At 52.3% G+C, this 70,372-nt stretch overlaps 2 protein-coding genes across 2 annotated transcripts in view; both read left to right on the forward strand.

Annotated features, from left to right (window-relative positions):
- The first annotated feature begins 1,166 nt into the window (after nucleotides 1-1,166).
- LOC123825984 (O-acyltransferase like protein-like) lies at nucleotides 1,167-44,492 on the forward strand. The gene is made up of 15 exons (XM_045849641.1): nucleotides 1,167-1,323; nucleotides 11,434-11,573; nucleotides 12,874-12,952; nucleotides 17,373-17,514; nucleotides 18,493-18,719; nucleotides 22,855-23,034; nucleotides 23,805-23,907; nucleotides 29,654-29,755; nucleotides 35,524-35,689; nucleotides 37,259-37,338; nucleotides 40,368-40,481; nucleotides 42,012-42,144; nucleotides 42,727-42,913; nucleotides 43,913-44,055; nucleotides 44,355-44,492. The coding sequence occupies exons 1-15, from the start codon at nucleotides 1,167-1,169 to the stop codon at nucleotides 44,490-44,492; spliced, it is 2,091 nt and encodes a 696-aa protein (XP_045705597.1).
- A 25,003-nt stretch (nucleotides 44,493-69,495) lies between these two features.
- SEC11C (SEC11 homolog C, signal peptidase complex subunit) overlaps nucleotides 69,496-70,372 on the forward strand; it is a 12,472-nt gene continuing 11,595 nt past the window's right edge. Inside the window, exon 1 of the mRNA XM_045849585.1 lies at nucleotides 69,496-69,726. Within this exon, the coding sequence (XP_045705541.1) occupies nucleotides 69,640-69,726 (87 nt within the window). The 5' untranslated portion in view covers nucleotides 69,496-69,639. The remainder of the gene's footprint in view (nucleotides 69,727-70,372) is intronic.

Consider the following 70,372-nt stretch of genomic DNA (forward strand, 5'->3'; position numbering starts at 1 on the left):
CCACTCACGATATTCTCCCCGCTCCCGCAGTTGACAAAAGACGGAATATTTAACACTGACTTCTAAAAGCAGTTTCATGTTTTCAGCGACTACACCATATCAACAACGGACTTGGAAACAAATCCAGGTTTTAGAGATGTTTTTCTGTTTAGTCACCCAGAAGCGGGTCCTCATCAGAACGTGACTGCTCTGGCACCTTGATCTTGGACTTCCAGGCTCCGGGAGAGTGCTCAATAAATGTCTGTTGTTTACCAGGCACCGGGTCTGGGTGTTCTGTTCAGCAGCCCCAGGGGACTCCAACAAAGGGGTGGGGCGGGGGTGGGGCAGGGGCACCACAGGCCCCTGGGAAGCCCAGGAGCTGAAGGAGGTCCAGCGGAGCCCCAGCTACCTGCAGGGGCGGGCTTGCTTGCATCCCGTTTTAAATGTAGTTAGGGAGCTTGCTCCTTACAGAAAGTCTTTCTGGAAGGACAATATTTACACCCTGAGACATCCAGACCCACACATTTTATTTTATGCTGTCTTAAAGTAGACGAACACCACCCCTGGGGACATCTGCAGCTTCATTTCCTTCCTGGACGTGCTGTCTAAGCCCCGTGAGACGGTGCGTGCATTTATTTGTCCCCCCGCACCGGGGCTCTTTCCGGGGGGCAGGTCATCACTCCCACCCCTACGTCACTTCCCAGTCTGGCCGGCACATGAACAGATGCACGAAATACCCAGATGGGCCCTTCTTTGCACATCACTTACTCGAATGTTTTAGAGGTTGGATTCGGACTCATTCTGGGGAAAACCCAAATATTGCCACTTCACATCCTCAGTGTGTGTGTGTGTATTTTTTAAACCCAGAAGTACACGCAAGAACGGCTAACGAGAGAAAATCCAGCCTTATCCCTGTTAATCTGCATGACTAAAGGAAGCCAGGTGGTCGGCGGCCCCCACAGCCACACGATTTTACTCAACAATAGTGAGTTGTGTGTAAATCAGTTTCCATGGTTTGTTCATCTCGGCCGCTTTGCAGGTGGCCGAGGAGACACAGCTTGTCACTGCGTGTTAAGGACCCAGCGATGTCACATCCCCTGCCCCCCCCAACATGTAACAGACTAGTGTTCCATAAATATGAGGATCTTGGTCTAGGAGGGGAGTTCATCCTGACAGGTGAAGGGACAATGATGGTCCTGACTTTACTATTTTGTTTGCTTTCTTTTCTGTTTCAACTACCCTTTGTTTTTCCTGCAAGAAACATTTCCCTCAAGTGCATGCAAGACACTGACCAATTCCTTTCTGATCTGAGTTCAGCGGAGCCCAAAGAATACGCTCTGAGAAGTAAGTAGGTTCTCCGTTCCGTGGGGGAGCGCGGGGCAGGCTGAGGTTCGTGCTGGGGCGTTCTAGAAAAACTCTTGAGAATTAAAAGCACAGAACCAAATGGGGAACATGAGACGAGCCTCAATTTACAAACTGCACCAGGAATCAAGGCGGGAGGAGGGATTTTTCTCCCAGAAGGCAATAGAGGAAGTGGTAGCAATTCAAGACAGAAGGAATCTCATGAAGACCAGCCTCCCAGTAAGATAAAAAGGTTTATAAAGTATATGATGCTGTTATTGTCATCGAGGCTGATAACGTTTCACTGCTGTATGAGAGAGCTTACTTTATTTCTTTTTGTAGACATTTAGTTTTGAGGATGAATTGTTCAGGGAACGAGTCTTGCCCTTTATGTGTCTGATAGTGAATTCTGAGGCATGTGTTGGTGCGTAGACTGGCTCATGCTGGAAGAAGTTCAAGGTCACCAGACCTCTTCGAGTGTGATAAGGATGGATGTCAGGCTGCCGTATTTATTTATTTTTGTAGTTTCCCCCAATTTTTTTTAAGAATTTATTTATTTATTTTTAGAGAGGGAAGGGAGGGAGAAAGAGAGAGAGAGAGAGAAACATCAATGTGCGGTTGCTGGGGGCTGTGGCCCACAACCCAGCCACGTGCCCTGACTGGGAATTGAACCTGCAATGCTTTGGTTCGCAGTCCGCGCTTAATCCACGGAGCTATGCCAGCCAGGGCTCCAAAATTATTTTCTTAGCTAAAGGGACCGGTACCTTCCTGCCAGAAGGGGGCAGGATTCAGACTCGGGGGCAGGTGACTTCCGTGGGTGAGTGAGTCATCGTCGATGGAAACCACTAACAAGGAAAAATGTAACAACTCGCTCTTTCCAAAGCCATAAAATCAATCATCGCAATTGCCATTTCCATTTTGGACACCTTTATTTTGTATTGGAAAACACCCAGTAGCCTCAATATACGTCATGCAGATAGATAAAAGTGCGGGTTTAATACTGGTTGGGAGCCAGTGCTGTTCAACTCTGGATTAGATGTCCTCAAATTTAATGAGATGGTGGGGAAAGGTAAATCCAACTGCTTCGTTAGCCATTTTCAAGTCTCCTGCTGGAACCGATTTTGTTTTGCTGCAACACTTGATGATATTTACAGGGAACATTCTGACACAGCCAGGCCCAATGAGCTGGCCAAGGGAATCCAGAAGGTACAGTGACCGGCTCAGACTCGCAGTGGGGAGGAGGGGGCCTGCGGTGCCATCCTCAGCCACAGCTTTACGTGTTAGCACTTTATGTGCCTTAGAAGTTCCTCTAGCCGTGTTCTACCTGTAGAAGCCTGCAAATTGAAAGTCTTTATTTTTTTAAAGTTCCTTGAGATGAATGGTCCAAGAAAGAACTGAGTGATTCACATAAACGGACCAGAGGACAATTGCTTAACTTAATAGATGGCTACTACTATCTCCAGCTCTTACACTGATTTTCATTCTAACACAGAAAACACTCGACTTCCTTGCTTTGACATTTTGCCTGATTTCTGAGCCCGATGCGTGGTTCTGACCTTTGTTCTCAGCACGGTTTTCCCGTGGATGGAAAAATAATGAGTCAGTCTTTAGAGAGTACTTTCTCATGACGGGTACCGTTCCCCGGGCGGGAGTTTTCTCATTTGGGTCCAACCCCCACCCCCGCGGGGAGGGTGTTTTTGTCATCTCTGTTTTATAAATGAGAACGCCGAGCCACGGACATGTAAAGGATTTCGCCTGAAATAAGTGGCAGGCCTGGAGCCCAGGTCATCTGTCCCCGAGCCTGGACTTTCCGTCACTGCCTGAGATGAGCAACGGGAGAAACAAGTGAGAAACAGCAGCCACACAAGGAACGAGGCAGAGCTACGTGTATCAGTATGGAGGGAATACACAGAAAGAACACCAAGAAAAAACGTTGTAGCAGAATGCGTACAATACCTCGGTTTTCAGAAATGCAAATGAAGAAGCTCTCCTGCTTAGGGAAACGAGTGTGAACTACTGATGGGAGGATGCCTGGGAATGAGCTCCGCCCAGTGCAGCTGGAGGTTGCCTTGGAGCAGGCGGTGCATGTGGGGGGCGGGGGGTGGGGAAGTCAGCTGGGGACTCATCCAGTTTCAGAGGATGGACTGAATTTTATTTTATTTCTTCACCCTCACCCAAGGACATTTTTTTTTCATTGCTCTTAGAGAAAGGGGAAGGGCGAGAGAGAGACATCGATGTGAGAGAGAAGCATCAATCGGTTGTCTCCCATGTGGGCCTGGGCTGGGGATCGAACCCATGATCCTTCGGTTATGGGATGGCGCTCCAACCAACCAAGCCACACCGGCTAGGGCTCCAGCTTTATATTTTAAGCATAGATGTCTCTTATTTTTTAAAAAAGATTTTATTTATTTATTTTTAGAGAGGGAAGGGAGGGAGAAAGAGAGAGAGAGAAACATCAATGTGCGGTTGCTGGGGGCTGTGGCCTGCAACCCAGGCATGTGCCCTGACTGAGAATCGAACCTATGACACTACTTATTTTTTTTTCTTTGTGCCTTGTTCATCTGTTAAATATTGCATACTGTGTTGAACCTCCATCCCCAGTCCAAAGCATGCAGACGATGAGAAGCAGGATCTCTAGTAGTGTGTGGGGCCCTGAGCACGAAGGTGGAAAGAGAGGGTGGACAGAATGCAGGCGGAGGTGTTTGGCCTCGCAGGAGGGAACTGCAGTTGGTGTTCCCTGACTTCAGCCCCCCAGGACTCACCTCTCTCCGTGAACGGGCCACACTCTCCGTGAGCACGGCTGCCTTGCGCCAGGCCCCGGGCCTCGGCTCTGCTGCCTCACACGCCGACCACAGCCCTGTAAGGAGACCCACTGGGACAGTGCTGTGGGTGGAACTGGGGCCTCTAGATAGATACGGGGGAACCCCAGTCCTGGTACTAATGGGTGTGGCCTATTTTGGAGACAGGGTCTTTGCAGACCTAGTCGAATTAAGAGAAGGTCAGACTGGATTAAGGAGTGCCCTAATCCAATGACTGGTGTCTCTGTAAGAGAGACACTCAGACACACAAGAATGCCACGTAATGACCGAGGCCGAGACTGGAGCGATGTGTCTCTAAGTCAGGGAAAGCCCAGGAGTGCCGGGGATCACCAGCCCCAGCAGAAGTCACGCGTGGGCGTGGAACAGAGTTTCCCGCGGAGCCTCCAGAAGGAGCCGATCCTGGCGGCCCCTTGAGTTCGGACTTCTGGTCTCCAGAACTGTGGGGCGAGAGACTTCTGTTTTTCTGAGCCACCCTGCGTGTGAAGGTTTGTGAAGACAGCCCTAGGAGACCAACACAGAGCGCTACGGCATCTCAGACACAGACGAACACAGCGTGCGTTTATGATCTGCGTTGATAACAACAACAAAAAAAAACAAAGCAGTCTCAGGTCCGGGAACTCCTTTCTCCTGAGATGGACCACATGTCTCCACAGCCATTCCTTCAAGTCCAGCCAGACCCGTTTGTGACACTGTCTGCAGCAGGGCCCTTGCAGGCGAAGCTGTCTTTTGTGGAATTAACACTGCGCTCGCCATACTGGGGCCCTCGTGGTTTCGTGTGATTTCTGCCGTTTCCTGCACTTTATTCCTCAGGGACGAATGCGGGGGAGGCGGGGCCTCTGGCTCCCAAGCAGCCTGCAGGGCTGTTCATTTCCTGTTTCCTCAAATCTCGTAACATCCCTGACATCTTCCCAGGCAGCTGCTTTCATTCTGCAATTTTCTTTCTTTCTTTTTTTTTTTAAAGATTTTATTTATTTATTTATTTGTAGAGAGAGGGGAAAGGAGGGAGAAAGAGAGGGAGAGAAACATCAATGTGTGGTTGCCCCTTGCACGGCCCCTACTGGGGACCTGGTCCACAACCCAGGCATGTGTCCCACCTGGGAATTGAACCAGTGACCTTTTGGTTCGCTGGCCGACACTCAGTCCATTGAGCCACACCAGCCAGGGCTCACTGCAAAATTTTCTTAACCTTTCAGGTCCCTTCTCCCCGATCCTACTCCCTTGGGTGCCATCGTTTAGCTTCTGGAAAGATTATTTCATGTCTCTGGTGGGGGTGTCTCCTCTTCCGTCCCAGAAGCCCAGTCCTGGGGTGGGTAACCCTGTAGTGGGAGGCAGTCATAGGGAGCCTCTCACGGGGCTGGCTGGCCACTGGCCCCAGCTGAGCCCTTGTCCTCCTCCAGTCATCAGTGCAGGACTCTTTAATGATACTTGATTTGCCTTCTCAGAAGTTGCCTATTTTTTCATCAGCTGTCATCCTGGCCAGCCCCGCCAGGTGCTGGAGTTGGGGACAGACAATGGCTGAAACCAAGGGACTCTTGTCCCAGAGAAAGGGGGACACAGCAGGCCCCACTGGAATTTCTGGGCTAACCAGAATTCTGATGTCCTTGCTGCAGCAGGCTGAAACAAGCACCCCCCACCCCGCCAAAAAAGATATCCCCTTTCTAGTTCCTGGGACCTATGACTGCTGCCTTGTATGGAAACCAGGCCTTTACAGATGTGATGCAGCTGAAGAATTTGAGGTGGGGACTATACCTTGGATCACCCAGCTAGGCCCTAAAGGCAGTCACATATATTCTTCCAAGAGGGAGGTGGCAGAGACTTGAGACACAGAGGACAAGGGGATGGGACTGGAGAAGCAGAGGCTGGAGGAATGTGGCCACAAGCCCAGGGCGCCGGCAGCCACCGGGAGCTGGAAGAGGCAAAGGGTGGATTCACCCCCCGGGAGCCAAGGGAAGTGTATCCCGGCTGGCAGCCTGATTCCAGTCCAATGATGCTGGGTTTCCGTGGTTTAAAGCCACCGAGTTGCTGGACAGTTGTCACAGCAGTCACAGAAAACAAATACGCACCCTGTCCTTGTTCTGCAAGCCCGGGATGAAGGGCTGACCAGACCTGAGGGGCACCCCCAGGAGGTGTGTGCAAAGAGCCTGCTTCAGGAGGTGGCAAATCAAGTCGATGGCGCATTCTGCTTGTTTTCTTACCAGCAAGGAGACCTCTGGCAACAGAGGGGCAGCGTTTTGTGTATATGTGTATATGTGTGTGTGTGTGTGTGTGTGTGTGTGTATCCTCTGTATCATCAACTACTGGGCAAAAACGACTCAATTTTCATTTTTAAAACTCTCCAGTATAACACAGTGATCTGTGTGTTTGCTGTTAGTGCTGAAGATAACCGTCACATTCAGGATCTGTGTGTAGCTTGGCCTTGTAGAAGCTCTTGCAGCCTTAAACTTCACGGTACTTGTGCGTCCATATTTCAACAGTCAAGACCACTCATGGGCCAAGGTCTTGTTTTCCTCCATTCAAACCCAGAAATTAATCAACTGTGTATTTTAATACCCGTATATCATTGCCATCATGAGGGAAAGAAAACGTGTCTGCCAATTAGCCCAGCAGAAATGAAACAAGTTGTTTTTAATCTTTTCATAATGAAAACTTGGGACAGCTGCCCTGCGATTGGAAGGAGCAGGTGGGACTAATCATGAGTGTATCCTGCCCCTCCCTCCAGGGCAGTCACAGTGGATTTTGATTTGGACGGTGCCCACAGCCAGGCATCGCAGGTCCTTGACAGAAACTAATTAAGGATAAGGCAGGAAAAGGGCAACCTGTCCACTTGCGTCTTTAATCAGAAAGGAAGCTAATGTAATTGAAAAGTTGCATAGCATACAAAATATCCATAAATGCAATCCAAGAAAACCAGTTCGCAAAGCAAAACACCAGCTGGCCAGAAAACTGGAATTTAATCTCCTCAAGTGAGAATTGAGTGTCCCTCTGTATTCACCCTTCAGTTTTACTTGTCAGGGTGAAGACAAGCTCACCATTGGCCCCTCTCTCGTTTTTATCTCCTTCAACTCTGAGAGTTCCAGACCTTTCAGTTCCAGGCTGCAGAGCTGGGGTGCTCAGCCAGTGATGGGGAAGGGAATTTGCAAGTCATTTAGTCTATTTATAACAAGTTCACCCAGCTTTCAAAATTGTCGTTTTTCTTGTCATGGGGAAGACCTCAGCCTACAGTCAAGGCATTGGATTTTGGGCATTGGAACTTAACTTTTTTCGAAGTTGAGTTCAATTCAGCAAATGGTTATTGAGCTCTTCCGAGATACCCATGAGCGAAGAGACACGGCCGCTCTGTCACACGGCAGACAGACTGGTGAGCAATAACATGCCTCACGGGGCGATACGCTGAGCAAGGGTCTGGAATGCTTCCTGGGGAAGCGCATCCTTTGGCCCCGAGTCACAGGATGAGTCAGCATTTTCCGGGCAGGCGGGAAGGAGGGACGTTCCAGGCAGGAGGACAGACAGACAAGTGAGGGTCCAGTGTGTCCTGTACAAGGAGCAGGGGAAACGGGTGTGGGGGTGGGAAGGTGAGACTGGAGAACAGGTCTGGCCATGAAGGGCCTATGAAACGATGCTCAGGAGTCTGGCATTAACCCACAAGATCACAGCAGCGGAGCCTGGCTGCGCATAGGGTCACCGGGGACATTGTGAAAAACAATTCACGCCCAAGCCCCTCCCCGACCAACTCGGTCACCTTTCGTGAGGGTGGGGCCTGGGCATTCAGATGTTTAAAATGTGCCCCAGGTGATTCTCATGTGTGCCCAGGGTAGAGAATCAGCTCTAGGCAAGAGGTCTGCAAAGGTTTCCCAAGAGACCAGAGAGTAAACATCTTTGCTTTTGGGGGGCCACACAACCCCTGTTGAAACCCCTCGGTCCCTTACAGGTGCACCCCGTTTTATTGTTCTTGGCTTTGTGGTGCTGCACAGATGTCGCAGCTTTTACACCTTGCTGGCCAGCCCTTCCACGGCCGAAAGACTGTGACTCGCTTTACGGCCACATTGGCTTTATTTGGTGGCCGAGAACGGACTTGTGGCATCTCTGAGCTCCGCCCGGGTTGGGAATGCAGCAAGGACAGGGTGTCAGTGAGAGAGACGGCCGTGTCCCAGCTGTGTGCACGTCCCGTTGTCGGTTAGAGTAGTCCCTCCTCATCCTCCGTTCCGCTCTCCGAGGTCTCAGGCACCTGCGGTCAACCTCGGTTACAGAATATTAAGTGGAAAACTCACAGGCTTTACCTTTCGGGCCATTTTGCGTCACGTGGTGGAATCTCTTAAGATCCTGCTCCATCCCACCCAGAAGGAGACTCATCCCTCTGTCCCGGCGGCGTCTCCGCGCTGCACACTGTGGACACGCCCGCCCCTTAGTCGCTTACTCGGTTCACCGGGTTATCAGATCGACTCCTGTGGTGTCTCGGGGCTCGAGTTCAAGTGGCCCTCATCTGACTTAATGAGGCTTCAAAGCGCGAGAGTAGGGATGCTGGCGGTGCGGGTATGCCAGAGAGAAGCCAAGAAGTGCTTCCTTCAGTGGAAAAGAGAGAACAGGACAGCCAGGTATTTTGAGTGACCACATTCACATACCTTGTGCTGCAGTATATTGTTATAACTGTTCTATTCCTTCGTTATGAGTTAATGCTCTTAACCTCTTGCTGTACTTAATTGATAAATTAAACTTGATCATATATGTGCATGTATGGGAAAAAAAACATAGTGCTGTAGATAGGGTTTGGCACTGTCTCCAGTTTAAGGAATCCATTGGGAGTGGGAGAGTCTTGTAATATATCCCCCTACGGATAAGGGGGGGGCTCCTCTATCACATTTACTAAATAATATATGAAGCTATTCTCACTGTAAAGGAATCAGAACAATAGAGGCAAAGCTCATCTTTTTGTTCCCTTATTCATTTCTCCGTCCCCTTCCTGCATAATGGCAGTTGTCAGTGGGTATGTCTATTTCTAGAACTTTCTGGAACTTTCTCCTTGAATTTTTGTACACATCTAGCCACTAGAAGATATTATTTTGTTTTGTAAAATTGAAAAATATATTTATTGTTCTTAAACTTTTTTTGTACATAATAATATTTCTTGGAGCACTAATTGCCGACATGAAACTGTTTTTGTCCCGTAAAATGGAGTTTTCACGTGATTCAACCTGAGAGTCTGTTTCCAGTTTTTTGCCTCAACACGCATCACTGCTGCAAGCACCTTGCAGTGTGCACACGTGTGTTCCCCAGGGCAGGTTCTGAGGGGTTGCGTGGCTGGTCCCTGGGAATAGCAGCTTCAGCAAGAAGCGGAGTTTGTCCGCCAACTACGGGCAGCTCGAGGGTGGAGACGAGGACCAGGGACCTGAGAGGCTGAGGACAGTCGGTCCAGGCAGTCCCCGGGGTGGGGGCTGTCCTGCAGCCTCTCGGGGGACCACCGTCGGGGGAACGAAGGCCAGGCTGTGCTTTGGGCTCTGACGCACTCACGCCACACTCGTCCTGGGAGAGGGTTGGTGACCTGTCACAGTGAGGGGAGGGCAGGGTGGGAGCAGCCTCCAGAAACCAGCCTGGAGAGGCCACGTCAGCTTCTGTGACAACAGGGCAAAAAAAGAAGAAAAAAAAAAGGAGTGTAGGGATCAGAGAGGCAGAAATAAGTGCAGCACTAATAAGAAAGTTCAGCAAATTTGCCAGATACCAGAACAAATTACAAAAATCAATAGTGTTTTTCCACACCAGCAACAATCGGTTGGCAAATATAATTAAAAATAAAACACCAAGGAAAATAGCCAACTATTCACTATCTATGAATTGTCGTGTAACCTGTTTTGAGATTACCAAGGGAAAATGGAATATTATAAATAAGGACACAAAAGATTTGAGTAAACTGCGTGATATCCAGTGTGGCTCAAAACAAAAACGATGTCAATCCCCGGCCATATAATTTATACATGTGAAGCAATATCAGTCAATATTCTAGCTGGATGTTTGGAGGAGCTCAACAGAATTTTTCTGAAATTTTTGCAAATGTTCTGAATGTGAATTTTCTGAAATTCGTGTGAATGATTTAATGGTGCACAACTAGCCAGCTCACCTGCAGGGGGAGCACAGGCAGAAGGCAGAGCACTCAGAGCCCCCTACCGGTCCGGTCCGCGGTAGTAAAGCCACGTGGTGTTGGTAGTGGAGCCAGGACTGGCTTCTTCCCGGACCTGTGGCCTTTGCAGCCCCGTGGCACGCACACTTTAAAGGGCCCCAAGCCTGCGTGCAGTGTGATTTGCTAGCCCCGTCTTGAAACTCTTAATAACTTTAAAACCAAAGGCCCTGCATTTTTGTTTGGCACCAGCCCTGTGAGTTATGCGGGCAGTCTTGACTGGAACAAAGGTTGTTCAAAGACTAGACCAAAAATGCAAGCTCAGAAGAATGGATTTCTGTCCAAGGAAGGATGCCACAGGTAAAGAACTGCCAGATAAGGGACTGAGAGTAAATATTCCCAATGACTCAGGTAGACAAGGACCAATACACTGAATAAGCAGCCCTTGCAAATCAAAAAGAGAAGAACCATTAAAAAGTGGGCAAAGGATACAAAGTGACATTTTACAGAAGAGAAAACTTGAATGGCTAACTGACAAAGATATCATGGCTTGATTGGAATTAGGGAAATGAAAATTAAAACAACAATTGGATATTCTTTTATACCCACTGACTGTCAAAAAATGAGAAAGCTAGACCACACAAACAGGAGATAGGAGCCTGCATCCTATGGGCAGTCCTTCTGGGTGCAGTCCGGTGGGGTCTACCCAGTGTTTGCGTCCCTTGTGACCCAGGCCGCACCTGTGTCTGACACCTGGGGACACACAGCTGAGTCTAAGATGGTGACGAATGATTACACAGCAGTTAGAATCCCCGGGCCCGAGGAGCACAGCAGCACCATCAGCAGCACGAATGTAGCACTGAACGGCACAGGTAGACGCAGGGGAGCTGAGGCACAAACTCACGCACGTACATGAAACATGCACCACAACGGGAACACCTGCAAGTGAGAGGCTGCACGTCGAGCAGCAGGGGAGCATGCACCACTGTTCTCCCCCAGCACGGAGAGGGGCCGGGGCCGGGGCCGGGGCTGCAGAGTGCAGGCCCGGAGAGTGGCATCAGGAAGTGGCATGTCTGTCTCTCTTTCGATTATTTAACTTTGATAGGTTTCAATGGTGGAACCCATAAATTCGCTGGAAAGTGACACAAGAAAGCTAACTTTGCCCACTTCTTTTGCTCTGAACGCCAGTGTACGACTCCATCGGGAAACTTGGGAGCAATGTCCTCGGGGGGAACGTGGACAGGCTGGGATCTTACAGCGAGTGTCTCTCCACCCGAGTGCCCTCGGGGGCCTTCCGGGGGCGGTACTGCAAGCTTCGCATGCAGCAGGTGAGCCTGGGGGGCCTTCGGTTGCTCCTGAGGGACAACCAAACCTCATGATAGGGAACCCATCAGGGCTCCACCGATTGCTTTTCTTGATTAAAAACAATACTATTAAGATGTCTTGCAAAATGTTAAAACTAAGCTTTAAACAGTGGCAGAAATTTGCTTGCGTGTTCTGAGCATGGGACATTATGGGAGGCGATGGAAATTCACAAACCACATAAGGCCTTCAGATGTTCCTTCTGTGGTATTACACGGGGCGAGACCTCTAAAGGACCTTTGTGGGGAATCCAAAGTCAAGTCCCAGCCAATGTCCTTGGGCATTAACTTCTGACTTACCATCAGGTTTTGGAATATCAAAGGGAGGGTGCACTTCCTGTTACCCATAATCCTGTCCCAGACACAGAGCTGCAGGACAGGAAGTCGAGGTTATCCCAGCAGATGGGCTGGGGCTTTTATGACTACATCACTCAATCAGTTGTCTGAAGCCACAGGGCTCACTATCTTCAAAGCACGTTACTTCTTTCACTGCCAGCGGGGCGGGGGGAGGGGGGGGAGGGACTAGTAAAAGCACAGCCTCCTGTTAAATATAAAGATAGATTTTGTGCATGTCACGACATTGCTGGTTGGCTAATCACAATCGTATAAGATAATAAAAAACCCAAGCGCTCTGATAGTAATAACACAAAATGGTCTAACGAAGGAAGGTTACCACCCAGCTGCATTTGTCCCTCAGAGAGCTTTGAGGATCACTTCAGGGTATAAAATCGGTGTGCACAAATGTCACATTCTATTTGCAAAGCAGATTAATGGTCTTTCTATCAGAGCAAAAGGTCAGGCCTACACACGTCTTGCTTTACTGGGACAGGCACGCTAATATTGCTTTGATTTATTAGTAAAATCTTTCCTTGATACTTTTTGCCCTGCTAGGAAGAAATGGCAAGTTGGCAGTATTGCTGAAAAGTGCAGGAGAGTTAACTTTTTGTGTGGGAGAAGCCCTGGGGCAGAGTTCCCACCCCAGGGATTGCTTTCTTAAGTAGTCCGCTATATTAAGCTTTGGAGCATGTTTTTATTGAAATGCGAGTGCATCTGATGTACTGTAAAGGCCCCGGAAGCACTCTGTTATGGGAAAGCCATCTCCAAAGAAGTCAGCAAAATTTTCCCTTTTTAATGCTTTTCCCTTCCCATTCCCAGCGTGCTTATTTCCTGGTTGGTGCAGCCTCATGGTGTTACTTACTTAGAAACCGCCCTGTGTCTGGTCTGTGATCACTGACATTAAAGAACGCTGTGGTCTTGTGCTTCCCAGGATGGAGCTGACTACAGTGTGGCCGTGTGTGTCCCCGATTCCTGTGCGGAAGAGGATGTGACTGCGCTGTCTCAGCTGGGTAGGTCCAAAAGAATACCTAGTGAGACGATTGTCTCTGTATAAAGTTTGGAAAACCCCCAACTCCCCAGAGACAAGAAAGGCCCCTCTCTGAGGATCAAACCCGCCTTTCACCCTGATAAATGCAATAAGCCGAGACTAGCAGAGTTTTGAGGGGTGTGGGGGTGGTGGCATCGGAAGGGAGAGAGTAGGAAGGAGGAGAAAGACAGGAAGGAGCTGGAGCTTTATGCAATGAAATTGTAAACTTAAACCATCTTCCCGCACAGTCAGCTGCCTGGTGCGCTCGAAGACAGGAGGTAGGGGTGTCTAGTTTCCCCGTTGCCAGTGTCCTGGGCTGCGGTCCATGGAGCTCTGCCAGCGGCCACACCCAGAATGCTCAGCCGAACTAGGATTCTGTGAGGCCAGCGTGGCAATGGATTAGTGGTAAGCGCTCAGCTTTGGTCCTGGTTGTCACCTCCCAGTTGTGTGATCCTGGGCAAGTCACTTAATCTCCCCACACTCCCTCCTCTTCCTCTGCACAGAGAGGGGCGGACCGGAAACTTCAGTCCGGGTCCAGCTCCCTGTGGCCTTTGCCATCACTTTGGACCTTAGCCACGCAGAACAGATGCATTTTAGTCCACCTGGAAACTGGTTTGACTTCCTCTAACTCTTTCAAAAATGTCAAAGGATGAGCTTTGAAGCCTCAAATTGTTACGACTAGTGTCTTTTGCATTTATTCTGGCTATCCAAAGAAGTAATGCGACTTATTAAAAGGAAAACGCTATTTTGTTTCACTGCGCACAGAACCCTTCTGACACCAAAGGTGTGGGTTTCGCCCTCACGTTATGTAGGTAGTGCTGCTGACCCTACAGGTTAAAGACTCAGTCGCCGGCTGCAAGTAGTGGGTCCCAAGATTACCCTGATTTCTGCCATGGCTGCAAGTCAGTTGTGCCCGGGACACCCTCCCCAGCTTTGACAGTTTGCTCTAAGGGCTCACAGAACTCAGGGAAACACTCTCCTTACTATCATGGGCTTACTATCAAGGGCAAAACTCAGGAGGGCCAAGTGGGAGAAATGCACGGGGCAAGGTACGTGGGATGGGGCACAGGCATGCCTCGCTCTCGGTATGGTCGCCATGGAAGCTCTCTGAACTCCTTCGCTTAAGGTTTTCTTGGAGTTTCCATTGGGCACAACTGATTAAATCACTGGCCACTGGGGACTGAGTCAATCCACAGTCCCTCTCTCCTCCCTAGAGGTCAGGGATGGGACTGAAAGTCCCTCCCCCCTAATCACAGGATTGGTTCTTTAGGCAACTAGCTTCCCTCCTCCAGAAGTCAGCTCATTAGCATAAACTCAAGTTTGGTCGAAGGCGCATTATGAGTAACAACAGATGTTCCTGTGATCCCTAGCACTCAGGAAATTCCAAGGGTTTTCTGAGCTCTGTACCAGGAGCTGGGGGTGAAGACCAAATATGGATCCCTTATCATATCACAACATCACTCACATTATTAAAAGTCCTCTTTTAAGTGTGTATATTGCAATGAGTTTTCAAGAACCTTAAATTGTCCTCTGAATTTATGATTATCTCTAGAGCTTCGGATATATGATCTAGTTATCCAGCCAAATTTTTACGTGCTGTTAAAAAGAAAACCGGTTGTTACAAGCCAAATATCAACTTCCATTCTTGTTGAATAAGTCATAAATATCCTAGCAACAAAGATGAATTTGCAGAGTTGCTATTCAATTAGCATTTCAAATGAATAAATGACTCCCTAAATCTGAGTTAGTGTTTATTATTATTTAAGAGATTAATCAATTAGCTTAGTGTCCTCAGTGCTAAGCTTACTAGTCAGAGTTGACATGAGAATAAAATGGGAAGTTAGAAACCATTATCATTACAAAGATACGGTTTTTATTTATTTTTCAATTACAGTTGATATACAACATTATATCAGTTTCAGGTGTACAACATAGTGATTAGGTATTTATATACACCATGAAATGATCACCCTGATAAAATCTAGTAGCCACCTGACATCATAAATAGTTTTTATGTTTTTTTAAGATTTTATTTATTTATTTTTAGAGAGAAGGGAAGGAAGAGGAAAGAGAGGGAGAGAAACACTGATGTGTGGTTGCCTTTTGCATGCCCCCAACTGGAGACCTGGCCCACAACCCTAGGCATGTGCCCTGACTGGGAATCGAACCGGTGACCCTTGATTCGAGGCCACCACTCAATCCAGTAAGCCACACCAGCCAGGGTTTATGTTATCGACTATATTCCCTATGCTGTACGCTACAATCCCATGACTATTTTAATAACCAGCAGCTTGTACTTCTTAATCCCTTCCAACTTTCTCGCCCATCCTCCAACCCCCTCCAATCTGGTGACCACCAATTTGTTCTCTTTTACAAAGATATTTGGATGGTTCTCCGAGGAACTGCACAAAGGATTAGGGCGAGCAGAGCTGCCTGGGTAGATCTGCTTCAGTCTTCACGGCCCAGCACGGCCCAGCACCAGGCACTGCGCCAGCTTCTGCAGAGGCAGCCGACAGGAATGGAAAGGCCTCGGCCCAGGGGAAACGGTTCCCATCTGGAAGGGATTTGTCAGCTATTCCTTACAGCTTTTTGATGGAGTTGCCAATATTTCCCCTGCAGATGTGGGGTGACCAGCTCAGCGATCGCAGGAGGAAGCTATTTGTGCAGACTTTACTCATCTGGAGTGGGAGGACAGGGAGTTAACACATGGAGACCATGGAAGAGAAGCCAAAAAAGAGCTCAGTATTGCAGAGAGAGGGAAAAACACTCTGGACAGAATAGAACATATTGCAAAAAACTGCACAGTGTGCTTTCTGTAGAATGTTGTAAAATGTCAACGAACAGACTTCGTGTGGGTTCCTGAGAATAAAAATATGTAACACCAGGGTGCTGAGACTCTAGAGAAAATTTGGGTGTGATGGTTACAGACCCAGTTACAGTCCCTAACAATCCATATCTGCATATTTCACCCTCACCTGCTGCGCTTCATTTCCTAGGGGTGGTTGGGGAGGAAAAAGTTTTCCTGCTCCCCTCCTAGGTTCTTTGATGGTCTAATGGTTAAACTGCCATGAAACAGGTTAAAAAAAGAAAAATGAATCTTTAATTTCCTAGGTATGGGAGCCCCATACAGATATGAGACCCAAGGACAAGTCAGGCAGTTGAGGCTTCTGCGCCCTCTTGGGCTAAGGGATGGGTCAGGGGCCTGGGCCTCCAAGGTGGGGAGGATAATTCACAAGAAGAACACAGGTCTGGTAATTAGATGGTTGCCATGCCGTACAGATGGGCCATTCCAATAAAAGTTATCTCTGGCTCTCTGAGCCAAGCCCCCCTGTCTAAATCCTTTTAGGCACTTTGTGGTGGCATCTTTTGCTGCCTTCAGAATCCTAGGACAAAACACCACACACCCTGGGTGGTGTAAGATGCATCGCTCCAATCTCTCCCTCTGTCTTCACGTGGGTTCTGTTCTGTGGGTCTCTGTGTGTCCCGACTTCCCTTTTTGTATAAGGACACCAGTCATACTGAGGTTAGGATCCACCGTGTCCTCATATAGGACCTTATCTGAAGTTGATTATATCTGCAAAGATCGTATTTCCAAATAAAGTCACATGCACAGTTCCTGGGCATTAGGGTTTGAATCATTTCTGAGGGGTGGGGGACACAATTCAACTCAGAAAATTACCTGTTACCTAGTTCCCTAGTTTGGCTGGATTACCTGAGGTCCCTTAAACTCCCACTTCAATTGGGAGCAGGAGCACCCGGGAGCTTGTTAGAAATGCACATTCCCAGGTCCCTCCCCTGACTTACTGGGTCAGGTGCTTGCAGGGAAGAGAGGAGGGAGAATCTGCTTACCAGGCTCTGCAGGTAATTCGGGGGCACAGCACAGTCTGAGACCACTGCCCTGGTCTTACCACTAATCTCTTTAGAAACTCTCGAGGCGACTCAAGAGCGGTGTCCTAAACTGGTGCTTCTTAGCTCTGAATTCCGGCAGTACCTTTCCCCATCAGTGTGTGGGCTTCCACCGCATCATTCCATCTCACGGTGCATTGATGGCTCTTGTGGAGACCTGTCTGCAAATAGGCTTGAGTGTGGCAATGGCTCCTCTCCTGGACTGTCATTCCTTGTGCTGTGTGCTGGGGAAGGATGCGAGAGTCTGGGCAGAGGGGTCAGGAGACCCACGGCCCACCCCCTCGGGGCTCAGCCTTCCTCGTCCTGCTGTGACTTGCAGCATCTTTGTGCCTTATCTTCCCCATCGGTCTGTAGGTCAGACATAGTAACAGCCAGATGCCCTTTTTAAGATCAAAGTTTTGTTTTGAAGTAAGATATGAAAACTCTTGGAAAGGTATGAAGTGCTTCTTGGCAAGGGAAGTTTTATTAACATAATTCTTTTTTCCCCCTTTTGGTAGATATTTTAAGATTCAGAAATGCTTCCTTTTTGGCTCCTTCTCTCTCCCTCTTTACCACGAATTCGTCCTCCTCATCTGGTGGGGGTGTGGCCAGATGTGCTACTGGAATGTTCCCCCTGGACACGTTTGCTGCCGTGTGTCTGTGAGTACGGGCGTTCGAGGGACCCGGTTGGGATGTGTATGTGCATGTCCCCGGTTGGGCTGTTTTGTCCCCTTCCACTCACCAGCTAGACTGAGTCACTGGCCTGTCACTGAATGGTGTCTGGCCAATACCGTGTGCAGAGAAATCACCTTTACCTTAAACAAGAAATTGCACATGTTCCAGAGGAATGCGGGCCACACCCAAATGTGACTGGGTTTCAGGGTCACCAGGAGATGTGCCCTGTCCCCAGAGACTCCTGTTCCTATCCTACAGCCACTGAAGATGAATTTCTGTTATTCATTCGCAAACATCTCCACAATCTGGCCTGTTGCTTCCCATTGGCATCCCACGTTGCTCCTTGGGGGAAACCAATGGGATCGCTGGCCCATAGTGCGGATGGTTAGATAAGATGCTTTCCTGAAAACCTCATTTAAAACGCCACCCTCTCCCCCTCCTCACCCCATAGGAGATGTCCATCCAAAGCGACCTTTATAAAAGTGATACCAACTTCATTGATAAATAAGTTGGTTTAGTTTGCATTTTAAAACATGTTAATGAGGGTTTCCCCCCTAAGTTTATATATCTGCTATTTATACTCCCCTCTCCTTTTCCCATGGGTGTTATTTCGGTTCTCATGGATTTTTAAAGTTCATTATATAAAGTATATGAGTCCTTAGTCATATCTCCTGATGTTTTTGTGGCTGTTTGTTTATAATTAGTTTTTACAATTATAAATAAGAAGGACTTTAGTGACATCCATTAATATTTTACTTTGTAATTTCTTTCATTTGTTTATTCTCGGCTACTTCCAACCCTTAGAAGTGTTAAAAAGTTATGTCTCTTCCAGTAGGGGGCGTGAGTGTTTTTGCGTTTGCGGGGCTGTTTTCTCTGCATCTTACCGTGGTGTTGGGGTGCCCTGGTGTCGGGGTGCCGGGGTGAGGGGAGTCTGGGCCACACATGTGTGTCTTCTCCCTGCAGGTTCCTCACCCTGCTCGGCCTCGCCCTCCCTCTGGCTGGGACTGCGTATGTGGCAGCCCGGGGCTGGGGGTCAGACTGCAGGGCGTCCCCCTCGCATGGGGCATGTTCGGCCACGTACGGGAGTCTGCCTTCGAGAGAAACGGAGAGGAGCGGACCAAGAAGCAGAAGCCAGGGGACGGGTGGCCTGTCCCGTGGCTCGCTGCCAGGAACCCCGAGCAGGGGAAAAAGTAGGCATTTGAATGAACTAAGACCACTCCTGGGAGGTGGCTTAGATGAGTCCAAAATTGGAAAATAATTCCTGCAGCACTGGCGTCCAGCGAATGCCCGACAGCTGCCAAGCGCCAGCGCGGAGGTTGGGTCTCTGCTCTTCACAATGCGGTCTTTGTTGCCCGTCCGTGTGCTCAGGCGAGGTCACCAAAAATGCCGCTTTATTTCTTGGGCACAGTTATCCAGGGTGTTTTTGAGCTACTCAGAGAAAGACTAGCTCAGCACAGAGCTTGGGTTTCTCCGTAGTGATCCTCTGAGGAACAATTCCGTGGTCGCATTGTGTGTTTTCAGTGTCACAACAACTCAGATGACTCACAGAACCTTCCTGGCGTGCCCCCAAGGTAAATGATTTACAGGCGCGTGAAGCCAGGGGAGCGAGTGTGCAACACAGCCGATTCAGACCCAGCGGAACACGCTGGAGCCAGGAACAGAGAGCCCGGCGCGGTGCGGTGAGGGTGGGGTGGCAGTGAGTCACGCTGGGTTGTGTTTTAGTTAAAAAATCAAGATTTTCATTTCCACCTGCCAGTATGGCAAAGCAAAGAGAACACACACACACACACACACACACGCACAACCTGGAGCAAGAATAGTCTAGTCATGCAGATGCCTTCAGAATGTGTGAAGTAATTTTTTGGCAGCGCCCCTGTGGGACCACGCAATTGTCCTTCCTTTAACTAGGAGGCCAAAAATAAATCCAGATTTCAATGAATGGACCAGAAGAACATGAGTATATGGTGAAGTGGTTCCAGGGAGTACGTCCAAGGTGAGGAGCAGAGGCATGATTTTATCAGATTCGGTTTGGATCTCAAAGCAAAAATGAAAACAATAGTGACGCCAACAACAACAAAACCCCCCCCCCCAACAACAGGAAAAACAACCAAAACCACGTCTGTAGTCTCCAGACCGGAAGCCGGCCGCCAGCCCCGGAACCCCCTGACGCCGTCGTGATGGGGTGATGGGGAGGGCTCGACTTTGGGCTCCTGTTCAGAGTCGGTCCCTGCTGCTCTGTAGTTTCTACCCACGGGCCCCGGTTGGGCCCTTTAGGGCCTCAGAACATCATCACCTTGCTTTCTTGTTTTGATTACAGCCCAGTCAGATTTGGGGGTCAGTTATGGTGGCCCCTCTCGAGGCTCAGAACCCCTCGATTATTTCCTATGTGAGCAGCTCCCTGGCTGCTGAGTATAAAGTGGCAAAAATAGCACGAGCTCAGCAGCCCCCCCTCAAACCCGACTTGGTTTCTGTCTGCCCTCGGTCAGGTTGTCGGGCCTCTGGGAGCCTCAGCTGCCACCTGTGCAGAATGGGAGCGCACAACGGGGTTTGTGGAAGGAAGTAAATGAGATAATGTACTTACCTTCATCCTAATGCGTTGTTACCTTCCTCATTCTCTTCAGTTAAGGCAGGACAGGGGGTGGGTGGAGGCCGGGACCTCTTGCCCTTCGGACCTTGCTGAGGTGGCCTGACCCCGGGAGGGACCTGCTGCAGGCGTCTTTGGCATGTGGACAGGGAGCCTGCAGCCAAAATCCACCACTGCTGACCACCAATAGGAGGGTATCCCAAGAGTCCGGCTTGGTAAGGCCAGATCGTAGGATTTAGGGCAGACCCACCTGGTATGGTGTCAGGAATTAGCCCCTGAAACGTTAGCTTCTTCACCCAAAATGACACTGTACGATCGGGAAAGTAAGGTTACGGTAGTTTTTTTTTAAGATGTTATTTATTTATTTATTTATTTATTTATTTATTTATTTTTAGAGAGGGAAAGGAGGGAGATAGAGAGAGAGAGAGAGAAACATCAATGTGCAGTTGCTGGGGGTCATGGCCTGGGGGTCATGGCCTGCAACCCAGGCATGTACCCTGACTGGGAATCGAACCTGCGACACTTTGGTTTGCAGCCCGTGCTCAATCCACTCAGCTACGCCAGCCAGGGCGGTAGTTTGTTTTTAACAGCTACATTTAACTGTGGCCCCCAAATGGAAGGGGCATGGTTTCCAATGTTCTGTTGCTGTAGCAATTTTTTTTGTATTTCATACCATCAAAGTAAAATACCACATTCCTGAATGTTTGAAAATGAAACTCGAGGTGCAGAGACCCCCTAGGCTCTGTATCATCTTCCCTCCGCTTTGACACTCCCTAGCGAGTCAGAGCAACCTCAGACCACCGGGTCTTCCGGAGGCTTGGAGCCAGAGTGGGTATCTCGCACTCCCGGTTCTGTATCTTCCAAATCATCACTGCGCTTGCTTGGTGTGGTTTCCCGTTACGTGAGCCTGTCCTTTGCCATTTAGATGAGAAGAATGTGAGTGAATATTTGAGGATGCTTTTGGGAAGGAAGCAGCTGAGGGTCTCAGCCCCTGGTGGCCAGGGCTCTTGCCCTGTGTTCGTTGCTTACAGTTGGCTCGTGGAGAGAGTAACCGAAAGGGGCTGCCAGGGCTTCTAAAGCCCGGTCACGGCCAGTGTCCTCGGACTTTGGTGAGCATCCTGACCTCCTGGAGGGCTGCCTGTCTCCCCCAAGATTCTGATTCCATAGGTCTGGGGTCTCTAACTAGGCCCCAGGCAGTGGTCCGGGGACCCCCACTTTGAGCCCTGCCCACGTGCATGCTTCCTCCGCTCCTCCCCATGCTCCTGGGGTTTGCAACACTTGCCTCTTACAAGTCTGTGAAATGGCGCTTGGACAGGCTGTCTTCCCTAGTGGCCATTTTCAGGAGGTTTTACAAGCTGCTGCTGGTTAAGTGGACCCACACGTAGACGCTGGGTGGAAAAAATAATAATGACAGCAAAGCATTCCGTATTTGCTTGCCTAGTTAGGCGTAGGGCCAGATGTTTGATAAACGTTCTCGAATTCTCACAGAGAAGTGTGTTTAGCTGACCAGCGAGGAAGCAGGCCCAGGGAGGCTCAGAGACTGGGCGGAACTGGGCAGGGCCTGGGACTGGGGTCTCTCCACTACAGTCAGTGGCTCGTTGGGGAGCCGAGGGGACTGGGGACGCGAGGTGTGGGACCCCCCACGGTGCTGCGGCTCTGCCCGTGCCTGGCGAGGGAAGAGTCCTCTGAAACGAGAGGATGGGCAGGTGCATCTGAGAGCGACTCCGGTGGGAAAGCGCCCAGTTACAGCTGCAGCCTCCGAATGCGCGGCAAGTCCATTCTCCCGTTTAAAAAATCGACTTAGATTTCCAGGGCTGGGTTATCGGCCATCTCTCCCTGGTGAATAAATTTCAATTCCGCAAGGACTTCGGGGGCCCACCCTGTTCGAGGCACCCAGCTCCGTCCAGGAGAAAAATACGAATCTCTCGGAGGCGGCTTGAGCTCTGGAGACTCCGGTTTCACAGTTCTAGCCACTTAATGGGCTCTCAGAATGAGCTACATTACACTGAAAAAATAAAGGGAATAAGTAGAAGGGATTAACTATTCTTAAAGCAATAGGGCTTAATTAAAATGGCGAGCAGAGCAGCTGCGACATCATCTCATTTGTTCTTCACAATAATCCTGTGATTAAAGATCTACTTTGGTTCCCATTATGCAGATGTGGGAATTCAAGTGCAGAGAAGTTAATTTCACTTAGCGAAGGTCACAGAGCTAATAAGCGACAGCCAGACTCAGCAAGGAATGTCTGGTTATGAGGTCCGCAGCCTCAGCCCTGGACCACCTGCCTCTCTGTTTTCATACCTGTTCCTTGACAGGTAGGGATGTTATTTGCACGTGGTTCATCCTTGGAAGAGGACCAGGGATGCCATTGCTAGCAAATGCTGGCCTTGTGTCTAGGTTCCCCTGCCCCAACCCTTTCTAACACAGGACTGTGGTCAGGCATTAGCATCCTGAGGCCTGAACTTGGACAGTGTATTCTGTGCAAGGCTGTGTGGGCACCAACCTCAAGTCATGTCTGTTAGGCAAAGTCAAGGTCATTGGGGAGGGAGACCAAGTCCGAAAATCCACTCATAGATCAATAGGGGACGATGGAGAACTGAGTTCAGTGGTCCAAGGTCACGGCGAGGGAGTATCCGGTGACAGTCAGGATCACGGGCATGTGCGTTGGCTCTCATTTGTGGGGCAGCGTGCGGACGGATCTGGCCCTCCGGGTAGGCAATAACACCTTTGCTCTCGCCCAGGGTTTCTAGGAGCCGTGGACCACGCTCTGAAATGCTTTTCTTGGCAGAAGACTGTGCCGGCCATCTGGGCTACCAAGACGCCAGGAAGCACGTGCTCTGCACTGGACGGCATCCGAGTCTTGAGTCTCCTCTGGATCATGTCGGGGCATACCGGTCAGATGACCGCGTGGCTGTCCTTGGGTGCGGACAACCGATGAGCCTTGGGGAGCAGTCACGGGAGAGAGCATCTTTTGTGTGAGGGGGTCACATTGGGCCACAGGAGGGGAGGCCTCAGATTTCCTTCTGTTTCCAAGACATGGCTGTGACCTCCCGTCAATGAGTTCTCCTGGCCAGTGTCCAGTGGCTGTTTACCTCCTCCAAGGTATCAGTCAGGCCCCCTGGGTACAGGTGACTGTGATACCGGAGTGCTGTATTTTCATTGTCCAGGCAGATGGGTTCTCTCTCATCATGATCAGTGAAGCCACAGACTAGCATTCTTTTTTTCTCCAGGAAACACAGGCAAGCATAAACACATCTTGCGCATTAGTCAAACCCATGTTTCTCGACCTTCTCCCAGTCCCTATGCCTCCGAAGCATTCCCGTTTAAGCACCCCCAGTGCGACTCTCTCACCAGCAGCCAAATATAGGTGCCAGAATGGGGGCGGGGAAGGGCTGTGTGAAGAACCCCCCCACGAGATCCGCACCGGCCCACCAGCGGGTGGGTGATGCTGCTGTAGCCCCACAGGGGCTGAGGCCACTGGGATAAGCCAGCAGAGTGTGAAGCCTTAGTTACAGTCAGGCACCTCAGTCACCCCTCTTAGTTTTGGTCCCTTTAAGGGAATGATGAAGAGCATAAAACCCTCCCAATACAACTGAACGTTGAAGGTGTTCCTCTTGCTTTTTCCGAAAAGATAAATCTCACGATTTTCTTCTCCTAAACAAGTGGACACCGCCTTCCCTGTTTGTTGCAGACAATGTGCTTGACTGGAAAGCCAGGGTGCTGAGAAACCCGCTGTACCTGTGCTCCCGGAGCGGCCCGTTCTACCTGGGGGTGGACTCGTTCTTCCTGATCAGGTAACCGGTGTCTGTTTCTGCTGCCGCGCTCGCTGCCCTTTGTCTGGGGACGTGTGTGCGAGTTGCCCTTCTCACTTTAGAGAGAAAAACTGGACAGCTCACCTTTACTCACCGGGCCTTTGCTTCTGGCCGTCTCTGGACGAGCCCCTCTCCTCCGTATGTGCAGTTTAGTGAATGAGCGAGGACGGCTCTCTCAAATAAGCCTTTGACAAAAAGTGGTTTTATTTCTCCAAATCGTTTATTTTAGTGGCTCTCAAACATGGTTCATAGATGGATGCGGATCCATGGTAAAGTTGCTAGTTCTCGCTGTAGGAAAATGTGGAGAAAAAAAGAGAAAATGGTGGCGTTGTTTCATAAAGCTATGTTTATCTCAATGTACTACTAAAAGGTAAAATTTCTTACTTGTTTGGAGAATGCCAGGTACTGTGTGAAGTACTTTGAAACATTACCTCACTGAATCCTCATGCTCCTGTGCGGTAGGGACTGTTGTCAAAATCCCCATTTGGGGATGTTCAGAATAGTATAGGAAATGGAAAAGCCAAAGAACTCATATGTATGACCCATGGACATGAACTAAGGCGGGGGAATGCTGGAGGGAATGGGGGTACTGGGTGGAAGGGGATAAAGGGTAGGAGAAAAATGGGATGACTGTAATAGCATAATCAATAAAATATACTTTAAAAATAAATAAAAAATAAAAACACTAAGATCTGGTGATGTGGGGCTGGCATTCTACAAAAAAAAACAAACAAACCCATTTTATAAGTTGAGATGAAATTCACGTAACATGAAATCGACCGCTTAAAGTAAATAATTTAGCGCATTTAGCACGTTCACAAGGTTGTACAGCCAACACTTCTGTCCAGTTCCAAACATTTTCGTCACCCCCAGGGGAACCTCGTGCCCATGAAGAAGTCACTCCCCAGCCGCCCCTGCCCCCATTCCTGGAAACTTGCTTTCTGTCTCTGCGGGTTTACCCGGTCGGGCATTTCATGGAAACAGAGTGTGTCACATGTGGCCTGTGGTGCCGGCCTCCGTCCCTTAGCGCGATGTTTTTGACACCCGTCTGTGTTGTAGCCGGTGTCAGAACTTCATGTCTTTGCGTGGCTGGGTCATAGCCCACTGTAGGGACAGGCCACAGAACCTCCACTCGGAAGAGAAGGAAACTGAGACTGAGGGGCACAGTCCCGGCGGACCCGTGACTGAAACCCCGGCACCGGACTCCGGAGTCCAGGAGTTCACGTTTTAGCCACGGGGCTGGCCCGCCTCTCCCTCTCCTGAGCTGAATGTGCGCCTTCCTCCTTCACAGGGAGGCGGTGATGGGAGACGGCAGCGCTTCTGATCGGATGCTAAGCATCCAGCCAGCCAGCCAGCCAGCCAGCCACGGCCTGGTGAATGTCTGTTTGCCAGGCATCGTCCTGGGTCTTGAGATACAGCAGTGGGTAAAATAAACAAGGACCTCCCCTGGTGCTTCCGTGTGTGTGTGTGTGTGTGTGTGTGTGTGTGTGTGTGTACGTGCATAGGAAACCAGCAACAAGCATAGAAATAAACAAGAAGCAAGCTGGTGGTGATAAACATCAGGGAAGAACTAGATGAGGAGATAGAATGAGCAGCCGTTTCAACGAGGTTGGAGAAGCCTTGTCTGAGGAGGGGCTATCCCATCTGAAGAAGCCCACCAGGAGAAATATCAGGGCAAGAAAGGTCCCGGCAGAGGGAGCAACCAGGGCAAAAGGGCTAAGTCGAGAGAGAGTGAGCCCTGTTGAAGGGCACGAGAGGCCACGGGTCATCCTGAGCCCTCAGCAGGGAGTGGAGACAACAGAAGGAAGGCTGGAGCAAGGGGCAGGTGTGGCGGAGAGGGCGAAGGTGAAGGCAGGAGAGGGGGCGGGGCTGACCCAGGAGGACCTTGTAGCAATGCCAAGAAGTCTGGGCAGGAGTCTTGGTGAAATGGGAGGTCACTGGATTGCTTTAGTTTGGAAGGTGATATGATCTGACACTTTAAAGGGGTCACTCTGGCTCCCATGTCAATAGCAGATCTGAGAAGGGCCGGGGCGGAAGCAGGAAGACCAATCAGGTGACCTTTGTTGAATTTCAGATGAGAAATGTTAAGCCTTGGCCTGGGTGTTGCTGGCTGGGATCGCGAGAAGGCCATGTTCCAGATGCGTTTTAGACGTGGCATCGTTAGAACGTGTCGGTGGTTGGATGTGAAATGTGAAAGAAGGAGGAGCTGAGGCCCACGTCTAGGTTTGGCTTCGGGGACTGAGCAGGTGGTGGTGACGTTAGTGGTTGACGCGGAAGAGATCAGAGGAGGAGCAGGGCTGGGAGGCAGAAGCCCCGCTTCCCGTTTCGGACGGGCTGAGGCTTAGGGACCTCGCAGACCTCCAGGCAGAGATGTTAAGTAGGCAGGTGCCTCTGTGGGCCTGGAGCTCAGTGGAAAGGCCAAGGCCGGAGAGGGAAATTCGGAGTGCCTGGAATACAGGGGGGTTTTAAGGCCACAGCACCAAGTCGGATGCCGGGAGGAGCATGGGAGGGCAGGTTGGGGCCGAGCCCTAGGACCTCTGACGTCCCAGCCTTGAGAAGCTGGAAGTAAGAGGAGGAGCCAGGAAAGGAGTTTGATGGGGCCTTTCTTGTCCTCTATTTAAAATGACCCACCCCGCACTCTCCTTCATTTCCCCTGATTGGTTTGTTCCCTCTATCTAATCACTATGGCTGCCTCTCCCTCCTTCTCTCTATCCCCCTCCCCGCCTCTTGTCCGTCTCCGCTGGAACGTAAGGCAGGATGTTTTCTGTTCCGTGTGCTGCTATCGCCGGCGCGGAGTGCAGTACCAGGCACGTAGCACTGCTCAGTGCAGCGTTGCTGGAATGATTTCTTCACTGTCTTATCTCAAGGCTCCAGTGTGGGAGTTTCTTGGGCAGAAAAAGCAGGGTGCAGAATAAGCTGAGGCCTGCCCACTAGGGCAACAGGTCACGCTAGGAGGTGGCCAACGTGACAGCAGGCAGTAGCCGGACAGGCGAGGGTCAGGGTCCACCGTCGGCGGCGACCCCAGCAGAGATACGGAACCGCCGGGCAGCAGACGTCCCAGCAGGGCACAGCTGGGTCTAACCCGGAGGGGAAGCCTGGCTGCAGGAGGCCTAGGGCAGCCGCCGAGGGCAGCCTGGGCAGCCTGGGCAGCCTGTCCACAGCCCGGCAAGGACCAGAACTCTGTTCCCTGCAAAGGAGGCTAATACGAACAAGGCAGAAACAAACAAAAACAAAAAAACAGAAGAAAAACCCCACCCCACACCATGTGCTGAATGCACTTGTGGGCAGAGCTCCAAGCTCTGGGAGGGCGGCTGGCAAGGACCCATTAAGATGGCTGGAACCACAGGCAAGCTGCAGCTGCAGGACTGCCACTGGGAGGGAAGAATGAAGGACGTGAAAGTCCACCGGTCATCCCGGACCATCAGTGGGAAACTGGGATGACAGAGCAGCCATCGGGTCAGCCCTCAGGTGTCCAAAGCACAGACCCAGGTGACTGAAATTCCAAATGTCCAAGAAACTGCAAAGCTACGCCCCCTCACAGCTGGCTCGGGGGGCAGCCCTGCGAGAGCTGCTCCTGCTGTCAGTGGGTCTGAGCGTCTGGCCCTTGTGCAACGGCAGCAGCATCACCTGGAAGCTTGTTCGAAATGCAGATTCTCAGGCCCCACCCAGACCCCCTGAATCAGACACCTGGGCTGGCACACGCCGTCCAGCTGCCGCTGCCGCCGCCGCCACCACGACTGAGCCCCGGCGAGGTGAGGACTCGGACCCTGAACCGCGTACCCTAGATCCCAGAACTGTCGAAGAAACAAAGAAATACATTTTTTTCTTCACCGCTGTTTGCTTTTACTTTTCATTGCCAGTCTCAGTAACTATTTTTTCATTACTAGTTTATTTTACTACTTTATAGAGTGCATATAAGGCTTTTAAGGGAACTTTGTGTCTGGACAGTGGAAACACTGCTAAGCATGATAGCTCGCATGGCCACTCCGCTAAGAGCTTACAATCTCCCATCCCGCACGCATCTCCCAGTCGACCTATGGGGCCGCAACCAGTATCAGGCCCATTTGACAGATGAGAGAGTTGGTGTTCAGAGATGGAACACCTTGCCCAAGTAAGCCCCCCAGCTGGGAAAGTTAGAGTCAGAGGTCAAGTGGAATGTTTGTTTCGTGGCAAAACTATGTCTTAACCATGACGTCACTGATGGGTTCACACGGGAAAACCAAAGATGTGGAGGGTGACCGGTGACACTTTGGAGTCCCTTTCCGCCTCTCCGGGTGAGACTTCTCTGCTGCAGGACTTCACTCCCTCCCAGTCCGTTCAGGTCTCCGGCTCTTCTCGGTCTCCTGGAACCGCTTGTGTTACTCAGAGCCTGGTTCCTGCCAGCCTCTGCCTCTGCCCTGTCCTCGTGGGCTGGAAGGCTGCACAGCGCACACAGAGGGACACGCAGGCCTTGCTTAGCAACCGCACTGGCCGAGGGCAGCCAGCCGGTCGTGCTGAAAGGACAGGCTTGTTCAGGCCCCTGGTTCTTCCTCCCCTAAACTTCCGAGGAGGCCGGAATGAGAACCGACTTCCTGACTCCACACTGCGGTGCTCTTTCTTAGACGTCTCTGTGAGCTCTAGCTGGCAGGGAACGGAGACGCCCTCCAACGGTCCCTGATCCCTCCCAAGTCCCACCCAGCGGACGGGGCCTTTTGTAGAGGAAATGCTCTCGTTCCTGAGGGAAACGCCCACAAGGATCATTTTTACACCGAGGACGGGGAAACTCACAAACTTGTTTACCGTCCATCACGTTACGTACGACTCAAAGGCCTAAGCTCTGTTTCTTTAACTGAACGCTCGTGAGTTTGTCATCAGGACGCGCTGGTCGGGAATTCTCATGGGGATCTTGGGCGGTGCATGTAACAGTCTTGGAGTCTTGATGTCTGTATCAGGCAGGCAGGATCAGTAATACTGTCCCCTTTACTTAATAGGACTGTTCATTCACTTATTTGATTATTCACTCAAAAACCATAGCAAAGTAGTTGGTAGGGCTCAAGAAGCAAGAGCAACCCCAGTGAAGGTACTTTGAAAATGACGTGGTACTACAGAAATAAACGATTAAAATTTTTTATTGACTGATTTTAGAGGGGGGGGGAGAGAGAGAGAGATCTATTTTTTTATTGTTGTTGTTGTTCTACTTATTTATGCATCCATTGGTTGATTCTTGCGTGTGCCCTGACCGGGGAAGAAACCAAAGACCTTGACATTATTTCACTGCCAAGACCAATGTGACCATGACTAGTATTCACCAAATATTTCCAGCTCTCCTCCCTCCAGACACTCGGTAACATGACATTTTCTGGCCCTGTAGCAGTTGGTGGGCCACATTGCTAGGTCTGAGCTGGTACTAGCCTCGTGCTGAGAGCTTTAAACACAGCCTTTCTGGGCTAGGCCAGGTGACCGCTGGTTTGAGGCCTCTGGAACTCTCTCGTCCGCTGCTATGATCTCTGGTGCACTTGGCGGACTCCACCAGCCTGGGTCCCTGTGCTGAAGTCACTGACCCCAAAGTGGATGGCCGTGGGCATGTGGTAGAAGCAAGAAAAAAAAACGCTTGCTGTGTTAAGACTTGGAGGTGTTTTGTTATGGCAGCGTCATTTACCCTGCCTTGACAGAGACAACCAAATTAACCAACCGATGAGCTGTATCACTCACTGGCAGATGATTCCTGTGACTCTTCTCGTTCTCTCAGTGGCTGGTTGAGTGTGAAGTCGTTTTTAAAGATGCAGCGGTCTCCAGAAGAAGGAATAACTGCTCGTGTCATACTGAGATACTACTTTAATCGCTTCATGAGGTAGGTTTATTTGTATAATTCCTCAGTTTACTATGGCGGTATAGAACTTTCTGATCTTTAAATTCTCTAACTCTCTTTTGAAATAATTTTTAAAGTAAAATAAATGGAGCGACATCATTTGCTTCCTTAAATATAGTTGGTTTTTACTGGCTTAATGTCTTTTGCCAATGGGAAATTCCAGTTTCCTGGTATTTGTCCTAATAAAATTTGAGCTCTCTCAAACCAGCAAAAACATCCTTATTCCTTATGCTGATGGGCAGCAGATTCCAATAAAGGTACTGTCAGGGTTTCACGGAATCCTTATTCACCAGGAGAATCTGTACGGCCCCTGCAATGGGTAGTAATTGGGTCCTGCAAATAGGAGTGTTAACGGTAATGATGAAGATAAAATAAGATACAGCCAGGAGACAGGCTGGTTGGTGCTTGGGACAGCGGTCATTCTGCTGGGGGAGAGGCCGGGTGGTGGTCTGCACGAGTGTGTGGTTGGTGGGGCCGGAGGACGGCAGTGTTGGGTCAGAACATGAAGTCGGTGGGACGGCAGAGTGACAGGCATGTAGCAGGACAGTCTACGTTTAGAGAGAAACGACCTTCAACTCATGGAACCCAACCCCTCCATTTATATATTTTCCAAATCAATTAGTTGCTGGACTAGAGGCCAACTCTCGTCCCTCCGGGCCCATGCCCTCCTGCCACACTGTGCTGCCGTGACGTCAGGAGGGGATACTGGAGCCGTCTTCTGGGCTAATGGCGTAGGGCGGGGAAGAACGGACTGTAGCTCATCTGCCGGGCTTGTCTTCTGGCCCCATCACTTACCAGCTGTGTGACTTTGGGCCAGTGTCCCAGCCTCTCTGTGCTTGAGTTCTCCCATCGTAAAAGTGGGGAAAATAATGACATCATTTCCTTGCACCCTCATGAGGAGTAAGTGGGATAATGGGTGTAAAGCACTTAGAAAAGGACGTGACACCCAGTAAGCCTTCGATACATGTAAGGTATCATTATTACTATTGTTAGTGCTATGTACGCCTTTTGACTTTTCCTGCAAATAGGTTAGGAATGAGCGCAAGCTACGGCAGAGACCTTCATTGATTGGCTTTCGCCAGGGCTGTGGGCTTCCCTCCAAGCGCTGTTAAACCTAGCCCTCTCATCCTGGGAGGGACAGAACGCTTCTTCTGTCACTGTGGGTGGGGCGTGTGGCACTGGGTCAAGGACCCCGCCTGCCCTGAGTCTTCGGGAGGAGAGGGAGTGGCATTCGGACTGCGGGTTCACAGGGATGAGATGGGGTGGCTAGGGTTTGTGGTGGGGATTTAATAGCGCGGCGGGTTCTGCCCAGTAAACTTGCTCCAGAGGAAAAATCCTGGAGCTGGGATTGAAGAGCAAGAAGTGTTTCACCAGGCGGATCAAGCCATGGTGGGGGACAGGGAGAGCTCAGGGTGGGAGGTGGGGGGTGGTGGTGAGGCATGATGGGGCAAGGTGGAGGCAAGGGCCCCGGTGAGCACATTGCCGCACCATCTGGGCCGGGGAGCGGGATTTGGCGAGGCGATTGCCGGTGGGAATGGAGAAAGGGCAAGTGAAGGACACTCCCGTTCCTGGCCTGAGCGACATGGCAGATGGTGGTGACATTCTTGAGACAGGGAGGTCTGGAAGAATTCCAGATCGGACCAGGAAGAGAAGGAGTCCAACCTGGGACAACGCTTTCGACAATGGAGGGGACTGTCGCCAGCCCACTGTTTGGACTCTCCTCTTCCAGGTAAACCCAGTGGAAAAGGAGCCATATCCTCTGAGGTTCTTGTTCATGCTGGCAAACTCTCTGTTACCGCTCAACTACCATTTGTTCCTTGCCTGCTTCCCTCCAAGAGGAGCGGGAGTAAGACCATTAGTTCACGCCCTCGTTCTGTATTTACCGAGGGTCCGCTATGTGCTGGGCACTGGGCTAAGCCCTGAGGATTTAGCAGGTAATAAACCACGCAGCGCCTTCCGGCATGGAGGTTACATTCTGGTGAATAGAGTTAGACAATAAACAAATAAGTAGGCAACATTCGGTTGCAATATGCAAGTGAATTTATAACCGGTCAGTGATGATAAATGGCACAGAGTGATAATCTGGAGAAGGAAATAAGACAGGGTCTTCCTCTGTAAGGTGGTCAGGGAAGGTGACGTTTGTCAAGAAATGTTCTAAGCAGAGAAAGTGCTCTGAGGGAAGACGGGTCCATTCGGGGGGAGCAAGTACAAAGGCCCTGAGCGGAGAGCGGGCTTGGTGTGTGTGAGGAGCCTCGAAGGGCCCGAGGGTGCTGCAGTGGGGACCAGAGGAACGAGGTCGGAGAGGCAGGGCCAGGTGGGTGGGCGGCCCCAGTGCTGCAGGGTCTGGGGGCCACCCGAAGGACTTTCCATTTCACTCTGAGACGAGAACCTTGGGCGTCTTCCCCATTCTGTGGGGCAGTGGCGTGGTCACCTGTGCATTCCACAAGGGTCACTCGGGCTGCAGGGCCGAGGACAGACGGTGACCCGGGCAGGGGCAGGAGACAGCGGACCAGTGCGGAGCTACTGCACGTCCTGAGAAAATGCAAAAACCCAACTTCAAGGGTCAATCAGCACAGCGGCGATCTCATGGGAAGGGGGTAGATCGGAGGCTCCAGACCCTTAAAACGATGTGACGCTTCCCACCAGGACCCACATTTAAACAACGGGGTTTTAGAAAGATAGGCTGTGGCAGGAACATCTAACTGTAACAGATGGTCGTACCCCTCTGTGAGGGGCCCTGCCAGCCTCGCCTCGCACGGGGCACCTTTGTGAACAGTTTCTTGTGGATTCTTGCGGAGACTTTCCAAGCATTTTATGCACTTTTTTAATGTCTAGGATTATGCACATATAATGCTATATATACTATTTCCACATAGCACTTCATGATTTCACGTTGGCATATGCTATGTGCATGCAAGGACCTGCCTCCCTGGTTTGAAAGGTGGCCCGGGTGGCACTGTGTGGGTAGACCATCATGCGCATAGCCCGTCCCCATCAATTGGCATGGAGGAAATTTCCCAGTGTTTCACTGTTTCAGATAATGATGCCATGCTCGTGTGTACGTCTCCGTGCCATTGTGTGAGCGGGTTTGCAGGTAAACTCCTACCAGTGTAACAGGTGGTTTGAGAGCCTGCTTCTCAGACCTCCCCAGCGTGGCCAGTATGGCACATTTGCATCTTTGAAAACCCACTCTGACTCTGAGTCTTCTGGAAGCTTGGAAAAAACACTGAAGCACGTGTACATTTACATGATGCTTTCAGCGTTTCAAACTGTGCTCTTGTTGATCTCATTTAATTCTCAAAAGAATCGAAGGGGGCAGAAATCCTCCTCCTTTGAAGAATAGAAGGAATCGTCACCTGTGTTTTCCATGGAAGAGGAAACACAGATGTGATCTGATTTTCTCCGTGTGAAAAATGTAGACAAAACCAGAACTCACGTTTCTTGCCCTTTCCCTCCCCATAGCCTCGCTCCTGACGCTGGGCCCACCCAGCAGCCTCCGCCCCGCACTCGCAGCCTCGAAAGAATGCAGAGGCTGCATTTTCACCAGCGCCCCAGGGAGGGCTGTGGTTAACGGGTGGGGGGTGCAGCCTGTGCCACGCTCCTTCCTGCAGACGTCTGACCTGAGCTCTGCTTCAGATGGGAGCAGGGGCTAACTCACTCTCCGGGGGAGGGGGAGGAGTCAGACCGTGGGAAGGGAGGCCGGTGGAAGCACCCAGGGAGGGCCCAGCACCCCGGGAGGGCTCCGGGACTGTTGCCTGAGCTGATCTCTCACAGTCCAGTGTCCTCACTCCCTGACTCTGACGGGCATTTCCCCCGCCCTCCTGGACACTCCCTAGGAAGGATTTTATCGTTCTGGGGAGGACAGGAAGCCCATGGAAGCCCACGGGTCTGGGTCCTGAGTGCAGGCCAGAGGCTGGGTGCTGGCCCGTGATGATGCCGAGGGGGCACTCCAGCAGCCCCACCCTTCCCACCTGTCACCCCCCACCCCCGGGCCCTGACGCCCCCACCGAGATGACGGAGGTGCTGCCGGGCTGCGTGCTCTGCCCTTAGTTGCACTACCCTGGGCTTTTAAATGTGTGTTGTTTTTTTTTTAAAGATTGGATTTATTTATTTTTAGAGAGGGAAGGGAGGGAGAAAGAGAGAGGGAAACATCAATGTGCGGTTGCTGGGGGTCATGGCCTGCAACCCAGGCATGTGCCCTGACTGGGAATTGAACCTGTGATGCTTTGGTTCACAGCCTGCGCTTAATCCACTGAGCTATGCCAGCCAGGGCAAATGTGGTTTTTAAAAAGAGGTCTCTGACCACAGCCCACCCAGAATGGCGCGTGCCTCCCTGCCACAGCTGTGCTTGAACACCTGACACCCATGTTGTCCCGCAGGTGGCCGCCTGACACGGGGCCCCGGAGTCTGCTGCCACACATTCTAAAGACTGAGTAGAAGAAAAAAGAATGTGAGATTACTCAGTAGTTTCTTATGTTGGTTACCTGCTGAAATAATGGGATCATGGACTTGTTGGGCTAAATAAAGTACCGTATTTTGCCGTGTATAATGCACACTTACTTTTGCCCAAATTTGTAAGGGAAAAATAAGGATGTGCATTACACATGGGCAGTACTAATTCAATATTTATGTAAATGTTTTTAATTCTTTTTTAAAAAAGATTTTATTTATTTATTTTTAGACAGAGGGGAAGGGAGGGAGGAAGAGAGGGAAAGAAACATCAGTGTGTGGTTGCTTCTCACATGCCCCTCCCCCACAGAGGGCCTGGCCCACAACCCAGGCATGTGCCCTGACTGGGAATCGAACCAGCGACCCTATGGTTTGCAGGCCGGTACTCAATCTACTGAGCTGCACCAGCCAGGGCTGCAGTTCTTTTATTTATGCTTATGTGTTAAAAGTGTAACTCCAGAAAGCAATAATGATATCTGTATGCAAAATAATGGCCTGGATATATGAGAATCGGTTTTGTTTGTAAATATACATAAATAAATAATTGAATTAAAAAAATGGAATTAAAAATTGAAACGAAAGACTTTTTTTTCCTGAAAGTTTGGGCCAAAAACATGGGTGTGCATTATACACAGCAAAATATGGTACATCACGAAAATGAATTGTACCTGTTCCTTCTGACTTTTAAAAACGTGGTCACCGGAATACCAGGGGCCCGCTATGGCTGGAATTACATTTCCACCGAACAGCACTGGTCTAGACCCTGGGTGCCTCATCCATCGTCTTCGTAGCTGCTTCACATCCCGCTGGGAAGGAGGCGGGGCGTGAGGGAAGGAAGGGAGAGATAAATCAGGGGAGGGGGAGAGGGAGAGAGGGGTGGAGGAAGACGTTTTCATCCTGGGAGGCCACATGGGAAGGACGGGGCTGATGGCGGGTCTACCGCTGTGCGGCGGAGCCCCCGGGGGCCAGGCACCCGAACTTCCCCGAGCTACGGTTTCCTCGTCGTTAAAACGGAGGTGACAGTTACCTGATACGAGTAGTCTGAGGTTTGGAAGTGTCTAAAAAGTCCCCAGCTCAGGGGCTGACAGGGACGACGTGCTCAGTGAACAACGAACAGTGTTTGGCGTCAGCAGCCCCCGAGCCAGCACGTGATAGGGGCACACGGAACGAGTTTGAACCCACGCGTGTTGGAGAGCGTGTGACCTGTGTTAGAGCATCTTCCCCCGTTTCTATGTGCCCACCCGGGGTGGGGAGCGGGCCCACGGCGGAGTCACCCTCTCTCGCCCTCTGTCTCCTGCCAGGCTGCAGCCTCTCCACGTGTATTCCGTGTGCTTGATGGTTGGCGTGTTCCCCCTCGTGCCCTGGGGACCTGTCTGGGAGGTGCCTGAGCTCCACCTGGACAACTGCCGGCAGGCGTGGTGGACCAACTTGCTGCTGCTCAACAACTTCCTGTCGGTCCGGAATGCGGTGAGTCCCGGGGCGTTGGCTGCCAAGGGCAGATGGGTGCAAAGGCCGTGTCTCATGTCATGCAGTTCCATGAACTTCCCACGGGCCAGCTGGAGGAGTCTGGTCCCCTTTCTCCTGGCATGTTCTCTGGAGTAGCCGTGATGCTGTGGGAAGGCGGGCTGTGGGCAGGGAGGCCAGTCTCTGGTGATGGAGGGGCGGCGACTACACCAGTCTTGGCGGGGGCAGTAGCGGGGAGAGGCAGAGGAGGAATCAGGGGACTGGGCACGGAGGGGCCAGCCACCTGGGGGCATGTCCTGAACGCAGCTGGCCCTGCTGCGTCACGGTTCCTGTCCCAGTCCATGGCGCCCCGGGGGAAGGACGGTTTCTTCACCTCCACACGGAGAGCCTACGGTGGGGTGGAACATTGCACCGCGCCCTCGCCGTCGTGAATTCTGTTCCACTTCAAGCCACATCTGACAGAGCAACAACAGTTGCATACACTGGTCTCGGCTTCCCCAAAGCCCTAGCTTCCTTGCACTGAACTTGGAGCCAATGCGAGCGAGACAGCGGTAGCTGCATCGTGTCCCTGGCTCGCACACGCCTGGCAAGTGCAGCCGCAGAGAGGGTCACTAGAGTGGGGCCGATGACACATGTAACCACTTCCCGACTACACGCTATCTTCCTCGCACGAGTGCCCAGTGGCTCCGACAGGGCGTGCGTCGCCATCGTGCTGCCCGCGGGTGGGCCCACGTCCGGGACGCGGGCCGACGGAGGGTGCAGGCTGCCTGGGGCTGCGCTGCCTCTCTGAGGTCAAGCCCATCTTAGATCCTCGGGAGCGGAGGGGTGCGGGCTGTCACATCTGAGTCCTCACCCATTTCCCCGCCCTGGAACTTGTCTCCAACTGGCACCAGGAAAGCTGTCCCTTCTGTTGGGTAAATCTGGTCGTCCTTGGGTGGAGGGGGTGGGCAGGGAGACCAAGGCGCCTTTTGTCGCTGAGGCCAGAGGGTTGCCCCCAGGGACTTCCAGGCAGAAAGAGAAAGACAGGTAGCTGCCTCCTTCCGCACCAACGTGGACAGCCTGTGGAAAGAGGTGGCTCAGGCCAGATGGTCCCATGTCAATCACGCGTGGGAACTCTGGGTTTCCCACGTAACTTGTCTGGGGCTAGGCCTCCACTCTAAAGGGACACACTCTCTCCTCCCAGAGGGGAGGGTGCTGGGGAACGTGGGTGAGGCCAGGAGGCGAGGACCACAGTGTCCCTTCTGACTCTGCCGCCCCACAACAATAATTAATTAACCCTTGCATTTGTGTAACATACAGGGTTTAGTTCCCACAACTGTCCTTGGGGATTAGCTTTTTTTTCTTTTTAAGCAAGAGAGAAAAATGAATTTCTGTGTTGGAAATGGGAACTTACCATCCAGGCTTGTTACACAGATTAGATGCGGTGAGGCATGTGTGAGGTATCCGTGACCCAACATTCCCGCCTCTTCCTGCGGGAAGTCCTCCCAGTTCTCCACTGAACGCCCTCCAGTCTGGGCGGGGAGGACGTGGCTGGTCAGTGACGGAGAGAGGTCACCTTCGCTCTCTTTTCAGTGCAACGGCTGGACGTGGTACCTTGCCAACGACTTTCATTTCCACCTCATGACGCCCGTGATCATGTTCATCCACGGAAAGTGAGTCTTACAGGGACACGTTTTCTCCACGTGTGCCCTTTCCCACGAAACTCCGAGAGGGCGCTCCAGTTCTGGGGAGAGCCGCTTTGGGCCCTGGGGCTGCGAACCTCTCCGAAGCGGCTACGATGTGCAACCCTCCCCGCCCCCCCCACCCCGCCCCACTGCTCACCTTCTCCTGAGCACCCCCCTCCTGCCCCGCCTCCCCAGGCTCTGCCCCAGGCAAACCGGTCTGAGTCCTTGCAGAGTGATGACCAGAGTGTTTCCCGTGGAACAACGTTCCTGCAAACATTCCCACGTGGTGACGTGGCCTGCACGCTTGTCGGTTTCAGGGTGAACTACTGTTTTGACGACCGGGCATCCAGATCGTTTCCAAGTTTTCATGATGGTGAAAGGCACTGCAATGAGTGCCCTGGAACCCGCTGCTCTTTCCCTTGGTTGTTTCCTTGGGGACACACATGCAAGCAGAGCTAGTAGGTCAAAGGGGAGGAATGTTTTTGTGACAGGTCGTGAGACTGCTCTCCGGAAGGAGGGAAGGGTTTACGGTGCCCTGAGCCATCCGTCAGTACACCTGCTTCTCCCCGTCGGAGATTTACCGCCTGGATTTCTGTTAGGGTTAGGAAAGCTCTACCCTAAGGCCTCCGTAATTCATGGAGAGATGGACAGTGTGTGCCTTATCCATGCCATATTTTAAAAGATTTATTCTTCTCCTTTGTTAAATTTAAGAACATTGGAAAAAAACATTACAAAACATTAGGATGGCCCTGGCCAGTGTGACTCAGTTGATTGGAGCGTTGTCCCACAGCAGGAAGTTTGTGGGTTCAGTTCCCGGACAGGGCACACCCGAGGCTGCAGGCTTAGTTCCAGGCCTGGACGCATATGGTAGGCAACCAATCGATGCTTCTCTCTCACATTGATGCTTCTCCCTCTCTTCCTCTCTCTCTAAAAAGCAATGAAAAATGTCCTCGGGTGAGGATCACACACACACACACACACACACACACACCCCAAGAGCAACAACAACAAAAGCATTAGGATGAAGAGAGGGGTCACGATCACCCTAGACCCATTTCCTCCTCAAGGAGACGTGAGTTCGTTGTCAATATTTTGGTGTCTGTCCTTCTGACCCTTGTCCACACAGCTTTTTATGCAAGAAGGGATCCTGCATATACACTTTGGTATGTTTCTTATTAATAGTTTGATGGCATAAACTTTCCCCCGTTGGATTAGGACCCGTCCCAGTGACCTCATTTCACCTTCATCATCTCTTTAAAGACCCTGCCTCCAGATAAAGACGCATTCTGAGGTGCTGGGGGTTGGGGTTTGGGGCAACACAGTCTAGCCCACGGCAGTGTCTGTCAGGGACTGTTAGTGTGGCTGTAGTGGTCGTTGGCTAGTGCAGTCTCGTCTGACCCCTCCTGAGAGGGGCCGTGGAGGGGCTCAAGGCCCCCAGGGAGCTAGACAAACATGTGCTTGAACGAATGGGGGTTTTGTGAGGCAGTCAGATGGGACAGTTTGCCCCCCACCGAGGACAGTCAGTTCCCAGGGCCTCCCTGTGCCACACCTGGCGGGAGCCTCCTTGAGTGTCCCTGCGACCGAGGAGACCTGACCCCGTTGTCAGCATCTTCCTGAGCTGAGCTGCGGGGGAAGACAGATTTCCTTTCCTCAGCCACAAGCCCACATTTTCCAAGCTTGTGACCATGCAGCGCCACTGAGCTTTTAAATGAAGGGAGGGAGAGAAGGTAGGCTTCTGTTTTCTTCGGAGAGTCAGCTAGCATAGAATGCCAGTCGTTTAAGGACAGAGATTAGGGACGGAGCTGGGGGGTCTGGCAACAGGTGCGGTAAACACGCAGCAGCACTGCCAACCTGCCCCGCCCACACTCACTGCAGACATCACTCATCGATCGCAGCACCACTGAGCTCAGACTCCACCTCCATTCCAAGCATCGATGCTGCACTAGAATGGGCATTCAGAATGAAAATCCTTTTCTCCCTGGATCGCTCTGGTGGTAACGGAGTGCTAGCTCACCTCTTCCCCTTGAAGAACCACGGCAATGTCAGGCCAGGGAATAGGGTCGTCAAAGGCATCACCCGGGGGGCCCGTGCCTGGAGTGGCTGGTACCTGGGGCCCGGCATTTCCACTGCAGAGCCGCTCGGTCCCAACCCTCAGAGTTCCTAGCTGGTACAACCAGATGGCGCCTCACTCTGAGCCCGTGTTCCTAGATTGTGTTTCCTGGCCGAGAACCTCCTACACCCTGCAGCTGGGACTCCCTCGGGCCCCCTGTGCCTTACACACGCACAATCCCAGCGCGTGCGGGAATTCATTAGTGTGGGATCACCCTCGACCCACGAGGGCTAGAAGACAGTAGAAAAATTCTTCCCTCTTTCACCCTCCCCCACCCCGGACAGTTTTAATTCAGGTGTATTTCATGAGGCTCTGTGGAACATTCTGGAAGACTTGCACATCAGCCACCTTGATGGCCCCTCCTTGTGCTGAGTTTTCTGCTTCCCTGTGCTACTGCCCCACCCTTACTCCCGTGTCCACGTGAACTACTCGCGCCCGGACATTTGTCTCGGACTTTGCGTCCTGGGCCTGGAGCGGGTGCCTGTGCACCCGGGTCCCACCCTGCCTCTGACGGGACCTTTCCCTCCTAAATCAATGGCCACTCTGTCAGCACGGCACTGCATAGGCGACAGGGGACATTCCCAAGCCTGGTCTCATTTTGAGCTGTACAGCCAAGCTCAGGATGAGGCAGGTAAGGATGCCTTTACCATCCTGTTCTGGATAGAAAACTCGAGTTCAAAGTCCTGCCCAGGGTCGTGCAGCCGGTCAGCGGTCAAGTCTGAAGCCCAACTCGGCTGCTTCAGCTGCAGCCCAGCCCCACTCAGCCCATCAGCCACACCTGCCCCCACGTCAGCCTCTCTCAGAGGACGGCCTGGCCTTTGCCAAGGCTCCCAGTCCTTCGTGGGCGCAGACGGTGCGGTGAGGGAGACTGAAGAACACTCTTGTCCCTGTCCTCTCTCCTCTGCAGGAGTGAACACGTCCTTGTCCTCCTCGGGGCCGTGCTGTTCTTGGCGTCTTTCACGGCCACGGCTTTGCTCACGCTGGCTCATGCCCTTCCCGTGGCAGCGCCATCCGAAGCCAGGTGAGCGCGGTTCCCAGCCCACCCTGCTCCGTCCCTCACCTGCCCTGAGAACGGGGCCAGGACCTCCCAGGGAGGGCTGGGAGTGAATGCCAGGCTGTTTGTGCCGTGCACAGTGCCTTCTGGGAACACTGGGCGGGAAGGGTTTGGCCCCGTTGAACACGGTGATTTTGCACTTTTGTTTCCAAACTTCTGAACCTTTCAACTGGCACTGGGGGTCCTCTGGCCACTGAAATGCTTCTCAGAGGAGAAGAGCGCCCCCACGTGGCTGTACTGTGTTTCTCCTCCAGTGGCAAACGGCTGCTGGGAGGCTCTGATGTTGGATGGAGAGACTGAGGGGTGAGGAAGCTGGGGTTACCCCCTCAAGGTCACAGGCTACTACGTGGCGTAGGTGTGAGTTGAACCTAGGACCTTACGCACGGTGCTGTTTTGCCTCCTCAGTGAGGTATGTCTAACAAGGCTTCCTCATGACCAGCCTGTGCATTACACAGGATAAACCGGTACAACTCACCCGCTAATCTATTCTCAGCACAGCGGTCGGTGATGCAGGTGAAGGTCAGATCCCGCCAGCCCTCTGCTCCAGTTCCCCCCAGGGGCCGTCCGTGGCCCTCAGGGCAGAGCCCCCGTCTGACCTCGTCCATCACGCCCCGTCTTGCCGACTCCTGGACCAGCCACGCTGGCCTCCTTGTGTCCACACGCCAACTGCGCTCCCTCCGCAGGGCCTTTGCACGTGGTGCCCCCTCGCACGAGAATGCCTTCCCTCTAGAACCTAGGTCTTGGCAGGGCTGGCCCCCTCACTCCCTGCGGGTGTCTGTGCACACAGACGTCACCTTCTCAGAGCAGCCCTGGCTGACCGCCTGGTGTCAACTAGCCCGGGACCATCCCCGGCACATGACGTGCTCAGTGTGTATTGGTGAGTGGGAGGGACGAATGAGTGAGTGAATGAATGAATGAATGAATGACTGTACCCTCGGCCTTTTAGTCTGGGGAGCATCACGACCTCCGTCACATCCTTGGCCTCTGTGGGCATGGCCAGGTGACCGAGGGGAGGCTCACCGCTGCCTCGCCCGGTGGTTCTTAGCTCTGGATGCACACGAGAGTCCCCTGCGGGGCTTTTAATTCCCCCTGATGCCCCCAGAAAGCACCACCTCAGACCAGTGGAATCGCTGGGGTGTGGCCCAGGCTGCCGAACTTTGTACAAGCTCCCGGAGGAGATTCATTTCTTCGGAAGGGGTTCAGTTCTGAGAACCACCTCTTTGGAGTCCTCCTGACAAAGCAGCCATTGCAAATGAAAACAACTGTTGCAAATGAACGCAACCGCCCTATTTCCCTGGGATCCGGGGTGGCGGGGTGCAGGGATTTGGAACCTTAGCAAGCCCGCTGTGGCCTGCAGCAAGATCGTTACCGAGGAGATGCACAAAGGTATCCCAAGTTTCACTTCGGATTTGCTGCTGGACTCAGCGGGCATCTGAGAGACTCCCTCTCCAGGCCCAGGCCGAGCAGAGCCGTTGTCCTGTTCCCTTGTCTCTGCAGCGAGAAGGCGGCTGTGCTGTACTTCTCGGAGTACTACACGAAGCCCTACTGCCGACTCGGGCCGTTCCTCGTGGGCGTCTTCCTGAGCGTGTACATGCACCAGAACCGCCAGGCGGGCCTCCTCAAAACCAGGGTAAGATTTCTCATTTCGTTCATTCTCACTTAAAAATGATTCAAGAGTCGAGGCAAGCGGCAAAAACAGCCCAGGTCTTGTGCCCCCCCTGACCCAGGTTCCCCACTGGTGACGTGTGACACAACTACAGTGCACAGTCACAACCAAGGAAGTGACATCAGTGCATTTATAGACCCCAGACACGCTGGTGTCACGAGCACTCCCGTATGTGTGGGTGTGTAGTTCTGCGTAGTGTTACCACGTGTGCAGGTTGGTGTAGCCGCCACCGTCCTCAGGGCCCAGAGCTCCTCTGTCACCACGTGGATCTCCCTTGTGCTACCTCGCCGTGGCCTCACCCTACCGTCCCCTGCCTAGCCCTCACCCTGCGCTGCCTTGCTGTGGCCACACCCACCCTGCCCTGCCCTCCCCGACCCTGGTGACCACTGACCCGAACCTTCCGTTTTAGTCCGATGTGGGTGTTGACTGAGGTTTACGACGCGGCCCCTGGAGTGACAGCAGCAATACAGAACGAGGCGGTCAGTGCACACGAGTAAACGCACAGTGGCTGCATGGGCCCTGAGCGGCCTCTGTCCCGCCCCACAGGTGCAGGCGGTGCTCGGGTGGAGTTGCTCCCTGGCCACGCTGTTCGCGGTGGTCGCCGCGGCGTACGCAGTGGACGACACCTCGGGCACCCATGCAGCTGCCGCTGCTGTCTACCAGGCCCTGCACCGGACCCTGTGGGCGGCGGCCCTGGGCTGGGTCGTGTTCGCGTGTCACGAAGGCCACGGAGGTATGACGCTCGCGTGCTCACACTGTCCCTTGGGAGGTGACGAGTGTGAAAACAGTGCACAGAGGGGCTCTTGTTTGCTGGTGAATGGCTCAGAAACATCCATTTGTCTGTCTTCTCGGGGCAAACACCCCGCGTACTCTGAGGTTTTCACACTGGTGTGTATGCACCGGCAGGTTCTGGAAGGAAAGTTTGCGGCCTCTCCAGTGAAGCTGGTTGGCAGGTTGGGAGAGAGCAGGCAGGGGCGTGAGAAGAGCCCAGTGCAGGAAACGAGAGTTCGGATGCCACGCAGGCCGGCCTCGGTTTACCCCTCTTCAGGTGGAGACTCCACTGAGGCCCTGGTGGCTGGAAGTGCCATTTCCGTCACCTGCCGTCGGTGGCAAAGCAGACCACGCTGGGCTTGTTCCTCTATCCGGGGTCTTATTCTGCGGAGTTGCCCACGTTTCTCCCCCCGTTAAAACCTTTCCGTGGGGCCCTGTCACCGACAGCAGTGGTCCTCACACTTTAATAGTAGATGGGCCCGTTCTGAAGGAATAAGAATTCTTCGGGATCCACGGTATGGAATATTTGTTTTGAAGGGACCTAGAAGTCGATCGAATGCAAGCCGCCCAATACTGGACCAAGAGTCCGAGGCCTGGCAATGCTAACTGCCTCGTGCCAAGGCCCAGCAGCTCTGCACCCTGAACTAGAACCCAGGCTGGTGAAAGGACTGCAGCTTGTTCTGTAGGCAGGATGTTTGAAACCAGCCCGGGGAAGTCAGCTGACTGCAAACTCAGTATCAGCCTCTCTTACTTTTTCGTCTTCCTGCGTGCGGTGGGGAGTTGGGTGTGGGTGCTGTTGTTTTGTGTGTGTGTGCGCGTTCTCCTAAACATGAACGAAGACCTTCCGGGGAGAAGCCCACAGACTCAGGGGCAGCACCTGGAGGGTGCAGTGACACCACGGCACCTTCACGGGCCCTGCGGGGGGCTCTCGGCGCCGTGACCCGAGGCCCGTCCCCTCCAGGTCTGGTGGCCCAGCTGCTGTCCTGCGGCGTCTGGAGCTTCCTGGCCGGCATCAGCTACGCCTGCTACTTGGTGCACCCCATCATCCTCCTCCTCTACAACGGGCTTCAGGAAACGCTCCTTCACTACACGGACATGAACATGGTGAGTCTGCGGCTCTGCGAGGCAGCGTGGCCGTTGTTGTCTCCCGGGGCCACGAAGCAGCCCGCTGGCTCCGTGGGAAGCCTGGCGCTGGCCCGGCTGGGGGCCCGCTGTTCTCCGTTCCACTGGAGGGAGGGCTGCAGCCCGTCGTCCTGCCTCTGCCCTATGTCCTTCACGTTGAGTGGTCAGGGCTGTCCACCCGCAGACCCGTTTCCTGCAGCCAGGAGGGCAGACTTGACGGTCCGCACCCTGGAGGACTTGGACGGTAAGGTTGTGTCCCCTCTGCCCCTGCTTCTCTCCAGTTCTACCTTTTCTCCGGACACTGTGTGCTGACCGCCGTCGCCGGGCTGGCCCTGACGCTCTTCATCGAGAAACCGTGTCAGGAGCTGAGGTGGTGCCTTCTGGGACCGACGCCTGCAGGGCCGGGCGCGGTCCAGTGACGCCCCACAGAGCGGCGGCCCTTTGCTGGTGGGGCAGGAGGGGGGCAGGGGCGGCCTCGCGCATCTCACAAATGCCGCCGTGCTCCTGCACGGGGGTGTCCGTCCGATTTTGTCAGTCGTTATCGTGTGCAAGTCCTCTGTGCTTAGTCTGTAAAAGAGCCCTCAGTGTTCACGATGAAGAAGAGTTCTCGGGTAATCTTTTTAGTAGTAGAATAATTGCCCTTGCATGTACTTTTTAGCAAAAAAAAAATTCTGAATATTTTTGGTCACATCCTGTGTTTTCTCTGTATCTGTGACCTTACAAAAACATCAAATATAGTGAATTAACTGTAATTTGGCTTAAAATGCTCATTTTTCTTACTAGATCCTCCCTGTGTAGTTTTCCTCACTGTACTAGTTTTTGGGGTATTATAGCACCTCCACGGACTCCTAGCTTTTTCTTGGACGCTCAGGATGGTTTGACTCGCTAGTGTGCACTATTTACGGGCTTGTTGTTACAAGTCTCCTGAACACCACCTTTTGTACGACTTGGTCCCTGAGTTAAATTGTTAATCTGTCCCCAAAAGATATGAAATTCCGCCCTGGCCGGATGGCTCAGCTGGTTGGAGCATCGTCCCTTACACCAAAAAGTTGCAGGTTCAATCCCCGATGGGGGCACACACAGGAGGCTGCCGGTCGACGTTTCTCTCCCTTTCTCCCCTCAGTAAACCTGTCCTTGGGTGAGGATTAAACAAAGATAAAGTGTTAACACCCCCGTGTCTGTTAGGGTGTGTGGCCTTATTTGGAGGTAGGGCCTTTATACAGAGGTGATCCAGCTCACTGAGGCCATTGGTTGGGGCTGTGGTCCTAATCCAACCTGACGGTGCCCTTCTGGAAAGGCAGTCGGGACCCAGGGGCAGATGTGCACAGAGGGGGGTGATGTGAAGACACGCAGGGAGAAGACGCCCATCTGCCTGCCAGGACCCCCGAGGATGGCCGCAGGCACCAGGCACTGGGAGAAGCAGGGTGGGATTCCCCCCGGACCCCCCAGGAGAGCGTGGGCCTGCCCACCCCTCGGTTAGGACTTCCAGCCTTGCAGAACAACCGTGAGGCCACACATTTCTGCTGTTCTCAGCCAGCCAGTCTGTGGCTCTCTGTCGCAGCAGCCCTACCAAGGAATGTAGCCCGGCAACAGAGACTCCCAAAGGAGAGGGAGGGGGCCCCGGCCAGTGGCGTCTGCGCCGACCCCCTCGGTCTCCAGCAACGAGACCCAGGGACAGGGAGAGACTCACAAGGCTGGGTGGAGGCCAGGGTTCTTTCCGAGTGTGTCGCTTCCTGCCAGGCATCCTCCTTCCACATCTCACACTGCTTGTCACGACACTCTCTCTGTGCACTTACTAATGGGAAAATGTGTTCATAATCACGGGGCGACCAGGAGCTTCTTAGCTGGGGACGCCCCCTTCCGAGTTTGCTGTCTTTGCCTTCGAGCGGATGCTCAAGGAAGACCACGGAGCCCGGAGGGGCTGCAAACCTCAAATCCTTCAGCAGAGCAATGGACCACTAACTTTGGGGTACAAGCCACGTGTCCCTGAGGTCTGGTCTCTCCTGCTGACCGAATGTGACCTGAATGAGGAGGCAAGTCCCGCCCTGGCGTGTTCAGCCTGTAGTGAAACGCACCCAGCTGGGTTTCAGGGGAAGTCTGAGGTTCGTGGAGTTCCTCGGGAGACCCCTGGTGGCTGATGCGGCACATGAGCCCCCGGACGTAATGAAGCCTCAGAGGAGACCTCGCTGGTGGGCGGGAGGCAGGTGCAGGAAGAACAGGGGTCCCAGATGGCCCCCAGCGGGAAATGACTGCCTGCCAGCATCGCTGGGCACTCGAATGGCCAAGTGCTTCTAGTTATGAGGCTACAAACCTGGGGCCCTTGGAAATAGCTTCTCAATGACTACCAGAGCCTTTCAAAGTTCTTTGTATAAGGAAAAAAAAAATCCCCTCCTTACTAGGGCCATGTCATAACACATAAAGTGGGGATAGAGAAGTTCACTTTTGTTCTAGACTGTTCTCAATACAGATAGTATGTGCTTTATTTAGACTCTGCAACAAGCTGTAAAAAGGCACGTGGCATTTATGGGGCCCTTAGACTTTTGAACACTGCCTGGGGGGTTGATGACATAAGGGACTTAGTGATTTTTTAAAATGTGATAATGGTGTTGTGGTGATGCGGTTTTATTTTATTATTTTTTAGACTAGTCTTTAACTGTAAGATGCATATTGAAACATTTACGGACAAAATGCTATAAAAATCTGGTACTGACCTCCAAATAACTGTGGGATGAAGTGGGGTAGAGGAAATAAGATTGGTGATACAGTAATAACTTTTTAAGTACATGGGACCGCATTATAATATTTTCTCTATTTGTTGTACGTGCTCGAAGTTTGTATACTTTGTAATAGAGCCAGACGAGCTTCTGGAGGCAGCGGGATCAGCACAGAGAAGCGTCCGTCGGTGGGTGCCTCCTCTGCTTCTCCCTGAATTCTGCAGCCCACTTGCAGCTTTACATACCCCCCCGGCGGGTAAGATCTGGTCACGTCCGCGGTAAGATCCCGTCACGTCCGCGGTACAGAGCTCCCCCCAGCGGGGAGCTATAAATCCCCAGGCCTCCTTCAGTTCCTCCCCACCGCGGTTTGGGAGCATCCGGGGCGATCCCGCTCGTCTGGTGAAGGCCTGGACACTGCTGTTTGCGTCACCCGGAGCTCACTGTCCGCAGCCCACGCCTGCTCGGCCACCAGGCTGCTGGGAGCTGCTGGGAGCTGCTGCAGGGGCCTGCGTCCCCTACCCCGCCCACGTCCCCAAGCCACCCTCCCAGATGCACCGCCTTCTCCCGTGAGTTCTCCCAGCAGGATGTGGGCCGGGCTGGCTGGGTGCTGGGCCACCATGTCCACTCAGAGCACAAGTGGTCTCCGCAAAGGCCACAAGGGAGAAGTCTCCCCCACCCACCCTGTGCCGCTGTGGGCTCTCATTCAGGTTTTGGGCACTCATCGCGGTCTTACGGAAACTGCTCTCGAGTTTCCCTCTGCTGGCGCAGGTCCGTCTTTCCCGACTGCTCCGAGTCTACAGTTCTGGGATGGAGGGCAGCCCTGGACTGAGATTCAAAAAAAGAAAAAGAAAAAGAAAAAAAGAAAGAAAGAAAGAAACTTTCACTGTGTAGCATGAAAGTCCTGATGGGTGCAAAAAAAGGGCAGCGTGTTAATAATCCAAAACGACAGAGTCCTTTGTTAGAAAACATGCAAAGCGAAGCAAGAAGGAAGACAGGCAGGCAAAGGGTGGCAGCTCAGACACCCGGAGGGAGCGGTGGGAAAGGCTTTCTCTCCTGTTCTAAGAAGGATCAGAATTGGGGACAGGGAGGGACTTTAGAGACGATCTATTAGACAACATCGTTTTTGTGGGACTTTTTTTTTTTTTGCTAATTTTAAAAGAGTTATTTTTCAATTACAGTTTGCATTGGATATATTTTTTTTATATTAGTTTCAGGGACGTTGTTTTGCAGTGAGGCAGCTGAGGCTGGAGCAGATGGAGCCAGAACCAGAGGCTGTTCTTCACGCTCATCTACAGGGCCAGGACGGGGGAGCAAAGCAGGATGCATGCACTTGTACACATGCAGTGCACATAGGTACATGCATGCACACATGCATGCATAAGTGCATATTCATATACATGAGACTGTTCTCTTTCTTACTTCCCAAATTTTCTCTTTAACAAAGGCTGGAAAAATCAGTACTACTTGTCTCAATTTCTCTTACCTCCTCTGTGCACAGAGTGTTGGTGAAGCAACAGCCATCAAAACAAAGGTCTCAGTCCTGTGGAAATACGTGAGTGTGGCAAACCTTCATCACCGTTCCCCGTTCTGTGGGAGAAGCCAGTTCCCAGGCCCTGCTCCCGGAGATTTGAAATAAATAGGCCTGCAGACTCCAGAGAGCTTTAGCTGCATATGTTCAGCAGACCACTAGAGGGCAGCACTTAGAGACCAGTGCAGGGCCCCGTGGCCTTGTTGAAATGCACTGGAAACTTCCTAGAAGAATTGGACTGTTGAACTGTGAATTAGGAGTTAAAGAGTATTCATGGTTTCCTCTCCAACGGCCAGCCTAGGAAATTTAGGATGTCATAAGGACCAGAATAAGCTTCCACTCAATCCTTTGGGAAATGTAACTATTATTTCTAATCTATGTTATTTTCAACTGAAAGTGGCTTCATCTTTGTAGTGATTTCCACATCCTTATTTCTGAGGAACTTCAAGTGAACTTATGTTTCATTTATTTTTCAGTTAAGAGGAGGACTGCCTGTCAGACTCGACCTCAGAGTTCTTGGGTCTTGAACACCCAGTGCATCAGACAAACGCCACCCCCCGCCCTGCCAGCTGAGGGACCATGCCGGACTCCGTCCTTGGTGACGGAGATCTCTTTGGAGGGTGCTGGCATTCCCGGGTGTGAGGATGGCTGGGAGAACGTTCAGCTCCTGCTTGTTCTGGAGCCTCTGGGACTTCAGATCAAGGCCAACTGTAGGGATCCCAGAGATGGCATGAACCTAAGGGCGGGCATGGAACCTGCACCCCGTTTGGGGGTGAGTCCTTCTGGGGCCACTGTGGGACTGGATGCTCGAGGCTTGCTGCCCTGTGGCATGGCTCTGCTCTCCGACTGACTGCCACAGTCTCTTCTAGGAGCTTCATTGGTGTCTCTTTGGGTGTGGAGGAGAGTGTTGCCGTATTGTGACAAGCTCTCCTTGGAAATGCAGGGAGAAAAAGTGCAGTGAGATTGGATGGCACTGGCTAAGGCAGAGCCCATGGAGTTTATCTAAGAGTGTCCTTCTCTTCAGTGTGGTCCCCAGACCGGCGGCAGCAGCACCTGGGAACTTGTTAGAAATGCAGATTCTCAGTCTCCACCCCGGACCTCCAGGGTCACAGACTCCAGGGGTGGGGCTGGCCATCAGCGTTTGAGCAGACCTCAGAAAATGCAGCGCAGGCTCAAGCTGGAGAGGCAACCAAGCCGTATTAAAGTGGAAATATTCACGGTTGCTGAAATATTCACTCAAGCTGAAACTTGAGTGAATTATAGGAAATGAGAACAAGAGTATAGAGAAGTAAAAACAGAGAAGAAACACATTTTCGAGCAAGAGCAGAGTGGAAGAGTTTCCCTGCCCCTGCCTGGTGTGTGAGAAAACCAGGGGCTGGCTGTGTTATGAGCAACTTAACACCTGCCTAGAGCAGCGGTTTTGAGCCGGTGCGCCACAAGAATTTTAAACAATGCAACACCTGACTGCTCAGGGGCACGGACCTCTCTTCCCTTAGACCGTCAAATGAAAAAATGACAACGGCCAACACAACAAGAGCTGTCCAGTGTGTATGAATCAAAATTATACCTTTTTTGGGGGGGTCAGATTGGGAAAAGATATAGTTTTTGGTGTGCCGCAGAATTTGAGTGGTTAGTGTGTGCCGTGAGATGGAAAAGTTTTCAAATCGCTGACTTAGAGCTTCTGGCCTCTGCTACATCAGACTCATTTGGCTAGGAACGGCTCTTGTGGGAGCGCCCTTTTATTCGGCGGACGGGGCTCCCCTCACAGCCTGAAGCACACAGGGAAATTGGGGGGCTACTGGAAAGCTTTCGAGTCTACCAAACACGAAAGCCTTCCAAACACCATCCTTTTCAGAGAGAGTTTCTTTGTATTGGGATTGCCAATTATGGAAAGGTTATCTGTCTCCTGATCCCAGTGGGATTAAAGTAAAACAGAAACGAGGGGTGCCCAGCCGGCCGGCCGGAGCTGGGAGCAGCTGTGGCAAGATTGTGGAGTCCTTCCTGAAAATGTGACCACGAGCTGGGGAGGCTGAGTCCGGTGTAGACTCGTCTTCCCAGCACCCCTCCCCGCAGTGAGCACCTTCTCCACCCCAGGGTGAGCCCTTCCAGATTTCTGCAGCCGCAGCTGCTGAAGTCGCGTGTGGCTGCCTCGTGCCTCCTTGGTCCCCTTTCCTGAGAATGAGAACGTCAGGGCCTTCGTGTGCCCGACAACCCTTCTTTCTCTCCCTCTTCCTTTTCTCTTCTCTCCTTGCTCTCAGGGATCTTTGAGCTGTCATGACCAACATCTCCACTCCTTGAATGTCCTGCTCTAATTCACAGAGTTTGTGCTCATTCAGAATCTTCACTTAGTTTTCATTTTATCCAGCCAGCCACGTGCCTGTCTGGTTGGAGCCCACGAAATCTGTGCCTGGAGCTCCAGTAGAATTGGAAGTTAGAAGACCTGATTTTGAATGGTTGGACAGGCCACTTGAGTGGAGCCTCAGTTTCCCCATCTCGTACCATGAGCCAGGCAGGACCATCTCATTTAGTCCGTATCACAGCCCTTGGCTGTGGAGAAAGCCAAGCCACCACGCAAAGGGGAGGAAGTGTGCTGTGTTTTTACAAGCCAGCAGGAGACCCCACTTCTCTTCACGCCTGTCCGGATGCTGCTTCTGCTCCAGGTGTCTGGTCGCATCATTTAACCGAAGGGGTCCAGTAAGAGGGCACAAAAGGAAAACAATTTAAAAAATCTGAAACACAATCTCAGGAACAGGAGCCACGAGGCGAACCTGGAGTGCGGACCCGTCAGGCCAGCAGGGCTCCTTCCCCGCTGCGGCCACAGACACCCTGCTCCCGGAACCCCGCAGTGACACCCAGTGACCGGCCGGCCGTGGTGCTGCAGGCTCCACCCGGAATCCAGCCTCGGGGCTTTTCCACTTATAATTCTCTCTGCTTCTCTGCTCTCATCCCTATTCACCCTTTAACCCTCCCTCGCCACCTTGTCACCTCTTCCCTCTTTGTGAGAGAGACTGCTCTTCGTCCACCAACACCACTAACCATCTCTTTCATTCAAGATAGCAGACACTTAACAGCAGGATGCACAGTCACCCAGCTGGGTGCCGTTTCCCAGCCTCCCTTGTACGTATGGCCATGTGACCAAGCTCCCACCAATAGACAATGAGCAAAAGTGGGGTGTGCCACCACCTCGGATGCTCTTCCTTCTTTCCCCAACCTGGCACGGGATACAGCAGAGACCCATCCTAGACGGGGCTGTTTCAGGTGCAGAAGGGGGCCGTCCTGCAACCATTCACCTGTGAGTGAGAGAAACTTCTTTGTTCTGGAACGTGCTCCCTTGTGGAGGCTCCGCATGGCCCTGATGAACACAGCTTTCCCCTGGGCTTGTCCCCTGTCCACAGCCTCACATTCTTCCTTTCTTTCCATCTTCACCCTCCCTCCGCCCGCGAGGTTGCGGAGCCAGCTCTGCGTGGGCCTTCTGAGCAAGCACATCCATGCTGGGGCGCTCGTCACCCGAGAGAACAGAAAGGCAGGAGAGTGTGAACCTAACTGTCTCCCTCTCAGAAGAGCAATCTCAGCCAACTGTGAAAGATGCGTTCTCTTCTAAATCACAAAAAAAACACCAGAACTAATAAGCGGTTGTAGCAGGGTTGCGGGATGCAAGCTTAATATACAAAAATAAATTATTTCCTAAAAAAGCAGCAACGGATAAGTAGAACGTGAAATCAGAAACACAATACTAATACAGAAGACATTTTTTTTTATCAGTGAAACTATTCTGTATGATGCTGTAGTGGTGGGTACGTGTCATTTTAAATTTGTCCAGACCCACACAACGCACAACACCAAGAGTGAACTATAACGTCAGCTATGGGCCTTGAGAGATACAATGAAGTGTAGGTGTAGGTTGTTGCCAAGTGACACGTGCACCACTCTGGTGTGGGCTGTTGGCAATGGGGGAGGCTCTGCATGGTGTGGGGGTGGGGTGCAGAGCACCCATGGGAGTCTCTGCACCTTTGCTCAGTAACGCCGTGAACCCAACACTGCTCCCGAGGTGTCCTAAAAAAGCAGCAGCACGCGGTCTCAGGACAGAAAACTTGGAGGGACTGATGGAAGCGAAAGGAAAATAAGGAACCAAAGAAAATGCAATTGCTCACAATCCTGCTACCCAAAGGGGGAAAAAGATGATGTATTAACATTTTTGTGTGTATATTTCTAGGATTTTTTTTACATGTGCACACTCACTTTTCCTTCCTGAACAAATTTAAATGCCATTTAAATGGGCTTCCAGAGTAATTTTATCACTTTGTGTCTCAGCATACGCATGTTTCAGTGGGTGACTTTGACCTTAGAAAACAAATGATAGCTCTGAAAGGTTAATAGAGAACAGATTTTTTCCTTTGGTATTTGAAAAAATCTGCCAATGAGTTCACATAAGAAAGAAAAAAATCCCTCAATAATGACAGGCATCTAAGAAAATTCATTTGAAGTTGATATCTAAGAAAAGTCCTTCAATATAGTTGACAAGGAACCCACATCTATTTATTTAATTTACGTTAATACAGGGGTGGGCGAAAGTAAGCTTACAGCTGTAAGTACGTGAAACACAGAGTTTATTCTTGTATTAGTGTTTATTGATTATTACATTACTTTCCGTACAGACAACGGTAAACTCGCTTTTGCCCCGCCCCAGAAGCACTCAGTGTTTTTTGACCCAACGATGAGAGATGGACGTGTTTGTTACATATAACGCGGGCGGAGTCGGCCTGACAGCTGGCCGCGTGGGCAGAGATGTGTTGGCTGCTTATGAATCCACTGACACTGATGGCATCTGTTCTCAGCTGCTCTGTTCCTCCCGAATTCAGATGCAAACGAGCTCGGGAAGAAGACAATTGCCCAGTGTTTCTCCACTCCTCCAGCTAACTCCGGCTACTTCTCGGTATCTTGTGAAAGTGGAAACATGCTCTTGCACACACAGGGAAACAGGCTGCCCGGTGCTCTTACCTGCAGACTTGCACCTTAGAGGTGGGAGAGGCAAACTCAGTGTAATTTCACCCTGCTGGTCGAAATGGGTGTGGTCGGCATCTAACAATGGACTTGCGATGTGGCCTGCGCCGCTCCATCCCAGCACCGAGAGTTTGCCTGGCCGCTCTGAACTGGGACGGTGGGTTTGGTTAAGCGAGAAGGGGGATGTTTCCCAGAGGGGAGGGGAAGGGAGCAGGGTGAGATCTTCCTCAGGTGAGGAAGTGAGCCAGTGAAGGAGTTAACGTGGATGGATGACCTACCCTATGCCTGAAGGTGGGCTAGTCCTGTTAGATGGGTTATTTTACCTAACCCAACCCAAAGCCACTACTATTTTTTGAGGAAAGTGAGACTCAGAGAGGTCAATAACCTGCCCGAGGTCTCAGTGAGTAACTGACAGAGCAGGGTTCGAACCAAGGCCAGTGGATTCCCGTACTCAGACAAAGAACTGGAGGCAGTCCCCAGGCAGTAAGTGGCAGGCTCTGGGGACAAAGATGCTCCAGGGAGAGCTGCGATGACAGAACAGAGGCTGTGGCCCACCGGGCAGCTCTGTTCCCCTAATACCTGTCCCTTGGATGCAGGTCCATCACCCTCCTGCAGTGAGCTCTATAGGGCGCAGTGCCAGTGACCAATGGGTGACCAGGCCCCTGGGGCCTGTCCAGCCGGTGGACATGCTAAATGCACGTAACCTCTCCCTTCCTTACGATTGTTGCTTAGGAGAGTGGGACTCTCCCTGGTCTCAGAGGGCAGCTTCTGGGACACCTGACCACTGGGTGTCCGGCCAGGGGATGTAGCCTGGGTGCACGAAGGAACTAGGACCAGAACTCTGGCGTCACCACGTTAATGATATTTAAGCAGGACAGGAGAGTCGGAGTTTGGCTGCAGCCCCAAGCCTTGACCTCTGAATGCCTATCTCGTTTCTTCAGTGAGAATACATTTCAGGAAGGCGAAGTGTTTCTTCTCCCCGAATTACACGCTCCTCACCCCCTCTCCGCACCCAGAGTCCATCTAATTCCTTAAACGGCACTGGACAGCTTCCTTCAACCCCCAGGGGTGTCCCACCCGCAGCCCTCGGTCTGCATGCGGCCCAACACAAAATTGTAAGTTTACCTACAACCTTTTTTGGCTCATTAGTTTTCGTTAGTGTTTGTGTATTTAACGTGTGGCCCAAGACAACTCTTCTTTTTCTTCCCCGGGGCCCGGCGACGCCGACGGGTCCGACACCCCTGGTGGCCTTTCCTGCTGCAGGTGTCCGTGCCTTTGTGCCAGCTGTGTGGGGCTGCTGGAACAACCAACCGCCAAATGAGGGGCTTCGACAAAAGACGTTGTTCCCTCACAGTTCTGGGGGCTGGAAGCCCAAGACCGAGGTGCTGGGGGCGTTGCTTCCTCCCAAGGGCTGAGAGAGAGGCCCTGTTCCGTGCCTCCCGCCGGACTCGGGAGGTGCTCGGGAACCTGCGGCGCTCCTGGGCCTCTGCGGCATCCATCGCCTGTCCGCTGCTTCCCCCGCAGCTGCTGGTTCTTCCTGTGCGCATGCGTGCACATCTGTGTGCGAGGGTGCCCTTTGCATAAGGGCACCGGCCCTATTGCGTGAGGGGCCCACCCAGCGCCGGTGTGACTTCATCCTAACTCCTTGTTTTTGGAAGGACCCTATTTCCACTAAGTCCACACTCGGAGGTACTGGGGTGGTAAGGACTTCAACACAGGAGTTTGTGGGAGGAAGGGGCACATTTCAAAGCATACACCTTTCAAACCTTTGCGTTTCTAATAAGGCACTTCCAGAGGCTCTCTGAGACTGTGAAAGAGGCTGTGTATCTAAGAAACTTTAGAATCACTGTCCGAGAGATGGCCGCCATTCAAGTGGTGAGAATGCAAAATGTCCCCACAAGAACAGTGTTGCCTTCGCTCCTAGAGCGGCCAGCCAGCCTTGGCACGGGAACCGAGCGCATCGCGTCCACGAAGCCTATTATTTTTGCAGCGCGTTTCGAAGTAGGAGGTAGAAACAGCTGCCGCGGTGTGCATTTGCTTCCCACCCTCCCTCCGGCTCCACTGTCTGCCCCAAACCAGAAGGAAGGTGCTGGGCCCTTCTCCCTGCGGGTCAGGCCCCCGTCTCAGCATCTGGCCTCCGCGCCACTAGGGGGCAGGCTGCAGCAGGGCCCTGCAGCCTCTGCGTGTTGGGTGCGAATTCCGGCGCTCTGTTGTTTGCATGGTCCTCTGAACGGTGGGGTGGCTGCGGCTGCACCGCGCCAGGCAGCCCCGTCGTGGGATGGAGGAGCCGAGAGCCGCACTGGGGCAGCCGTCAGGGGCGGCCCGACGAGAAGGCCAATGGTACCCTGCCTGGACACGCAGCTGGAGGAGTAGAAGGGCGCCGTGTCCAGGACGCGCTGTCCCGGGTTCATGTTTATAATGGGAGGGCCACACATCGACCCGTTTCTCGGAGGTGATGAGGTTTCCCTGTGCTTGTCCTGCCCGTCCTGACACAGGGGTGCTGGGGACCCCGGGGGTGGCTGGGAGGCCCCATTCAGAGCAAGGCCGCGGGCTCCCTTCGCACGGAGGCTGTTCCCGGCCGCACTCCCGCGGCCTGGCTGAGCGCTAAGGAACGGAGGGGACCCAGGTGAAGGCTGGTGGCCACAACCTGCCTTCGTCCCTGCCTTTGCCCTGTCTTCATGTCCAGGTGGGTGCGGTTACCCACCTCCTGTCTCCATTGTCTTGACCCTTCCCTGAGACAGAGTTCTAGAAAGTTCCTCTGATGGCTCAGACATTTGCCTTAGGGTCGAGGTCGTCTTGTTTTTTTTGCTTGCGGGGTCATACATCTAGTCCCCACCAGTGTGCCTGTGTTGGCTTGTGGCCAGAACACTCCCTGGTCTCCCGACCCACTTCTCCTGAATCCTCAGGGAAGCCTGGCTGGCCCCCCACGTACCCACCGTTCCTGTTGTATTTCACCCCCCCGGCTGCCCTTCCCTGCTATCCGAAGTCCATGCCCTTCTCTAGCTTCTGGCCCAGCGTTCTGCCTGGTGGGCCTCAAAGCCCCTCGTGCCTGTGGAGTCCTGGTGGTTAATCTGCTTTGGGTCATCCCGTTGCTCAGGAAAGAGTTTCTCTAGAAACTACATGCAGACCAGGAGTACTGAAGCCAGGGACGGGCAGCGGCGCTGAGGTCCACCGTGGGCGGACAGGTGAAGGAGGGTAAAACGGTTGGGGGAGGGGGGCCGTGGTCAGGAAGGGCATGTCAACAGCCCGTGGTGAAATCTGAGCCGGAGAAATGGCCAAGCTCGAGTCTGAGAAAAACCCACGGCAAGAGCCAGCCGGGGCTCGTGTGGATGCACGGAAGAAACCATGTGGGTTGAATGTGAGTGGCATGGGTGGAGAGACGGCTGCTGAAGTTCGGTGGATTCTGGAGGCCAAGGTGGCATTTGAAATTGGCTTCTGATCAGCGGCGTGGCTGGTCTGTCGTGCGGGCATGTGCCTCTCGCTCCTGACCGCTCAGTGGGCTCCCGAACACGGGATCTGCCTCGGCTCCTGCTGCCCAAGGCTCCCGTGGGTGCTGCCTCAGCTCGGGCATCATCGAAAAAGACACCTGATTTACAGAGTTGCACTGGCCTTGTTCGAGGAAAATAACTTAATGAAACAGTGTTAGCTTTGGGATTCTTGTCCCTGGCGCCTGGGGAGTCTTTGGCCTGGAAGAAGCTTGGATCATTGGGGGTCCTGAATCCGATAGCCCCCAGAGCCCACTGCCGACCAGCAGTCAAAAAGCCTTGTGTGTGTTATCCCGACTTTTCTTGACATTGATTCCTTTCTTTCACTCGGTCTCCTGTTCTCACTCGTCCTGATACTTACGGCTGAATTGACCAGCGGGCGCCAGAACTCGGCTTGGTTTATTGGTGCGGGGCAGACTCTGAAGACTTCTGATCTTTCCCGAAACCCTGACATTGATTTCTCGGCAGCAAGAGGTGTGATGAGTGAGCCGGGCATCTCCGGTCCACCCACCCCTCGCCCATAAATCAGCACAGACAGCGGAGGCGATGAGTGCGGGGATCGATAGAACACGGAGCTGACAAGCGGGGGAGCCCTGGCATGGACGCAGGCTGACTCCCTTGCTTACTCCTGACTGCAGAGTGCGGCTGCACAGCACGCTATGTCCTTTGTCACGGTGAGCATGTCCTAGAGGGCGTTTGCACACATCCGCTTGCTTGTACTGGCTATGCCATTGATCATCGGAGTGCCCCGGAGCCCAGGGGTTCCCTGCCGGTCAGAGCCTGCCCACGCTGAGATGGGACTTGGTGCTTCGGATCTTTGCGTAGGGCTCTTTGCAGTATAATGTGCTGCTTTGCTTGTATGGATGTGGTTTTGCTTTTTCAAGCAGAGCTTTTCTCTAAACAGAACTGGAACCCAGTAGACAAAACTGTTAAGGGCCAAGCGGACCTAGCTGCCATAGCCTAAGACATTTGCAGTCCTGTGATTATTGGAAGGAATCTCAGATGTCCTCTGTGTGCCCGGCACTGTGCTGACTCCCTCCTCCTGGGTGCCCACAAGGTAAGCATATCCTCCTAATGTTACAGGTAAGAAGCCAAGGATCCAAGAGGTTGAGAGACTGTCCAGGCTGCTCACCTGGTGCTGTGGGCTAAGTCGTGTCCCTCAGATTTCATATGTGGAAGTCCCGACCTCAGTACCTCAGAATGTGACTTTATTTGGACATCGTAGATGGAATTGGTTAAGAGGAAGTCATGCTGACCTTGGGTGCGGCCCAAATCCAATAGGACAGGTGTCCTCACAAAGAGGGAAAATTGGGACACAGACACTCACACAGGGAGCGCACCATGTGGAGACGAAGGCAGAGGTCAGGGTGAGGCAGCAGAAGCCAAAGAACACCAGCTTGCCGGTGAGCCTCCAGAGTTCAGGGGAGAGGCATGAACCAGGTTCTCTCTCACAGCCCTCTGAATGAGTCAACTCGGCCTTGGACTTCCAGCCTCCAGAGCTGCGGGACAATACATGTCTGTTGGGTGGGCCCCCAGTTTGCAGTACTTGGGCAGGGCCGCCCTGGCAGACCAATACTCCTGCCATGAGGTGGGGCCAGGCAGCAAACCCAGACCAGCTCCCATGTCCCTGTTTCACACTGTGAAGCCAACGTGTGCCATCAACCTGCTGGGCAGGAAAGACGGAGTCCTAAACACTCTCAAGAACGTGATTCTGAGTGTTTCAGAGAGGCCACTGGGAACTTGGGGGGTCCCCAGATCCAATGGGGAGACGCAGCATTGGTTTAATGGACCCTCGTGGCTTTGTTTGCCACACCTTCTATGTTCCTGGAGGTGAGAAGTGGCAGGGAAAGGCACACGGTGGCTGCCAGGTGTGGCAAAAGCTGCCGCGAAGTGCAGCAGGCGCCTGGGGAGTGTCTTCTAAACGAGCGCTCTCCAGACGCATCCACGGCGCTTCTGGATAAACAGGTGCGTGCGGATGTGGGTTCTCCCTGCTTTCCGCCAGCTGGACTTTGCTGTTGGCACACGTGGGTCCCCACGAACCTCCCTGCCTCAGAGCAGGGGCCCAGCTCTGCTGACGGCACTTCGGTAGGCGCCTGAAGAGGTACCTGGAAGACTGTGTCAGGTCAAAGGCCTCTAACCAGCAAGGCAAATAACGTGACGGGAAATACGTTATTTTGTAAATGGAAATAGAGTTCAGCCGATCAGCGGCACCCAGGGAGATCTATCTGCTCCTCAAACACTGAGGGCCTGGGTCAGTGTGCTCCAAGGACAGATACTCTTCAGCTGTACAGAGGAAGATGCTTCAAGACAGTCAGTAGACGCAGGGCAGAGGTGACCGTGTTACAATAGAAGAGGATTTTCTAGTGACTTCTACCCCATTCCTTGTCCATGGCAGGACACACAATTTAAGACATACTTGAGAATCAATGTCCTTGCGTCTGGTATGCCACGGTCACCCGTAAGAAGGCCGAACTTCATTGTCACTTTAGGGGGACTCTCTAACAGGTCATGTGACTCTCTAGATAGGGGAAATGCAACGCTGTTCGCTATCGATTAGTGCCCAGAAAACTTAGCGTCTGGAAAGCGAGATAATAGTTTGTAGAAAATAATTGCTGATGAGATGAATGCAAGTGATTTTTGTTGGTAGGAGAGATCATGCTGAAAGTTATAACTTCTTTCCCTGTAGTATATGACGCCATTCAAAAAAATACAATTCAGAAACAGTAATCCAATATTTCCTATCTATCTCCCTATCCAATCACCTTTCAGGTGTCTGCCCTTACACCGTCTTTGCCTCCTGCTGGTTTTCTCATGAATGGCTTACACGACACTTTGACACGTGCTCACTGTGTAGCGGAATGAGACAGCGTTTTTCAAACATTTGGAAAAGTGCACTTGGGCATTCCTCTCCCCTGTGCACGTGGCCTGTTAAAGTCCAGGTTCTAGACCACCAGGGACCAAAAAGTACCAGCCATAGTGTTGCTTGCCCTCTGAGTTCAAGCTTTATTGTCATTTCTGGTCTCCGAGGAACTGCTTTCCTTTCCTGAAAGTTCCATTGTGCTTTCAATTAAAAAGAAAGAGTTCAGGATGCTGTATTGAAAAAGATCCTTCTGAATGACTAGTTTGCCATATGGATTAAAGTGGGAGTCCTTCCAATTGACTTTTTAAGCAATTAGATGTTTCTTATATGTTGCTAACCAGGGCCTTGCTGGCCAAAGGCAATGTCTCCCACCATCTGTGCATCTAGCGTATCTCCAGGCCTGGAGGGCGGAGGAGGGCGGGGTAGGCAGGAGGAGGGTGAGTTCGGAGGAGGGGAGGAGAGTGAGGAGCACAAGGTCCAGGACGGTGTGGACGACAGGAGCCCACTGGGCTGTCACTCATCGATGAAAAGCCATCACTGTGGCAGATCCCAGCTCCTTGTGGACAGGGAGGGGCTTGGAGGCTTCCAGGGAGCCCCAGCATTGTGGGTGGGGCTCACTGTGTCTCCTCCCTACTGTGGGGACTTGAAGGAGCAATCTGCCAGGTGGCTTGTGACTCCCCGGGGCCTCGTTCAACTTTGACAAAGAGAAAACTCCGATGGGCTGGCACATCTGGCAGAGACACAGTGTGGCAAATGCAAAACTGCTCATGAAGTTAAGTTACATCCCGCCTGGCATCTGTTCTGTGGCCCATTTACCCGCCTGTGAATACGTGGGCTCTTGGCAACATCCTCAGCCCCGCTGCAATAGCCTCGTGGGGAGGAGGGTCGGGAGGGAAGGCCAGGCGAAAGTTTACAGCGTGTGGGTCTCTCCTGTTCCCGGAGCCAGCACTTGTCACGCCCACTGTTTGCATCAGAGTCTTACCTATGCAGCTGTGGGAGTGTTACGCATTGGATAAGACTGTATTGGTAGCCAGCGACAGAAACCTAGTTTTATCCAGCTTAAACCCAAAAGGGACTTGATGACAAAGACACCAGGGGTCAGCTGGAGCCCAGGACAGGCATGGCGCCATGCTTGGATGCTCTGCAGCGTGGAGCTCCAGCGTGGTCAGGGCTCACTCTCCATCTTTCCTCTCTGCCCCGCATCCTGTCGGGTTCTCTCCCTCTTTCTGCAAACACAGCATCTCTTCTCTGGCTCGCAGAGGACACCTGACTGCAGGTAGCCACAGGCACTGAGGGGAGACTCACCGTGCAGGCTGCCAGGCGCCCACCCACCCCTGGACTGGACCGCCAAGGTCTTGGGGGGCTGGCACTGTGGTTGGCCCAGTGCAGTTGGGCGTCTCTGCGAGGACCCGTGCCTGCGCTCAGGGACGCACTGGGATGTGGGGGCTGCTCCTGCACGTGGCTGGCCAACCCGTTCCTGACTCCTCCCTGACTCCCTGACCTGTCTCCCTTCCCTGCTCTCAGATGTTGGTCCCCACGCGGAGGGCTTGCCAGGACACAGCTCTGTCCCCCACCGCGTGGGGCTCTGGCCCAGGTCTGTGCTGTCCCATGCTGTCTCCTGGGACCTGCCACAGGGTCTGAGGTCACCAGAGCTGCCCAGCCCCGGGGCATAGACACGAGTTCAGACTCATGTAAGTCTTCCTAGGGTTTAGATGGCACAGCTGGCTCCTCATCATGATACATAACATTGGTAATTGCTAAAATTATCCTCATTATTGATTTGTTTGTTTGCTTATTGTCCATCTTCCTAATAAAATGTCATGCAAGCAAGAACATTATCTGTTTTGTGCGCTGTTGAATTCCTAGGTCCTAGAACAATGCAGGTCATAAGAATTCAATAAATGTATGAATTTTTAATCAGTTTCTTTAAGAACAGCAACCCCTTGATGTTAAACTTAGAATTCACCCTTAGCAGGGTGAAATCATTCAGCCATAGAATGGTCACAGGTACTAGTAATGGCTTTGCTCTGCCTCTGCATGTCCTCCTTTCAATCTCTTCCTTTGTACCCCAAGATTCTGTCCTTGCCCCAGCACAGACAGCCAAACACAAGCCACCCACTGTGGGGGGTCAGGGGTCACATCAAGGTCTGAGGCTGAGGTGGTGAATTCTTGATTTCTAAGATTGAAAATACCATTCAGATGTCAAACCAAAAAGATATGAAGGGAGACACAACCAAGCACAACCAGTTTTTCTTTGCCCCCCCCACCCCCCAACTCAAAACCCTAAGCCAGGGTGCCGGGGGCGGGGGGTAGTTAGAGCAGAATTGGTAGAGATGATAAGGGCCATCTTTGCATTCCAGCTGAGTCCTGAAGGTGCAGCCAGGTATAAAGGCGCACACTCTTTTTCAGATGGATCGTTCCAGAGCAGAAGTGCATCACCTGGACCCCCGAGTGCCTCGTCCGTGCCCCCTGAGCCCCAGTGGCGTCGGGTATAGGGATGAGCGGAGGGTACCAAATCTCACCCAGGAATCAGAAACACTGAGGCAGTTCACCAAGAAAGGACCGAGAGAGAGAGGACTGGGGGGCTGCAGACAAGTCTGGGACGTGAGGTCAGCGGACCAGCATTGCGTGTGGGTATGCAGACAGAGGCCGTGACGGGACTCGGGCACTCCAGTGAGGGCAGCGAGGACTGCAGCCTATGATGATCGAGCCGTGGGCGAGGCCACCTGTAAGGACCAGGTAAGGGAGGCTGCCTTCGCGAGGATGCTGGACCCTGAGTGAGGCAGACCCGGGGGGGGGAAGCAGATGCAAACGCGGCCCATGAAAGTCGGGATACGCTCCTCAACTCAGTTGCCATCTGGGGAGGCGAGGGAGGGGCTGTGGGAGAGTGTTTAAATAATCCCAAGTTGACCCAGTTTTAAAACGGGAATGGGCTATATTAAGTTGCTGCAAACCAGGCAGGAGGGGGCTTCAATATAACTCTTCTAAGTTACGGGAAAATATAGTTACTTTTCTGCCATGACTGTAAAATTTATACTCGCCACAGAACACTCCAGGTCGCAACTTGGTTTCTACAGATGAGGAAACTGAGGCCCAAGGAAAAAGATGGGTGGTTCAAGGCCACACTGCCCTGTGGGGGCCCAGCCAGGAGGACAGCCCAGATCTCCTGAGTGTGGGTCCAGGCCACCCAGCTCCACGGGGGCGGGGGGTCCCCCCTGGGTCTGTCAGACTCCTGCAGAAAGTAGTTAATGTGAGAGGATGTCTCCCTGGACTTTTTTTAAATGGAGCATTCTGTTACACTCAGAAGCCAGATTTGAAAAGCTCTTGACTGTCTCATGATAGTCACATCGTGTGGGATGTACATCGAAATGAACATCTTTGGTTAATGAATGTCAACTTCCCCTCCCTCCCTCCTTCCCTTCCCTCCTCCTCCTTGTCCTCCTCCTCCTCTCCCTCTTCTTTCTCCCCTCTCTCTTCCGCCGTTCCCTCCCTCCCCTGTTCTTGACACTTTTCTTAGCACGAAACTCCCTGTGGCTGCTTGTAACAGCTGCAAGGCAAAGGGAGGTAATTGGAAGAGTCAGCTGGGGTAGACGGCGGCGGTAGCTGGAGAAATGGTTTATTTTGACAAAAGCGCTCAGGCAGCAGAGTGGGGGACAGACTGTGGAGGAGGGAGAGGCAGCCCCGATTTCCACCCTGGGTAGCAGTGGGGCTCTTCTGACACACACCCTTCCACAGATGCAGAAGACAGCGAAGGCAGAGAGTGACTCAGAGAGCTGGCGTCTGGCACCGTGTGAGACGACACTCCCTCCTCCTACCCAGCCGGGCAGGTTCCAGTGCTCTCACGAGGGCCGACCCAGCACCCAGTCATCCATCAGGTGTCTTCCTGTCTGTGCTCCGTTGAACAAGGAGTCCCGCCTCCCCCTGACAAGCACAGGTGCACCAGGGTCCCCGAGACTGCGGCGTCCGTGACTTGGGCTGACGCTGGCCTCCAGCACCACCCATCTTTGGGCAGTACCTTGAACTTGAAACCAGAAGCTGAAACTCACACCTGGACCGGTGTGTGCTCATGCATTCCAGGGGGTTTCAAAAGACAGAAGAGGGCGGAGGAGAGGCTGTGGTGTAGCAAATGAGAGTGTGACCTCAGTTGTGGCAGAGCTGGATTCAAGTTCTGGCTCCGTCATCTCTTAGCTCCGTGACATTGGACAAGTTACTCATCATCTCTGAGACTTATTTCTCCTTGTCTGTAAATGAGATTTTTTTTATGAGAATGAAATGGTTACTAAATATAAAAGACCACGTAACTGATGCAAAAGAAGCTTGCAGAAATGTTAGCTGGCGTTGCCTCTGAAAGTCACGTGGTGGCAGTTCCTCCTAAGGGCTGTGCGGAAGGGGTTTCCATGCCAGGGTGCACACCGTTCACGACGGCCTACTCCCTCCGCCAGTTACACTGTGTGGCCGTCATGCCTGCGTGTTTACAGCTTCGGCTGGATCTGAGAACTGCGTCTGAGGCACCTCTGGTGCCTGATGCCCCCTGAGGCTCATGTGTCCATGAGTGGGCGAGTCAGTGGTCCTGTGGGGGATTTCTCCAAGTTCTGTTTCTGATGATCTCACTGGAGGGGAGCGAGGGTATCTGGGAATTAATAAGGAGGGGGTGCACGGTCAACCCGTATTTAAGGGATTTCATATGGAAAATCAATGCGCATATTTCTCTATGGAAAAAAAAGAGAAATAAAGCAATACTATGTTTTGGTTTAAGATACACAATAAACCAAAGACAACCGTGTAGTGATGGAGACCTCGGCAGAAGAGTGCTTGGTTTCTGAAACCAGCTAAACCGGATCTCCCCAGATACCGGCAGTAGAGACAATGCTCATTAAACCCCGTTCCTGTTCTTGGTCTTTGGAGGGAGCAGGCCGGCAGGAGTGAAGACCCTGCACCTGATGTCACAGCAGGGCTCGCGATGCAGAGGTGAGCTGCTGCGGACAGAGGCGGAAAGGCTGAGCCTCTGTCCGGGGTGGGGCTGGAGGCTCTGGGAGGCTCGGTGGTCTTTTAAGACTTGACCTGCATGGCTTCCTTGGTGAGAACAAGTCACACAGACAAAACTGGGCGCCCAGTAGCATCAAGATTTAATTGGTCCACAAGGGGTCTCCGAGATCACGTCTGTCACAGCCACGTGGCGCGGAGGGAACCTGTGGATGCGAGGGAGGAGGACCCTGCCTGTGGCTGGGCTTTGTGGTGGGAAGGATGGCTGGTTGCGCTCTCTGCGTTTTTCCTCCAAGCATGAGCTCCTCTTCTGGTCTGTAGGGCACCCCGGGTGAGGAAGTGCAGTTGAAACTGTGGAGCATAATTTTTGCTAAGTGGATGTCCCCCGCTCTATTCCTGCTGGAGAGTGTGGGAGCCGTTCAGTAACGTGTCAACAGATGCTTTCTGCTTGTCCACCCTTCGGAGGAGATGGCAGCTGTGGGCAGAAACCTGGCCCAGGTGGATGCTAGATCCCCTGGAAGCGTTAGACATTAGGATTCTAAATAGAGAAAGTGGCCGACAGCGGAGTGATTCAGGCGCTGGAATCACTCACGACGGAAACACACAGATCATTTTGTTTGGAACATGGGACACGCTCCCCACTTCACTTCGGGTTGACGAGGTGTAAATTGCTGGCCATTATTTGAAATGTTATTCCTTAAAGCCTCGTCCCACAATTTAAGTATTCTGCTGCCTCCAGCCTTAGCTAATCGTGAGACACTGAGGAGCCGTTCCTGTCATTCCCCCAGGGATGGGCTACTGGTTTGGTTTACTCTCTCGGTAGGGAGGGGGCCCTGTATTGCGCTCCCCCAGTTCTCGCTTCCCGCCGCAGTGGATGAGAGAGAGAATGCGGGGGTTCTGAGAGTGACAAGGATATCTACTCCAAATCTATACCCAAGAACGGAGGAGATAACCGCAGTGGGGTCCATACCCAGCCGGCCCCCTGAGAATCAGCCGTGAGCCAGAACTGCATCTACTACCTGACCGCTGTTCGCCCCTGCTCTAACTTGAGGGCACTGTCTACCTGCAACTGTTGCAACAAACAGCTCAGATCCTACCGACGTCGTTTATTTTCATTGAAAGTAATCTTTATTTTCTTCGAGCAGTTTTAGGCCCGCAGCAAACTGAGTGGAAAGTAGAGGTTTCCCCTATACTCCTCACCCCTGTACAGGTGCAGCCTTCCTATTGCTAACAGCCCCCACTGGCGGGGTGCATTTGTTACAACTGATGAGCCTGTCTCAACACATTACTGTAACCCCCGGTGTGTCTGTACGTTAGGGTTCACTCTTGGCTCCCTATACAGGTTTTGACAACCATACGACGACATGTTTCCGCCATGATAGCATCACCCAGAGTGGTCCCACTGGCCTACACATCCCTGTGCCCTGTCTGTTCATCCCTTCCCACTAACCTTGGCAACCACAGACTTTTTACTGTCTGCGTAGTTTTGCCTTTTCCAGAATGTCCGAGTTGGAATAATACAGTACCTAGCCTTTCAAATTGGCTTTTTTTTTCCCCCAGTTAGTAATATGCTTTTAAGTTTCCTTCCCATTGTTTCATGTCTTCACAATTCATTTCTTCTCAGCACTGTGTAAGTCCACTGTCTGGTTGTGCCATGGTTTGCTTATCCACCACCTACTGATGGACGTCTTGGTTGCTTCCAAGTTTTATGTGCAGGTTTGTGGACATAAGTTTTCAACTGCTCTGGGTAAATACCTAGGAGCATGACTGAAACGGGGTGCATAGCGAGGGGACCCCAAAATAGAGCATATTTCCTGCAGCCCTTGGATAGGGAAAGGGAGAGCAGGCCATACAGCATTTAGGGTACTTTGTGTAACTATGACAAGTCTTTCCTGAAGGGGAACTGAGCTGTCCCCCAGGTAAGAGGCCTACGTCACTCTGAGAACATACAGTGCCTCGTGTGAGGTCACACAGGAAGCTCTGGGTCAACAGTAAGTATAAGGGTGGGCAGCCATGAACGGAGCCGGCCATGAGGGAGGCAGCCATGAGGGTAGCTACCATGCGGGTTGCAGGATCTAGAAGGGCCTTCCTCCTCTTCTTCCCCACTCTGCCACGAGGTCTGGTGTGAAAGGAGGCGCCATGAGGTTTTGGAGTAAGAGCTGGAGTAAGAAAGAGGAGACCCGCTGGGAAGCCCCTCTGAAGAACACAGCAGCACGGCTATGGGGGCTGGGGATTGCAAGGACCTGCCTAACCAAACACAAGTCAGTGGAAGATGCCTGGAATGCTGAACTGTGCCTGGAAATGCCGAGCTGCAGACTTCCGCCTTCCTGAAAGATGGTACCTCTGACTGGAATGTTCTGGAACGGGCCTGGTTTAGCAAAGGGAGGCAGAATTATGTGTTTTGGGGTGTTTTAAAGGGAAGTGGGGCCTAACAGCTGAAATCTGCCATCATCTTGAGTCTGTATAACCTTTAAATGAATAACCCCTTTTCTTTGTCACCAAGCTCTTGCATCGGGAGTCACGCTTCTTGGTGGTGGGCAACTGGACCCCACAGCTGTTCCAGATCAGCATAGGTGAAGGTCTGTAACATGACTGCTGGACCTTATGCTTAGTTTTGTAACAAACTGCCACACTATCTTCCAAAATGGCTGTTACCATACTAGTTTTTAGTTTATAGGTGAGGAAAAGGGTTCATGGAAGTTAATCAACTCACCCCAGCTTGGGCCATATGCAGGGGTTTCCACCCTGTGTCTTTCTGCATCATTCCTGATGCAGTGCGCAGCCTAAGCAGGAGCATGGAGACAGTGCAGAGGGTGTGGCCTGAGGATACTGGGCTGGATTTTCAGTCACAGCGATGGGAACTCTTAACTTTCCTTCCACAAACTTGCTCCGCCCATAGCTTTCCTCGTCTCAGCTGAGGACCACTCTGTCCTTCCAGCTGCTCGGTGAGGGGGGACCCCTGGAGTCAGCCTTAACTGCTTTTCTTCTCTTGTACCCTATATCCATCTTTCAAAAGTTCTGAGAACTCTGACTTCAAAATATATCCAGAATCTGAACACATCTAAACAACTTCACTACCACCTATAATAATTCAAGCAACTCTTTTTTTTTTAAAGATTTTATTTATTTATTTTTAGAGAGGGAAGTGGGGGGGAGAGAGAGAAACAGAAACATCAATGTGTGGTTGCTGGGGGCCATGGCCTGCAACCCAGGCATGTGCCCTGACTGGGAATTGAACCTGCAATGCCTGGTTCACAGCCTGTGCTCAATCACTGAGCTACGCCAGCCAAGCACCTCTTAGTATTAATTTTAACTGTCACTGTATTGTTCTGATGGAGTGAAGAGAACTGTATCTTCCACTTTTCATTTTATACAGCTGATGTTTGAAAGAATTTCACACAGATTAGTTTCTGGCTCCATACTTTTAAAACCTTGCTTCTCCTTTATTACCCACATGCTTCCAGGGCCGGGTGCTATAGGACAGGCACCCTTAGATCAGGAAACCACCTGTAGTGCGATTTCCGGCCAGGACATCAGGTGAGTTGGCACAGTGCCTGGCAGTGTTCTCAGAAGCCATTCCTACACTAGGATGTCAGGAAATGACCATGAACCACATAAATATATCCAGTAAACTCATACTAAATGTATCTCTAGCTCAAATTCTCTTAGCTAGATTCCCAAAATGCTCCTTGTCCTCCAACCTGAGGGAAAGTATGATGGTGAGGAAGTTGGAATACAAAGAAACAGGACTCGATCAATAGCAATTCAAATATCTTGCTTTGAAGTTTTACAAAACCACGTGACCATTTTCTTCTAGGCTTTGGAAGGGGCCCTGCAAATGAAGCATCTCGAAGCTCACCTTTCATTAGCTTCATGGAAGTCAGCTTTTGGGATATTTTAAATTGCAACCTGTCCCCCCCCCCGCCCAGAGCTTCTTATCCCTCTTACCTGCCTTTTCTTATTTCCTCTGGGTACTGTATAAGTTCCTTATGTGTCCTCCTGCTGGAATGTAAGATTTATGAGGGCAAGGATCTTTGTTTTGTTCACTGATGTTTCTCAGATGCCTAAAACAGGGCCAGGTGCATAATAGATGCTCCAAAAAGATTCGTGCATAAATGAATGAAATAAAGAATGCATAAATGAGTGAGTGAATGAACTAAGATAATACAGGGTTAGGAATGTAGACATTCAGGATTTACACATTTTAAAATTTGCATTTTATTCCAGACTCTGCCACTTAACCTTGACCATGTCACATAATCTTTATGGGCCTCTGTTTCCTCGTATATGAAATTAATTCGTTATTTATTATTTCAACTACTATCCGTTACGACACAGCTATGATCAAGAGGATACAAAGATATGTCCTCTTGTTCCTTTACATTCAAGTCCTACAACCCTTGCAGAGCAAGGAAGCCAGAGGTTTCAAAAGTTCCGCCTCTTCCAAACCCCGCCCACCCGCGAGACCATCTTTAAGCTCCTCCCAGATTCAGTATTGCCCGCTGGCCGGTGGAGAAAGCCCCGCCTTCCTCGTGGAGTCATCCAATGGCCAAGGTACACGGCTAGGTAAATGCTAGGGAGCTTTAGGTGCCCTCTTGGCGCCTGACCAGAGACTTGGGAAATCCCGTCTCTCTTGAGTAGTCAGTTCTTCGAGTTAGCTCTGCGAAATGCAGGCCCACCCCCTCCCCCAGGTTCCCTCGGAGGGGTCGGACAAGCCTCCAGAGCCCTGTCGCAGCCCTCCTAGGAACCTAGATCTTCACAGGACTAGGTTCTTGCCCCGCGGAATTCTGGGAGTGGCAGTTTTCTTTCTCCTTGTTTCTTTCAGGTACACTGGTGGCCAAGACTCGCGGGACTACGATTCCCAGAAGCCTAAGCGAATCGCTGGTCACGTGGCCAGCAAGCCCAAGGGGCTGGTGGGCGGGGGCCCAGCCGGAGCTCCGCAGCTGTCAGTGTGCCCTGGAGCCCGCGGGCCCCCCTTGGCCCCGAGACCCCGGCATGGTGCGCGCGGCCGCGGTGGGGTCGTCTCTCCCCGCATCAGGCTTGGACATGTTCGGGGACTTGAGAAAGATGAACAAGCGCCAGGTAACGGAGGCCGGCGTGAGGGGCGCGCCTGGGGGCCGGGACTGGGGCCGCCTGCAGTTGCGGGGAGTCCGGGCATCCCGGGTAGCGTTCTGGCAAGGACAGCGCCCCGCGACTCTCGCGCCAGGCTCTCATAGGCCCTGGGTTCAAATCTGCACCGACCCACCTGTGGGCACGTGTGTGTGCTTTCTTGCACCGACAAGAGCCCAGTTAGGGGAGTGGGGCCAGGACAGGGGAAGAAAATGGAATCTAGTCCAGTGGATTTCCCCTGTGCTCGAGAAAGCGAGGAGAGTTGACCGGGCCGTGAGTGACAGCTGTCTGCCCGTATTTAAAGGGCCACCCGGTGGAAGGGGGAACATCTCTCTGAGCGGCTCCTGAGGCCTGACGCCCAGAGGAGTGCTGCTTGCCTGGGCGAAGGGGATGAACTTTCTGACGATGGGAGCCGTACGGTGGTGCCTCCCAGAGCAGTTTCTCGCCATTCTGCGAAGTGTTTTCCCGACCGCGCGTCTGCACTGAATAAAGCTCCTTGTGCCAAGGGGGCTCAAAGGAGGTGCTCCAATCACTGTGGACTGAATCAGCTTTCCAGAAGGGACTCGAGAAGCCTCTAACTCCTCTTTGTTTGCTTTTTTTATTGAAGTGTAATTGACTT

The sequence above is a fragment of the Phyllostomus hastatus genome, unplaced genomic scaffold, assembly GCF_019186645.2.
Source record: "Phyllostomus hastatus isolate PE091 unplaced genomic scaffold, TTU_PhHast_1.1 phas_contig_80, whole genome shotgun sequence".
Lineage (NCBI taxonomy): Eukaryota > Metazoa > Chordata > Mammalia > Chiroptera > Phyllostomidae > Phyllostomus > Phyllostomus hastatus.

Coding starts and splice junctions, on each gene's coding strand:
- LOC123825984 (XM_045849641.1), top strand. CDS start 1,167: ATGATGGTCCTGACTTTACTATTTTGTTTGCTTTCTTTTCTGTTTCAA. Junction 18,720..22,854: donor AACCCCGAGCAGGGGAAAAA/GTAGGCATTTGA, acceptor GCTCTCGCCCAG/GGTTTCTAGGAGCCGTGGAC. Junction 23,035..23,804: donor GACCGCGTGGCTGTCCTTGG/GTGCGGACAACC, acceptor TGTTTGTTGCAG/ACAATGTGCTTGACTGGAAA.